Genomic DNA, 72,089 nt, shown 5'->3' with positions numbered 1-72,089 from the left:
TCATCAGAGGGATGGAACTTGGCAGTGCTGGTGGCCTCCCTCGCCGCCCCATGGGATGGGTCTGGGTAGGCACTCAGCACCCCTTCCTCCCGGTCTCTGGGGTTCACCCTGGGATGGAAGAGCAGCTGGTTCATGCTCCAGCTGCCCCTGCATCATCTGGCTCTGCCAGCCCTTGCGGCTCCCCAGGGTCTGCATGATTGTGTCGACACCCTCGGCGATGCTCGTCAGTGACTGGGACACATCCCCTAGTGACCGGGCTATGCCCTTCAGTGCCTCAGCCATGCTAACTTACAAATAGGACAAGCTCCGCAGCGCCTCAGCCATTCCCACCTGTGAGCGGTACATGTCCCGCAGAACCCCATCAAGGTTCCTGGTACTGGGTGATAGCTCCCAGTGCAGCGGACATACTGACGAGACCCTCAAGTGGTCAGTGGGAGGGATGGGTCAGTCAGTAAGGCAATCACTACTCATGTTTGCCAGGTCCTCCGATGGGGCCCGGTGGTTCCTCACCTCTACGACACCTGCTAGCCCCCGCATGGGTGACCACCCTGTCCTTGGCCACACCAATCACCTCCAAGGCCCACTCATCAAAGTAGGTAAGGATTCCCAGGTCCGGCACCCCTCCGACAATCTGGGCCCTCTTCCGCCGATTATGGGAGAGCTTTTCCTGAGAGGACACAGAGAGGGCATCGTTAGCCACATGTGTGGTTCACAGTTGTGGGGGTTGGGGAGGGGGGGTGGTGAAGAGAGGGTTTGGAGGAAGGGAGGGGGATGGAGGGAGAGTTGCAGGTCAGCTGTGGGGATGCTCCCTTGGGGGTTTGGGGGGTGTCTACTCACATTGAATATATTGCCAGCCTTGCCGGGCCGAGCACCGGGAAACACTCGGCAATGCCCGCTCGCCACAGCACTTGGAAATCTACTGGATTGTTTGCAGCAAAGCCCAAGGATTTTGTTCTTATGAATTCCAGGCCAAAAAGACTGCTGAAAGAACATTTCCAATTTGCCTTGTGAAATATTCCCACTTCACAGCACAAACTATTTTTTATTTGTACCAGTGTGACTTATCGAAGTGACTCTAAGATAGTTTAAAAAGAGCAGAGGTTAATTATTACAGCTATATATAAAGTTGGGTTGCCTGTTTCACAATTGGCAGCCACAATTTATTTTTGTTTGTGCATTCCACAAATCTACAGCAAGAAAAACATTCCGGCCGGGATTCTCTGATCCCGCGCCGGGTTGGAGAATTGCCGGGGGGGGGCGGGGGGGGGGGAGGGGCACGCGAATCCCACCACCCCACTCCGACGCTGGGCCGCCGATTCTCTGGCAACCAGAGATTCTCCGCGCTCGATGGGCCAAGTGCCCGCCGAGTTCCGCCAAGTCCCTCTGACTGCGGGGGTTGTCCTGGTGGGGAGGTTGGGGGAGCTGACTCCAGGGGTGGCCTCCACAGTGGCCAGCCCACGATTGGGGTAACCAATCAGCGGGCTGGCTCATTCCAGGGGGGGGGGGCTATGTTCCTCCACACCAGGCCCCTGTAGGGCTCCGCCATGTTGCCCGCGGGCCGGCATGGAGACGGCTGTGGCGTGCAAGCATGGAACCGTGCCGGCCGTGGCGCATATGCACAGACCTGCACCAGCCGTGGCACACCGGCTGTCGGCACCAGAGCAGCGGACAGCACTCTGGCACCGTTCTAAGCCCCTAGGAAGGCTTGAATGCCTGGGCCAGGAGGCCCATTGACGCCGGAGTTGCTCGCACCGGCTTTGACGCCGGCATCAACACTCGCCCGGGATTTCGGAGAATCTCGGCCATTCAATCTTTTTGTTAAAATGAATGTGTAACCCAACAAATGGCACACACATAGAAGAAAAAGTATGACAGGAAATATGAGATTTCCTGTTGTTGGTTATTTTCACAATTCAGGGATATTTGTAGTGAGGAGGCCCATAGAGAGTGTTTCTTGAAATGCAGGACCTCACTGCAGTACTTATCACGGCCTGAAGTACACAATACTTCAGGGCAGCACGGTAGCATGGTGGTTAGCATAAATGCTTCACAGCTCCAGGGTCCCAGGTTCGATTCCCGGTTGGGTCACTGTCTGTGCGGAGTCTGCACGTCCTCCCCGTGTGTGCGTGGGTTTTCTCCGGGTGCTCCGGTTTCCTCCCACAGTCCAAAGATGTGCGGGTTAGGTGGATTGGCCATGCTAAATTGCCCTTAGTGTCTGAAAAAATAAGGTTAATGGGGGTTGTTGGGTTACTGGTATAGGGTGGATATGTGGGCTTGAGTAGGGTGATCATTGCTCGGCACAACATGAAGGGCCTGTTCTGTGCTGTACTGTTCTAAATTCTAAATTCTAAATTCACTCAAGATACATAGCCTACCATCCCTCCTGAATAAATATTGAGCTGAGGGTGTGACTGTAGATGGTGACTGTGTGAAAATGCCACAACTGTATTGCGTATCTCAGTTTGAATTTATTCTGCAGCCTCAGTCTCATATCAGCAACTGCAGTGTCGAATACAGACAGTTAAGAGCGTGCTTATATGTGATTATTCACCTCAGGACGTGGTTCTGTGCATGCCTGTTTAGGCATATGCAAAAGATTCTCTCCCAACAGTTCAATCTATCAATCTTAACAATTATGGATAGCAGTTGTATTGTCTAAAAATTTGAATTAATTACAGGTTCAGTTAAAAATTATCCTTGGAGACATAGTACAGTTCCAACCTGACATAATAATAATAATTTTTATTAGTATCACAAGTAGGCTTACATGAAATGAAATGAAATGAAAATCGCTTATTGTCACAAGTAGGCTTCAATGAAGTTACTGTGAAAAGCCCCTAGTCGCCACATTCCGGCGCCTGTTCGGGGAGGTTGGTACGGGAATTGAACCGTGCTGCTGGCCTGCCTTGGTCTGCTTTAAAAGCCAACGATTTATCCCAGTGTGCTGAACCAGCCCCCATGAAGATACTGTGAAAATCCCCTAGTCGCCACACTCTGGCACCTGTTCGGGTACACAGAGGGAGAATTCAGAATGTCCAATTCACCTAACAAGCACATTGGTCGGGGCTTGTGGGAGGAAACTGGAGCACCCGGAGGAAACCCACGCAGACATGGGGAGAACGTGCAGACTCTGCACAGACAGTGGCCCAAGCCGGGAATGGAACCCGGGTCCCTGGCGCTGTGAAGAAACAGTGATAACCACTGTGCTACCATGCCGCCAAAGCCAAATGCAGAATTAAATCAAAAGGGTGTCGTCCTATCTCATTCTGGAACCTCTCACATCATTCAGGACAGGCCCTTGTCCAGATTTGTAATACCAGTTTAACAACAGTTCAAAGTATGAACCTGGTTGTAAATCATTAGCACTGCTTTCCTGATTATAACCCATTAATGCTATGTACCCAGCTCTGAACCATTCCTTTTCTTAGGCAGTGCCTCTGGACACAGGCTCTCAATCAATTTTGAGGTGACTGATAAATTGAATTCATGATATGCAGACTCTGCTATATGTGGGGCAGGCGGTGTTCGGACGGTTGGGTTTATGGGTTGTTTTCAGGTCTTCGCTGTCTCTCTGAAACCTCAACTTTATCTCTGCGTTTTCCCAATGAAGTCTCTCAATTTGTTTGGTTCCTTCCTGAATGACGTTTTTCCATTTTGCTGGGTCACAGGATAGGACTCCCATGAGTAAGTGGTGATGTTTAATCTCTTAAATATTTGCTTTGGGGGCATCCCTAAAGAATTTGCCTATCTGTCTGGGAGTTTCCTAACACGACCAATTTCCAAGCAGTGAAATTGCGGTGGGAGTCTCGTGTCAGGCATATGAACAACGTTTAAACCATCTGTTTCATGTAGAAACTTTGGAACTCAGCAATTCGGCCCTTTGAGCCTGCTCCACAATTCAATCAGATCATGGTTGATCTCTTCCTGGTCTCAAATCCAACTCCCCACCTGTTCTTCAGATCTCTTTAACCCATTTTTTAAAATCAGAAATATGACTGTGGTTATAAACCACCACTACAGTACACTTTGTTATAGTTGGTACTGGTTGAAAATAAATTCCCTCTAACTAAATATTGAGAAAATCAAAGTCTTGATCCAAGACATAAACATCCTTCCCTAATCGCTGATTTCATCTGTCTCCCTGGCAACTGTCTGAGGCTGTCCGAGTCTGAACAGACAATTCACAAACTTATTATCGTAACTGAGATGTGTTTCCAACCACATATCTGCTCCATCAGGAAGACCACGTACTTCCACTTTTGTAACATCGCCTATGTCTGCCCTGCATCACTTCAAATATTTCAAATCCAGACTTGACTATTAGAATGACTTCCTGCTTGGCCTGCCACCTTGCAACTTATTTATGCTTGAGTCCAATTAAAACTCAGCAAGTCAATTCCTCTATATTCTATTTATCCAGCAACCATGTGCTCACTGACCGACATTAGTTCCTGCTTTAGCAATGCCTCAGTTTTTTAAATGATCATCCTTGGTGTCAGATCCCTCCAAGGTCTCACACCATGTCACCTCTGTTAGCTCCTCCAACACTAGAATTACCCAAGATCTCTGTACACCTCTATTTCGAGCCGCATTTTAATTGCTCCACTCTTTGTGGGTGTGCCTTCAGCTATCAAGGCTGCAATTCTCTTCTGAAACCTCTCTGCCCTCAATCTCTCCTCTTCCTCTCTCTCTCTCTCTCTCTCTCTCACTCCCCTCCTTCAACATGTTTCTTAAAATGAACCCTTTGGGCACTTCCAGTGACGGGAATGTGCTGAGCAGTCGCACATCAGGTAGCTCTCATCCAGAACATAGTAAAATAGACACTTTTGGTCACATTTAGCTCAGAAATTCAGACTTATTCAACTCCTAAAGAAAAAAGGCAGAGAAGAAGAGCAATATGCCAGCAAGCAGTAGCTCAAGAAGCCACAGGGAAGCCAGAAACATGGTGGGAAAGGGTAGGGTCAGTGAGTGAGACAGTCAGTGGACCCACGAGGCGAGGGCCCCCCACCTACCCCCAGGAGAGAGAGACTGATGACCCGAACAACCCCCCCCCCCCCCCCCCACCCCCCCCCCCCCCCCCCACCCCCCCACAACCTGGAGAGAGATGGAAGCACTTAACCAAGGAGCTGACCGCGATGGAGGAAGTGATCAAAGTGGAGATCCAGTTGGTGGTCAGGATGGAGGTGGCAGAGGTACTGGTCATCATGCACACGGTGCTCAATGGGATGGGGAAGAAGCTGGAGGCTCAGGGAAGAACAATCAAGAGGTCAAAAAATCGACTGTCCAGAGTGACAGGATTGTCGCCCTGGAAGCAGAGATAAAAAGGTTGGTGGTGACCCAAGAGTGCCTAAAGGGGAAGGTCGAGGACCAAGAGAACAGGTCAAGGTGGCAGAATATTTGAATAGTGGGAATGTCAGAGGGGATCGAGGGACCCAACTGACTATGTGGTCCAGATGCTGGACAACTTGGTTGGAAGGGACAGCTTCCTCAAACCACCGGAGATCGACAGGGCCCACAGGTCACTCCAACTGGGAACAGCCGAGGGCGATAATTGCCACGTTGCACAGGTACCAGGATCGGGAGAGGATCTTGAGTTGGGCCGGGAAGAACAAAACAAGCAGTTGGGAAGGACACAGAATAGGGTGTATCAGGACATTGGGGCAGACCTGACAAAGTGCAGGGCTGGATTCTAATGCAGAACAAGGCAGCAGCGTGGGTTCAATTCCCATACCAGCCTCCCTGAACAGGCGCCGGAATGTGGCGACTAGGGGCTTTTCACAGTAACTTCATTGAAGTCTACTTGTGGCAATAAGCGATTATTATTATTATTAACCATGTGAAGTCGGCACATGTACCAGAGCAATGTAAAATTTGGGATGTTATTCTCAGTCAGGCTCTGGGTGACATTTCAGAATAAGGAACGCTATTTCACCACTCCGGCAAAGGCGGAAACGATCATGCGGGTGAACGGCCTGGACAAAGGTAAACAAAGCAGCAGTGAGGAAGGCACAGGGAGAGAAGGAAAAGGTTACGAACATGGACAATTTTTGCGCAGGATTGCACTGCCTCTCTATGGTTATGAGCACTGGCTCATAGGGAGGAAGGGGCGAGTACAGCAGAGCACTGGAGAGGGTGAGGAGGAGACAGAGAGGACAGCAATGGATCGGGCATAGGAGGGGGAAAGATCAGCCCTGGGAATGGGGCCACCACACTAGTGGGGAAAGCGAGTGCCAGGAAGTATGAAAGAGAGGGAGGCCGTAGCGCATCTCCCAGCAGGAAGGGAGCGCCTCGCGTGGAGGAAGTGGGGGAGGCAGAGAGGGATGTGGTGGGGGAAGGTGGGGGGGTAAATAGGAAGGGGGGCACAGGAGGTGCAGAAAAGGGCAGAGAGGGGGGTAGAGGGGGGTATCGGGACCTTGGGGAATGTAATAAGGAAAGGAAGGGTTTTAGATTGGCTTCAGAAGGTCAGCTTCAGGTTGAAGGAACAAGGTGGCACTATAGGCAGCCACTTTGGAGGGTTCATCAATTAAGGGAAACCACGGAGTGCAAGAGCTCACCCATATGGTGTACACACGGTTGACGGCCATGTTAGGTGGTCCCTGGACAAAGGGAAACTCCTGAGCGCAATGGGCCTGGCCTCATAGTGAGGACAGTAGCCATGGCCATTTTAGATGGCCCCATAACAAAGGGAAACCCCGGGGTGCAGGGGCGCGTCCACCAGGTAAGTTTGGTTGATCCGCAGGAAGGGAGGGGGGGAAAGAAACTCCCAACCAGGATAATAGTCACCTGGAATGTTAGGGGACTCAACGGCCCAGAGTATTCATCCACCTGAAAAGTTTGAAAGCCGACATAGTTTTCCTCAAAGAGACCCACTAACGGAGAAGGACTAACTGCGAGTAAGGAAGAGATGGGTGGGATAGACCTACCATTTCTGCTGCGAGACAAGAGCTAGGGGACAGCCATCCTGATAAGCAAGACAGTTATGGACCAAGGGTGACGGTACATTATGGTCAATGTTGTCCCTGACTGGGCACCGGTAGTCCTGGTAAACGCGCCCAATTGGTTAGGGTTGCTGGAACAAGATGGCACCACAGCAGCCATTTTGTTAAAAAGACCATGGTGGATATCCCCGGCATAGATACACATGGACTGATCATAGGGGAAAATGACAGGCACGGCTAGGGAACTGGGAACATTCATGGAGCTGATGGGGGCAGGCAGTGCACCCATGGCTGTTCCTGCACCCAGATGAGAAGGAATTCTCATTCTTCTCACTCGTACACAAGGTCTACACCCGCATCGACTTGTTTGTAGTTGGAAAAATCAGTGGCTCCAGAAATAAGCAGGGTGGAATATTCCATGATCATAATCTCTGATCAGGCTCCACACTACATGGATGTGAGGTTGGAGACGGGCCGTGCCCAACGCTCTTGCTGGAGGTTGGACACGACCCTCTTGGCCAACAAGGTCTTCTGCCAGAAAACGTCACAGGCCAAAGGCGAGTATATTATTAACAACCGGAACAGGGAAGTCTCACCTTTCACGTTCTGGGAGGCACTGAAGGCGGTGATTAGGGGAGAAATTATAGCCTACAAAGCATGTAGGGATAGAGAGGTGAGGGCAGCTGGGCAGCAACTGAACGACTTGGAGGTCAACAGGAGATACTCTGAGGTCCCGACCATAGAGCTTCTGGCAGAGAGGAAACGATTCCTCGACAGACTGGACGTGTGAGTCGTGGGGGACAACAAATGGGGGGGGAGCTGGAAGCACCGATAGAACTGGGAGAGGCCATGGAGGGCATCTACTGCGTGCAGGTGGGGAAGGCACCGGGATCCGGTGGATATTTGCGACAGCACGTTCCCACACCTCCGGGACATGTTTGCAGGCTCTCTAGTGAGGAGCACAATCACTAACACAGGCCACCATGTCGCTGCTACCCCAAAATAAAAACCCCAAGAAATGCAGATCATACAGGCCCATTTCGCTGCTCAATGTGGACGCAAAGATACTCACAAACATCCTGGGCAAGAGACTGGAGAACAGCATACAGAGGTGGTCGCAGAGGAGCAGACAAGCTTTGTTAAGGGTGGACAGCTAACTGCGAACATCAGATGGTTGCTGAAAGTGATCCTGACCCCATCTGGGGAGAGAACACCAGATCGTCTTCCAGGATGCAGAAAAGGTCTTCAACAGAGTTGAGCGGAAGTACCTCATTGAGGTACTGGAGCAGTTTGGGCTAGGGACGGGGTTCACCTCATGGGGGAATTTCCTGTACAATGCCCCAAGGCAAGCGTTCGGACCAACACCACCCACTCTGAATCCTTCCAGTTGCACAGAGGCACCAGGCAGGGTTGCCCGCTGTCCCTGGCAATTGAACCCCTGGCGATTGCTCTGTGAAACATGAAAGGCTGGAAGAGAACCCGGAGGAGACAGAGAGCACAGAGTCTCACCCAATGTGGATGATCTGCTCCTCTGCATCTTGGACTCACAAAACAGCATGAACAAAATCATAAAGCTTCTGGAAGAGTTCGGAGCCTTCTCGGGCTACAAATGCAACCTGGGCAAAAGCAACATTTTCCCGGTGAACCTGAGAGGGGGAGGGACAGAGCTGGAGGGTCTCCCATTTAAAATAGTCCAAAACAAATTCCACTACCTGGGGATCCAGATAGCCCATGACTGGACACGGATCCACAAATGGAATCTGACCAGTCTGGCAGAGGAAGTTAATAAAGACCTACAGAGATGGGATGCACTCCTGATTTCTCTGGCTGGAAGGGTGCAGACGATCATGATGCCCAGGTTCATATTCCTGTTTAGATCCATGCCGGTCTTCATCCCCGAAGCCTCTTCCAGACAAAATGATTATGCCGTTTGTGTGTGGAGAGGTGGAAATCCAAGAATTCCTCAAGCAACACTACGAAGGAGAAGAGCATGGGAGGCCTGGCCCTCCAGAACTTGCAATACTACCACTGGACAGTCAGGACCGAGCGAGTGAGGGGATGGGTAAAGGAATGAAACAGAATGGGTGAGGATGGAGGAGTCTTCATGCACAAGAACAACCTTCCGAGCCCTTGCCACAACAGCACTCTCATCCCCACCGGCAAACGACACATCCAGCACAGTGGTAGTAGCAACACTAAGAACCTGGAACCAGATGAGACAGCACCTCAGTCTAACTGAGATGGTCCTCCATGGCCCCCATCCGCGGCAAACACAAGTTCCCATCGGCCATGCTAGACGCCACGTTTAAGAGTGGAAAACAGGACGGGGGACACTAGTGTTTAGGGACTTCTACACGAAGGACAAACTAGTGACCCTAGAAGAGCTGATTGAGAGACTGGAACTATCGAATGGACAGGAAACCCGACATTTTCAAATCAAAATCTTTCTCTGAAAGAAGTCAATGAGGTATCCTATGGCCCCGAGAGACACAATATTGGAGCAGTTACTGGGCATGGACAGTCAGGGAAATCGGAACTGCGGGACATATACGGATGACTTTTAGAAAGGACACACACCCCACTAGATGGAACAAGGTAGAAATGGGAGGAAGAATTGGGGGTGGAAGTAGTGTGGAAACTCTGGAGCGAAGCACTGAACAGGGCCAACTCCACCTCCTCCAGTGCAAGGCTCATGCAGCTTAAAGTGATGCACAGAGCACACCTGGCAAGAACTAGAATAAGCAGGTTTTTACCGGAGGTGGAGGACAATTGTGGACGGTGCCAGGGAGGCCCAGCCAACCATGTCCTTCTTCGTGCCAATGTCCAAGGTTGTGGGGGTGAGTGTGGAGCCGTGCCCGAGGGTGGCAGTCTTCAGGGTATCAGACCAGCCAAAACTTCATGTGTGGAAGAGGGCCTTTGCTTTCCTAATCCGCCATCGGAGAATCCTGCTCAGCTGCCAATCAGCAGCATCACTCACAGCTTCTGGGGTGGAGTGGGGAGGGGAGGAGGGGGGGGCGGGGGTGCCGAAAAGGAACAATATGTAAATTGTCACTGTTTCATCCATTTCTTGTGAGGTGTAAAGATACAAACTTTAATTTAAAAAATTTTAAAAGAAAAAATATAACCCTATGACCAAGATTTTTGTCACTTGCCCTAATATTTCCTTTTGTGGCTTGGTGTCAAAGATTGGTTTCCTAATATTCCAGTGGAGTATTTTGGAATGTTTTACTATGTTAAGAAAACCTATATGAATGCAAGATGTTTTGCATCGTTTATTGCAAAAAGCCTGGAGTATAAAAGTAGAGAAATGTTGTTGCAATTGTATAGGGTGTTGGTGAGATCACATCTGGAGTATTGTGTCCAATTTTGGTCTCCTTATTTGAGGAAGGATGTGGTGGCATCGGAGGCAGTTCAGAGGACGTTCAGCAGATTGATTCCTGGGATGAAAGGGTTGGCGTATGAAGAGAGATTGAATAGTGGGGCTTATACTCGCTCGAGTTTAGAAGGATGAGAGGGGATCTGATCGAGATATATAAAATACTAAGAGGGATTGATAAAGTAAACGTAGGCCAAATGTTCCCCCTTGTGGGGCAATCTAAAATGAGAGGTCACAAATATAGGTTGAGAAGCAGTAGATTTAAAACCGTGATGAGGAAGAACTACTTCCCGCAGAGGGTGGTGAATTTGTGGAACTCGCTGTCCCATAGTGCAGTGGAGCCTGAATCAGTAAATGGTTTCGGGAAAGAGATAGATATATTTCTGTTTTTTAAAAAACATATTAAAGGAATATGGGGAACAGGCAGGGAGTTGGATTTGAGACCAGGAAGAGATCAGCCATCTGATTGAATGGCGGAGCAGGCATGAGGGGCTGAATTGCCTACTTCTGCTCCTAATTCCTATGTTCCTATGTAGCTGTAAACCATTAGCTAGAAAAATTAGTGCTGTTTACCGAGCTATAACTCATTAGTAATGTCTGCTTTGTTATAAACTATTGATACTGTGTGACAAACAATTTTAAAACACTGCTTAAACCTCAACTGGAGAATTGTGTCAAATTCTGGGCACTATTCTTTAGGAAGGCATTGGAGAGAGTCCAGAAATTATTAATGACAATGTGGATGAGAGACTTCAGTTCTGTGAATGGATTGGCAAAGCTCAGGATTTTATCTTTCAAAGAGAAGACTGAGAATAGATTTGTTAGACATGTTCAAAATCATGAGGTGTCTGGACAGTGGAGATAGGCAGAAATTGTTCCCATTGGTGGAAAGATCAAAGACCTGAGGAAAATGATTTTCACAGCATATTTAGGATGGGGAATGCACTGTGTGGGTGTGTCATGGAGACAGATTCAATCATGATTTTCAAATGGTAATTGGATAATTATCTGATGAGAAAGACATTGGCAGAGCTATCAGGAAAGGGCAGGGGAGTGGAACCTTTTGAGTAGCACTTACAGAGAGCCAGCATAGAAACAATAGGCAAGTGGCTTCCTTCTGAACTGTAATGCTTCCATAATTCTATGGTTTTTGCACTTTGGTGTAGCCCTCTGTATTCAAGGTCACCAACATTCCTTTGAGAATGAACATTTAATCATTTCATTTTCATTTCATTTCTCACCTTTTAAAAATGTTCTGCTTTTCTATTCTTCCTACCAAAATTAATGGCCACGTGTGTTTTTATGATATACTCTGTATGCCATCTTCTTGGCCACTTGCTTGACCTGGCTATATACTTTTGCAACCTCTATGTGTCTGCTGCACAACTTACTGCCTCACCTAGCTTTGCATCATCAGCAAACTGGGATCCGTTACATTCAGTCCCTTCATTTAAGTCCGTAATATAATTTTTTTAATATTTGAGGCAACAACACTGATCATTGTGGTACTCTGCTTGACACAGACTGCCTCTCCAAAGGCCCATTCATTCCAACTCTGTTTCTGTCCTTTAGCCAATCCTCTATTCATGTATTGTCCACAACTCTGTTAGCCCTTGTCTTGTGTGATAACCTTGCATGTAGTACCTTGCTGAAAGCTTTTTTTTAAATCCAAATGGTTCTTTTTATTTATCCTCAAAAAAAGCCCTGATAGATTTAACCAACATGATTTCCCTTTCATAAAAGAATGTTAACACTGGCCAGTGATATTGTAATTTTCAAAGTGTCCCCATTACCACTTTTTTCATAATAGTTACCAACATTTCCCAACGATGGAAGTCAAGCTAAGGTCTATTTCATAGCATTAATGTTGACACTTTGCATCACTTTGCTAATGATTGGGAATAGGTTTGTGGGATGATTATTGGCTTGTTTGATTCGTCCTACATCATATTTAACTATGTGCCATTTGACCTGTGTACGCATGAGGTACCGTTCATGCTCTGACCCTTGCTACATACCATCAGTGCAGGTATCCCATTTCATCGTATTTTGCAAGGCACATGTGACTTCCTTATTCTTCCTACCAAATTACATTTAACTATATTCACATTAATAAGCCAATTGCATGATCATCCTGAATGGTATTTAACATGTGTTTGCATTCTTCAATATTAACCAGATCATGTCAGTTTTGGTGCTGTCCACAAATTTTTAAATTTTATTTCTGAATCCAAATCATTGATGCAAATTATGAGCCACAATATTCCCTGCAGTGATCCTAATGGAATAATACTTCCCATGCCTTGGCAGTTTGTGTAATTACCCTTAACTCCTATTCTCCAGTATTTGTTCTGTTGGCACCTTGCTCATCTTTCTGCTACTTAGCCCCTGACTCCACATGTTCTGACGTTAGTCATGAGCTCTTCTGCATATCACGAGTGTTGTCAATTCAATTATATACTGAGGCTTTAGAAACATTTTGAAGATCATTTCATTTTAGCCTCAGTAGTGTGTTCTTTTAAACACCATGGGCAACTGAAATAGGATAAAATGAAATGTCAATTCCAATTTGATCCCATTGCACAGCAGTCATGTCAATCTTATTTTGCATTGAATCGAGTCGTAGCAATTCCACACAAATCAGTAATTGACATGTGCAATGAATTTCATTGGGAAAGTTTATGTTAGCTTTAAATTATAATTAGGTGTCAATAGTGGCTCAATGGTACCATTCTCACCTTCATGTTAAATATACAGGGCGGGATTCTCCGCTTGTCGATGATAAAATTGCGAAAAGCGATTGGGCGGAGAATCCCTTTTAACGACCAAATCAGGAATGGCGCCTGTTTTCTGATTCACCACCCCCTCCACAATGGCATCATCGAGGAGTATGGCGCATGCCATTGGGATGGCCTCAGGATGTGCCCTCCCCGATGCTCCACCCCCGATAGGCCGACCGTGTGAGACAAGTGTAGTTTCAGTGATTGGGAATCCAGTGTGGCAGCTGTGGTCTAGTGCTGCCACAGTCGGGCAGGAGCTCGGGGGCTTCAGTGCGGGCTGAGGGACTGGTGGGGGGTGGCAAGGTGGTGTCCAGGGGGGTACTATATTGGGAAGGCCAGGCATTTTATGTGGCACAGCTGCTGGCCCCTCACCAGTCAGTGGATCGGTGCTGGGGCCTCACCTATTTTTCCCATGTAAAATACCATGGATCCTCCAGACATAGCCCCAAAATCTGAGAGTCCAGCCATGATCTCTGTTCCAGAGGCTTGCGTGCACAATCTAGGGATTGTTACAGTTAAAGGTGCCATATTTCTGTTGAAAAAATAGATCGAAGTTTGCCTGTCCTCATAGAAGGATACAATAATGGTATAATTTATGTTATAGTTATATAAATAACTTTTTTTATTCATTCATTGGATGTGGGCATCACTGATTGGGCCTGCATTCACTTCCCATCCCTAATTTCTCTTGAGCTAAATGGTTAGCTAAGCCATATCAGAGTCAACCACATTGCTATGGATCAGGAGTCAGAGGTAGGCAATACCAGGTAAAAATGGCAGATTAATTCCCTGAAAGAAATGGGTTTAACAGCAGCTGTTTCATGATTAGGCTTTATGTTCCAGATTTTAACTGATTTCTTGTTTCATCATCTGCCATGGCAGGATTCTAATCCAGGTCCCCAGAATATTACCCTGAATTACTAAATCATTGACAATGTCACTATCTCACTGCTTCCCCACTTTTAGATATCATTTGCAAAATTACATTCAGTCCTGTGCACTGAAACTCATGAAAAATATATTGGCATTAGATGGGGTGTTGCACAGATTCACGAGAATAATTCAGGGAACATGAAGTGTTAATATATTCAGTCAGGTTTCATTGACTAGTCTGTATTCCGTTTAATATTGAAAATTACTTGGTGATATAGTTGAGATATTTAAGATCATTAAATTAACTGATGGTGAGATAAAGAGACACATTTCCTTCAATGGGGAGAGAGGAAGTCCAGAAGAGAGTATAACCTTAAAAATTCATTGAGTCATTCAGAGGTGATGTGAGGAACATTGCTTCATTGTGATGAAAATCTGCAAAATTCTCTGTCAAAACGTTGTTGACACTGGAGGTTAATTTAAAAATTCAAAAGTGGCAATGATATATTTTTGTTATGTGAGGTATAAAAGATTCCAACATCCAAGCATGCCAAGGGAGTTAAAATGCTGTTAAGCATTGGTCTAATTGAATGGAGGGATGGGCTGAAAGCACCGAATGGTATGTTCCCGTTCCTATTGGAAGAAGAGCGGGAGAGGGGATTGTATTGTGCTGGAATCCTGGCCAATATTATCTTTCGACCGAATGCATTTTTGAGGTTGACTGTTGTTCCTACAGTACGGATGTTTCTAATTACACCTGGTTGGTTCGTCGAAAAATAAGTAAAGTTTGAAATTGCGACAGTTCCTGCCAGCTCTCTACATTGAGCGCTTCTCGTTTTGTTTCTCCCTGAAGCTGATCTATTGGATTGAATGTTAATGACGTAATGCGGGAGAGAAACAATGTGATTCCTAATCGTTCAGCACCCCCAGTCTGCGGACAGCTCCTTCCTTTCAGCACCATTCACTCTCGCCCTGCTCGTGGACAGCTCCTTCCTTTTAGCGCCATTCACTCTCGCCTGCTTGTGGACAGCTCCTTCCTTTCAGCACCATTCACTCCCGCCTGCTTGTGGACAGCTCCTTCCTTTCAGCACCATTCACTCCCGCCTGCTTGTGGACAGCTCCTTCCTCCAAACGTGCAAACTGACCGACCATGGATTTTCAGCGAGACTCGGCATTTGCATTGCCTGATTACGGCGTATTTCTGTATCTGAAGTTAAAGATAATAAGGCGAGGGATGTAGACAAACTGGCTCTTTATCTCGGGGAGTTGTTCGTCTGTTCATATCATTGATTGCGAATTAATTGTTGACCGGGACTCCAGACATCTAAGCCACCTGCATACGGTATGTACAGGGTAAGTGCGGGATATGCACAACACTGAGCTCTTCAATTCTAGAGGCATTGGACCCTTCAGACTCTCTTAGTCTTTTTGTTTTTGTGGCGAGTTGAAAAAAAAGATCAATTGCTTCGAAATGTGTTTTAACAATAGCACATGAGCTGGTTATAACCTGGAGTAACATAATAGAATGCGATTTCTATTTCGTTAGAGGGAAGGTGGAAATCAATTTGTTTTCAATCAATAGAATCGCAGACGAGGAAAATGGAAGCTGCCCCGGAATACTCGCTGTTTCTCGTACGGATCTTGGAAGAATTGGATACCAACCACAGCACAGTTTCCTATCAGGACCTGTGCAAATTGCTTTGTGCTCGCTTTGATTTAACTCATTTGGCAAAGCTGAGGAGCCTGTTATTTTACACCGCCTGCCTGGACCCGAATTTCCCAGCCACTCTTTTCAAAGAGAAATTGCGGTGTAATGTGGACAGTCCTCAGTCCAAAAAGATCATGATTGCCGCCGATATCGTCACCATGTTTAACCTGATCCAAATGAACGGTGGGGTCGCGAAGGAAAAGCTACATCATCGGCAGCAACACAAGGTCAGGAAAAACGAATCTTTTGAATGCTGCCAATCAGATAGCGAAATCTGTCGGCTTCGCTCTCCTACATCCAGCCAGGACTCGGTGCACAGGGAGGGTTGTAGTGAACATTCGGAACCTGGAGGCTCGGATGTCTGTCCCGCGTCTGACTGCAAAGATTGCCACCGTCTCATTTGCACTTCAGACCCCAATTTTTTCCTCAGGCTCAGGAATGAGGGGACGGAGGAGAATAAAGGCAGGGCTGCCTCACTCGAACGACTCCAAAAGTCCCCAACTTTTAACGGTATCGACCCTCAGGCGTGCGTCATGCAGACCACATATTTCCCCATGGACCCGGACCAGGATTCGAACTCTGATCAAGACTCCCCGGGCGGGAAAAATGACAGGACTGGGACATTTGATTCCAGCGACGAGGCATTCAGCATCACTCCCTGTGTAGCGGGCAGGCCTATGTTCAATGGTGAACTTCAGGACATGCTCCCTTGTGTTGCCAAGCTGGTGCCCATGGACAAAGAGTCAGAGGATGAGGAGAATGGGTCCCACGTTAGAAAACATGGCTCACGTTTTTCCACCTTCTTCAGTAACAGTTTCGAGATGCCCTATAACAATCCTTACTGTGATTCGATGCCTTCGACAAGTCAAGAAAAAAGATATGTCAAGCATGAAAGTTTGGATGATCTTCAAGGGACCACCTACTTTGGTCCAAGTACTATTTCACAAGAGCCCCGGAAAGTCTCCTCCAAACCAAACAAACCTGCCCCTTGGCTTCTTAAGAGCTGGAGTCTGAACAACGACACAGTCCAGGACTGTGAACAGTATTTTTCAGGAGAGAAACACAGCGCTCCCAGATATCAGAGCAATGTCAAAGAGGAGTTACTGGCCGAGGCTCGCCAGAGGCAGGCAGCGGCGGCGGCCGAAGCCATCAGCACCATGGACAGGGCACAGTCCTACTTCAAACATGCAGGAGGGGCTGGCGAGGAGTCACTGGGCCCGGTGGTCAACCAGTTCAGCTGCAAACTGGAGGCGGTTGCTCACTGTAACCAAAGAAAGGCGAAAGATAAAAGTGTCAGCTGTCCATCACAGCCACAGACCGTCGACAAGACAAGTGTAGGGACCCAGACTGAACAGGCTGTCCGGGGCAAGTGTAAGGAGGCAGTTCAGGGTTATCATCCCAAGTATGGGGAGAAAGTGCCCATGAAACAACTGGACGAGGACTCGGAGGCCCTCAGTGATGATATCAGTGATATCTTCAGATTCCTGGATGACATGAGTGTGAATGGGTCCACTGGTCTCCTGCAGTCCTGTTACAACAGCAGCGGTTCCCTGTCCCGCATGCCCAAGTCAGGCTGCGAGAGCCCGGAACGGACCCCTGTCAAAGCCAGCGTCCCCCATAAAGATATGGCCAAGGGGCATCTCCCGAACCAGCCTGGGGATGAAGAACTCAAGATGAGCGTCTGCAAGCTGGTGCTGAGAATCGGTGAGATTGAGAGGAAGTTGGAGAGCCTGTCCGGGGTCCGGGATGAGATTTCACAGGTTCTGGCCAAACTCAATAAATTGGATCAGAAGATCCAAGAGCCGGCGGCGGAGAAACTCTCTCCCATCAGCAATAACGAGAGTCTCCGCGTCAAAGCCCTGAGAAAAAGTTTGTTCGTCAGGAGATCATCCAAATCCGAGGAGAACAGCGCCACCGAGTCCAAGATCGCCAGCATCTCCAACTCTCCCCGGGACTGGAGAATCGTGGGCACCAGCAGCGAGCCTGGCATCACTCTGGAAGAGGGCAAGCAGCAAGTGCTAACAGACAGCAAGGATTGGCAGCGCAAAACCAGAGAGGTATTTGCATTACTTTCTGACAGTTACCATCTATTTCTCACCCTTGTTTCTTGGAGATTCGCTTCACATGAAACAAGTTTCGTGTGAATAATACATCGGCAACTGATAGCAAATCAACTGCAATTACAGGGTTGGGAGGAGGGGGTCATTAGCGCAAGTGTTAAGAGAATTGGAATTGCTTTAGTGTATGTCGAGCAATGATTTAAACGGATCTGGTGATTACAGTATCACCTGGCGGGCAACACTGTGCCAGTGATGAATCTGCTCACGGTTTGATTATCCTAGTTACTAATAAGCAACATAAAAGTCAAATTGGTCGAAAATCAATGACTATTCGTTGCAGGGTGTTGTAAAGTAAGAGAGATGCTCAGATGTTGTTCAAGGCGAGTGGAAGTTTGGATGTTTTGAAGTTACAGTCTTTGTTATCAATAACGCGTCGGGAAAGGTGTGAAAGGAAGTGAAGGTAATACTTACAGGAAACGCTTTCCAAAAGCAAAACATTGATCGAATATTATAATATCAGATACAGATATTAGAATTATATGAATGCCGCTGAATCCAGAATGGGGATCAATAGGATGCAGGCCCAAGTGGCACATTTCGCATCACTCTTTGGCCCCTCTTTTGATGATACCCCTCTTATAATATAGCTATCACACTGAGCAATACCATGGGTGTCCTGTACCACACACACAAGACTTTACAACATGCTGTCATGGATAGTTGTTGGCGCCAGTCTCAAGCAAAGATTTGCTTTCAGGTGCTAACTATATGTTGTGCCAGTCTGAAATTAGGATTCCACCTGACTCAAGAGGGTAGCAGAGTCTCAGTTAACTTGTTTCCTATGTGTAGCTGATTCTTAATTCTTGATTTACACCACACATGTTTTGTAACTGAGACCAAACATGCAGCATGCACTTGAGAGAATTAATCTTCCCGTTTCAATAAATTTATTCGGCAGGCATTGATCTAGACCAGTGACAAATAAATCTAATCAAATAGGAGATACATTGATTCTATTGCAGGTGAAATATTTGATGTTAGATCTGATGTTAATGACACAAGCATCTCTTTCCTAGTATTAGCAGCTTAGAGATATCGGGAAGCTGATCAAACAACAAAAGCTCAGTTTTAAGGTTGAACTTATTGTCTTTAACCAACTGTAGTTTATGGTATTACCAATGTGAAGCTGAATCAGCCGAAAACAGCCCTTTCCAGGTGTTACCACACTCAACACCAAATACAATCATATCAATTCCTGCAGAAGGCTCCTTGAAGAGCTGTAAAATGTGCATCGTAACTGAAGCAGAATGATATTGAAGAGCAGATACAGACTGAGGAAGAAGAAACCAATGATGGAGGTACATAATTTTATATTTTACATGAGGCAACAGCTGGGCAGCAAGGGTTACAGTCTTGAACCATTCTCTACTAGTTGCTGTTACACATAAACCAGTGAGTTAGCCCAAAATATAATCTTCCCTAAATGTCCCATAAATATAAAGCTCTAGTCACTATATTCCAATTTTCCCATCATTCCCAATCATGAATAGTAGCCAATGTGAGATTAGAATGGTACATAGTGATTGGTATATCCTTTCACAGACACAGAGATATTTTCAGAAAGATGTCTCTCTAAACTGAAGATTGGACTCACTGGACACCTGGCATAGAACCTGAACAGAGATCTGTACATTGTACTGAACAAACATGGGTCACTGGTAGATATTAGAGGAAACTAGAGTGCAATGCTATGGCCACTAGTTTGGTCCAAAAGGAAAATCTTGCAGTACAGTGGGGAGAGAACAGAGAAGTGGGAAAAGTGGATTTTCTTTCCATGAGTCAGAAAAAGGCATGATAGGACAAATGGCCTCTTGCTGTGCTGTATGATTTTATAATTCTATGAAATGCAAACTTATTAATTAATTTCTAAAGACAAATTCAGAGCTGAAAGTTATACCGGTGATAAAGTTACATCATGAGGGTGAGCAGCACGGTAGCAATGTGGATAGCACAATTGCTTCACAGCTCCAGGGTCCCAGTTTCGATTCCAGCTTGGGTCACTGTCTGTGTTTCCTCCCACAGTCCAAAGATGTGCAGGTTGGGTGAATTGGCCATGATAAATTGTCCTTAGTATTGGGTGGGGTTACTGCGTTATGGGGATAGGGTGGAGGTGTTGACCTTGGGTAGGATGCTTGTTCCAAGAGCCGGTGCAGACTCGATGGGCCGAATGGCCTCCTTCTGCACTGTAAATTCTATTCTATGAGAAGCTCTTTGTGAATTTCAGATGTACTGGTATTACACTTTTATTTCTGGGTATTCATTCCGTTGTCTGTAATATATTCATTATCATTCAGCTACATGGAATAATGGCAGACCACAAGCAGTCAGTTATTAATATTGCCATATGCCAACAGGAATCGTGACTGATATGGTAGAGTTTCAGCACTGTGCAATGTGAGGGTACACAGACCAAGGGATAGGATGACTAAGTTGATCGATATCAGTTTATACCTTGTGTCTTGATAAAAGACATCTTGTATTAACAGTTATCCAACAGGAATCTCTAAGTTATAAAGTGTAAATTCACCCCATCAATTCAAACTCACTTGCATGGATGCAAGAATACAGGAGGACTTACGTTTTTAAATATTCCCAAAACAATCCCAGCCCTAGTGACCATTAAACAATAAGCACAGCTCTATTCCTCCCTTAAATATATCATTGAAAAAAATATGCACATTTTAATACCACAGACATATAATTTTATTCATTACACCACCAAATATTAAATATATTATCTATATTATACAGTTAGGAGTAATATTCCCACTCACCACTGAACTGTAAAATAAAGCATTATAAATACCAGCAATTTTTTTAAATAATAGGCAAATTGTTCAAAATTTTAATAATTAACAATGTGAAATGATTTGATTCAAGTCATTTATGAATTCAGGCACTTTACGTCACTAGTATCCCAGTAATATTTTCCTCCAATATAGATCATGCTTGTAAACTCATGTTTATTGCTGATCCAGGCTTGTCCTGAGACATTGATGGGTCTTTGTGCTGATGGTAATCTCACATTGGTGTTGACAGTGATTGGTCAGGGTGTTGATCCAGCAGCAATAAAGAAACAGTGATACATGTCCAAGTCAGGATGGTGTGTGACTCAGAGGACAACCTGGAGATGATGGTGCTCCCAGGACATTGCAACTCAGCATAGAATTTACAGCGCGGAAGGAGGCCATTTGGCCCATTGACACTGCAGCAGCCCTTGGAAAGAGTACCCGACCGAAGCCCATGCCTCCACCCTATCACTGCAACCGAACCTAACCTTTTGAACACAAGGGGGAAATTTAGCATGGCCAATCCACCAAACCTGCACATCTTTGGACTGTAGGAGGAAACCACAGAAAACCCACACAGACAGGGAGGAAGTGCATACTCCACACAGTCACCCGAGGCCAGAATTGAACCCGGGTTCCTGGAACTGTGGGGCAGCAATGCTAACCACTGTGCCACCAAGCCGCCCACTCTTGGTGGTAAAGATCAAATGGGAAGTGGAGAGGATATTGGATTAATCCAGATGAGAAGCTGCAAGGCATTTTGTAGGTCATGCATACCAGTCATAATGTGGCAATGATACAAAGCAGTGCCGGGGCACCAATCAAGTAAACTGAATAGCGCTGAGATTCCTGAATGTAGTTGTTGCTGCAGCCATCCAGGGGTTGTATTCCAAACTCCAGACAAGTTTAATAAACAATAAGGAAATTTTGAAGAGTCACAATAAGCAGTTTCTGTTTTATTTTTGTAAGGAAGAGTGTTGATATGAAAGATCCAGAGGTTCAGCATCTGGTCAATGGTGCTCCTTAGATTATGGTGTTGGGTATTTGGTGGTGGAAGGGGATGTTAGCATTGGCGGTGTTCGACTGTAGATTTACCAAATGACAGTGGAGCTTAAAGGTTCAATTGATGAGAACGAGTGGCAGAAACTTGACTTGTATTCCTTAAGTTTAGAAGGATGAGGTGTGACCTATTTGAAGTGATGAATAAACTTGATAGGATAGACACAGAGAAATAAATTCCTCAGTTGGGGAAATCCAAAATGAGGTGGTGTAATCAGAGAACTAAACCATGCGGCACTTTTTCATGCACTGGTTGGTGGAAGTCTGGAATATTTTCTTCATAGAACCAGGATGCTGGAGGGTGGGATGATATTGAATTTTCAAGCCTTTGTTAGCTCAATTATTGTTGGGTAAGGATATTGGGCACATAGAGCAAAGATGAGGAAACGCGGTTGAAGTATAGATCAGTGTGATCTAATTTAGTTGAAGAACAGCTTCAAGAGGTGGAAATGATCTACTCCTCTTCCCAGGTTTCTATGTTGAATGTCAGGAACAGGTAGTTGGGCTGTGTAAAAATGACAATGGCCACAATCCCATGTGTGGATGTTATGCAGATACTGATGTAGCGGAAATGGTCTGATAGATTTTTGGAACGATTGTGATTTTTAAAAAATCATCTTAGCCTTGAGATGTGGGCAACACTGTTAGGGATGCACAGAGTGTCCGGAACACTCAATCACTTCTTAATGTCACACAGACTGAATTTAATTGGATAAACACTAGTATTTATTAAGATAGTGATTCTGGGAGGAAATGGAACAGCAATTTCTATTCTGCAGTTTTGGTTCAGGACACCAATCATTTATTATAATTAATAAAATTATAGGGGTGGTAGGGTGGCGCGGTAGTTAGCACTGCTGCCTCACGGTGTCGAGGACCTGGGTTCAATCCTGGCCCCAAGTCATTGTCCATGAGGAGTTTGCACATGCTCCCCATGTCAGTGTGAGTCTCACCCCACAACCCAAAGATGTGCAGCGTAGGTGGAATAGCCACGTTAAATTGCCCCTTTATTGGAAACATTTTTTTAAAAATAAGAAAATGTGTTGTTGGTGAAGCAGGCAGCAGAAATTTTGCCAGCCTCATTTAAATTCTTATCATTTTCTGGAACTAAAGTTTACATAATATTTGCATTATTCATGGTGTATACAGGAACTGTGCATACATGGGCAGCAAAAACATCAATTCCTGAGATTGCTCCCCTCCCATTATTGCAGTAGTTCCCTGCACTGCTTCCCCAGTAGCATTGCATGTTCTTGCACCGAATGTGTGCTGGCTTTGATTACGAATGCAATCCAATCTTGCATGCTGGGGCAGACAGCAGTATTCCAGTTTCCACACATAGCACAGGCAGTCCACTTTAGTCCATTTTACACAAGCATTTACAAAGTAGATTATATTTTCACATTACAGAACTGAGGTTTTTACGCCTTCTCTTTATAGGCTATGTAAGGATTATTTCAGTATTCTACGTCACTGGGTTTAACAGACAGTGGTGAAGAGGTACAAACGAGAGATACCAGGAATATCGGATAACATCTGAAACAGACTGGGTTAACACCACCAATTTTGACTGATCCCACCTACCTGACAATGTTGGAGAAGTTCTGTGTCTTCAGAGAGTCATAGGAGTCCACACTACAGATAAGGCACTTCAGCCCACCGTGTCTGTGCAAGTTAAAAACAACCACCTGACTATTCTAAACCCATTTACCAGCACTTGACCTATAACCTTGTATGCCTTGGCATCGTAAGTACACATCTAAGTGCTTCTTAAATGTTATGAGGGTCTCCTCCTCCATCACCCTTTCAAGCAGTGAGTCATGAATGTAACCCAATCCATCATGCAAACCAGCCTCCCATCCATTGACTCCATCTACAATTCCTGCTGCCTCGAAAAGGCAGCCAGCATAATTAAGGACCATGCGCACCCCGGACATACTCTCTTCCACCTTCACGCGTCAGGAAAAAGATGCAAAAGTTTTAGGTCACGTGCCAACCGACTCAGGAACAGCGGCCATCAGACTTTTGAATGGACCTACCTCGTATTAAGTTGATCTTCTCTCTACACCAGGGGTGGGCAAACTTTTCCGTGCAAGGGCCACATTCAGAAATTCACAATTCACAAAGGGCCGCATAGTATATTAAGTAAAATAATTACTTCACCCGGTTATGATTCTGGGCGCCTCATATAGAACATAGAACAGTACAGCACAGAACAGGCCCTTCGGCCCTCGTGTTGTGCCGAGCAATGATCACCCTACTCAAGTCAACGTATCCACCCTATACCAGTAAGTAACCCAACAGCCCCCCCATTAACCTTAAAAAAAAATTAAAAAAAAAAAAAAAAAAATTAAAAAAAAATTTTTTTTTTTTTTTTTTTTTAATGACTTGGTGGGCCGCAGAAATACCTTTGGCGGGCCGCATGCGGCCCGCGGGCCGTAGTTTGCCCACCCCTGCTCTACACCCTAGCTATGACTGTAACATCACATTCTGCAGTCTCTCCTTCCTACCCTATGTACGGTGTGCATGGCCTGTTTGGCATGCAAGAAACAATACTTTTCACTATACTAATACATGTGCCAATTATAAATCAAATCAAAACCAAGGAGAAAGTTTTCTTCCTGTCTACTCTATCAATGCACCACATATATACCCTCAGAATTTTATACATCTTCCCCCTCAGACTCCTCTGCTCCAAGGAAAACAATCCAAGTCTTTCCAATCTGGGTGAGATTTTTTTTCCTCTGAACCTTCTGGCCCTTACCTTAAATCTATGCCCCATGGTCATTGATTCTTCCACAAAAGGGAACAGTTTCTTCCTATCTATGTGCACTTCATAATTTTATACATCTCAATCAGGTTCACCCTCAGCCTCCTCTGCTCCAATGATAATAACTCTGTCTATCCAATCTCTCTTCATAACTAAAACTCTCCAGTCCAGGCAACATCCTGGTAAATCTCTGCTGCACCCTTTCCAGTGCTATCACAGCCCTCCTATAAACTTCTGTTCAATAAAGAGTCAATTTCAGAGCTGTGTCATTTGCTTTAGGGCAATTTATACCAAGGCTAATCGTATAAGTTGCTTTAGAAACTTACCTCAACGTGTTGCTGTTTTCCTTTAGCAGGACCTCCACAACTCCAATTTGTAACAATAACTGTATTTATTTCCCAGGTTCGCATTTTTTCTGTCCTCCTTTTTGACAAAGCTTTATCATGAGCTTGTGATCCTTCACCATGTTCTTTTGGTCTGTAAATTACAACAAAGGGATAAAGACAGGTTTCGAAGTGCAGACTTTTAAGGAGGAAATTCAGTTCATATGGATGACAGAGCTGAAGTCAGGGCTGTCAATGGTAAGATTGGGGCTGGAAGTGCCCACATTAACAGGACTGTGAAATATGGAATTTAATTTTAGGGCAATTTTATAGTTGAAGCAGGTTGCAGAAGTAGGGAAGAGTGAGGTGATAAGCAGATTTATGCATGGGGATGAGAAATTTCAATTGGATGTCTTCGGGGACCAGGAACCATTGTCAACTAAGGGGTAGAGAGCTAATGTTTCAGTATGTTTGGGAGAGGATATGAGTAGCAGAGTTTCATTCACTAAAGTTTATGTAGAATGGAGGAAGGGAGGTTGTCAAGGGGAGCATTAAATAATCAGGCCTAAATGCGACAAAGCATGATGATCAAGGGTGGATTCATGGGGTCGCCAGAGGTGATGTCGGGAGGGCAGGAAGAGATGGAGGCACCGTCTATATTTGGATAGGTAACAGTGGAGCCAATTAAGCAAGAACTACAAGGAACTGGGGACGATTTAGCTCAGTTGACTGGACAACTGGTTTGTGATTCAGAGTGAGGTCAACAGTGTGAGTTCAATTTCCGTATTAGCTGAGGTTATTCAGAAGGTCAGCCTTCTCAACCTTGTCCCTTGCCTGAGGTGTGGTGATCCTCAGGTTAAATCACCACCAGTCAGCTCTCACCCTCGATGGGGAAATCAGCCTATGCTCAACTGGGACTATGGTGATTTGCTTACTTCACCAGGAACTACACATACACCTTACCTCAGCTCTGTTAGATTCTACATTAACCAATAAGATTTATTTATCCTAATGTAACAGTCCAAATTGATAGACAATGACAGCAGTAAATGGTTGATTTACTTAAAACTAGACTCTGCTCCTGACAGCAGTGAAAGTTGGCTGTCCAGTTAACAACAAGCTGTGAGAAGCTACAGAACTGACCTTTGGTTCAGGTTCCTACACCTTGGTTGCCATGACTTTCTTGGTTCAGTATTTCTTACTCCCTGATCTCTCCGGACCCTCAGCTTAAATAATGCATTCTTCTTTGAGAAGTCCATACTTTGCAAAAAATTCAGTGCAAGAATGAAATAATGCATGAACAATTTAACTAATTCCAAGTCAAATGATTCATAAGCACTTGTGTTCCTGGCTGAATTAACCAATCAATGCTTCACAAATAATTACATAGAACCCAAAGTAGAAAAGCAGGCCATTCGGTTGAGTTGGTGTATAAACCCAGTGTTTATATTCCACAGGGGCCCTGACCCACTCTAGAGTCATAGAACCCCTACAGTGCAGAAGGAGGCCATTCGGCCCATCAAGTCTGCACCGACCCTCCGAAAGAGCACCCTACTTAGGTCCACTCCCCTGCCATATCCCCATAACCCTACCTAGCCTTTGGACACTAAGGGGAAATTCAGTGTGGCCAATCCACCAACCCTGCACATCTTTGGACTGTGGGAGGAAACCGGAGCACCCGGAGGAAACCCACGCTGGCACGAGAAGAAAGTGCAAACTCCACACAGTCACCCAAGTTGGAATTGAACCTGGGCCCCTGGCACTGTGAGGCAGCAAAGCTAACTGCCATGCCACTGTGCCCCCCATATACCACTTTCCAGCTTGCACTATATCCTAGTATTCGCTTTACACCCATAAATACATCAGACATATTCTGCAAATCCGATTATCAAAGCCAGTTGGCTATTTTACATATTTCCCATCTTCAGTTTTAAACTCCTGCAAAGCGCAAAGTGTGAATTTAGATTTATATTAAACCTTGTGTTCCGCCTCTATCTATAAACAGTGACGTTGTTTGGGATTTTTCTGCAGATGCTCCTGATTAAAGCTCATGGTGTTGTTAACAAGAGCAGTGTTTTTTTTATCCAATCCTCCTCAGTGTTTGTGTGATGACTAATAGAGTTAATCTGCTCCTCCTGTCACAATGTAGTCAAAGAGTGAGAAAAAAACACTTGGCCAAAAGCTAAATTTGTTAAATGAAAATAAGGCCTGAACTTTGCTTCTTCTTTCGGGCAGCATCGTGGTAGCTGGATTCTACATCCATTACTTTTAGGTAGAGTTTTTGACTATCTAAAGGTGTTGTGTGAAACTTGATGAGAGTTTGAATTCTGTCCTGAAATTATAGTTTCTCTTTGGGGATTCCATTTTTACTGAGCTGTGAGAAAGAGGATCTTGAAGACATGAAGAAAGAAAGGATGGAAAACGAGAGTGTGCGTCATCACTACGCACAAACACACACACACAGACGCACATCTCTCTCTCTATCCCTCTCTCATTCTCTCTCTCTCCCTCTCTCCCTTTCTCGCTCTCTCTTCCTCTCTCATACATACACATACACCTCCCTCTCCCACACACATCTCCCTCTCACACACACACACACACACACACACAAGTGCAATTTAACCCCAACATTGCTAAGTGTCATTTTGGGCCAGTTTGGTGGATGTTTCCCACTGACTTTGTGGCTGAGATCCAGATAGGTATTCACCCACATTTAGGGTGCAATTTAATGGAAAAGTTTCTGAGTATGGAAGCAAGCGGGAATTGCCACGAGATTCCCAACGCTCGACCTGGCAAAGCCGTCACTGGTATCAAACATTAATTTCTCCACTTCATGAGGCCCCATGGGCTTCACACCGCAAATGATGGTCCTGCCACGCCCTCCAGTACCTTGCCAACAAGGGGAGCAGCAATTAAACCGATCCCGCAGAGCAAAGCCCAAACAGATCACAGCCATACCACCGAGGAGACCAGCCCCACGATTCGGGGATGCCGACCTGGCTAGATTGTTGGACGTGGGCGAGCGCAGATGGGATGCCCAGTTCCCCTAGGGGCTCAGAGGGTCAGCCACAGGTCAGCCAGCATTGCCTGGGTGGAAGTGGCAGCGGCATTCAGCACACAAGGAGCATCACCAGGAGGAACGGCACCAGTGCTGTAAGAAGATCAACAACCTTCACCGGGCCACATGGGTGGGTTGGTACCGGCCTCTTGGCACTAGTCACCCCATCTCACAAATCCCCCCATCCACCTACCGTTTCCCCTCACCCCAACTCCTACCCCCCCATCTTCCCCCTCCATCCGCAATGAACAAAGTGTGCAGCTCATGATGTCCTTTCTGTGTCCTTGTAGAACAAGTTGACCCACAACAAATGGGAGAGGGCCCAGGCGGGCAGAACCCTGGAGGTCAGAGGGTGGCCGAGGACAGATCGGTCACTGATGTAGAGGTTGCCATATGGCGCAGAGGTGAGGACCACCAGCGGCCACCCAGATGACCTGTCACACTTGAATTGTTGATGGCAAGCAGAATTATCCTTCACTCCTGCTGACCACATGTCCATGATCCAGCAGAATCTCCATATAATGGCATGGCACATCTGGGTGGTCCCCCCCCCCCCCCCCCACCCCCAGCACAGAGACACACACTTCGGTGGGCAGAAGTGGTGTTCAGGCATCTGAGGCACATGATGAGCACCACACAGTCGCTGATGCACATCAGGTGGAGGCAGAAATGCCCAGGCGAGACAGCAGTCAGAGGTCTGCTGGTTCCCAGGAGCCAACTGGATTCCAGTTACATGCTGAGCCCATGGACCAGGTTTACCCGGAGTTGATGCAGTCGATAGGGTACAACCGTGATATTCAGAGGGGGATGTCAATGACCTTCCAGCAGTCCATTGCCGATTGCAGGAGTCCCCGAGGTTACGTATGCAAGAGATGGCACTGGCAATGCGTTACACCAAGGCTAACACTGTGAGGGTGGCGACCACAGTGCACAATGTCAGCGGCTTGTGTGGTGGCGTCTAAGGCGTGGCTCAGTCAGTGACAGCCATCACTGAGCGCCTCGACAGCATGACCAACTCAATGGGGGACGTACCCCAGTCCCAGGTGGTCCTTTCTCATGCGCTGCATATCCCAATCACTGGCTACTCCAGAGCATGTTCCAGTCACTGAGGAACATTGCCGAAGGTGTCAACACCATGCTGCAGATATTAGGTAGCTGCCAGAGCTGGCAGAGCCAGATGTCACAGGGGCAGCCAAGGCTTAAGCCAGCTGACCCGCCATCCCAAGGTGACCCCCAGGGCCCTATGGGCAGCGACCTAGAGGAGGGGGCACTGGGTGCCATCCAGAGCCAATGGAGTGGCAACGGCGGCCACCAGCTTCCCCAAGATCACCTTCCTGACAATGGCGCATCACGGAATCAGCCCCCGGAACAGTGCGGTTTGGCGAGGCACATACCACCGGCAAGTCGGCTGAGGCCCTCCGGCCCCAAGGCTCCCAGAGGATGCCGACCAGGAGTGTCAAAGGCCACCGGACATGATAAGCAGTAGGCAGCCTCCATCTCGGATGTGCATCTTGGGGCCACACCTAGACCCAGCAGTAGCGCACAGAAGGCTAAGCATGTCATGGATAACTGAGAGATCACAGGGGGAAGGGGAGTGGGGTGGGTGAAGTGGCGGAGGGAGGGTTTGAGGGGCTGGGGAATTGGGAGTGGCCCCCATCAGAGCTAGGGGAAGTTGGAGAGACATAGGTACAGCATTAAAACATTGCACCCAATAAATATGCGCCTCTGGCACTTTCTTCCACAATGCGGGCCGACTACCAATGCCCTGCCCCAGCCGCCTGGGCATGGGGTTCCTGGAGTCCACACCATCCCTCCAGGCACATCACATGCAGGTGATGGGTGTGAGCGAGCACTCAGCAGACAGGCAAAATCGGACAATGGCATAGATTGAGAGAACCGGGGCTCAGCTCTCAGTGGGTTATCATCACACAACCCCTGGCCATCGACAGTGATCTGTTGACAGCGCTGAGTCGGTCCCATCACCCTGGGTCTCACAAACCCTGGGAGGGTGGAACAGGGTGGTAGGGAAGGGGAGAGGGGTGGAGGAGGGCTGAAGGGGAAGTGGGGGGGAGGGTGTGGGATAACGGATGAAGCCACGTGCTCTCTGAAGCGGGCGAGGATGAGGGCCTCCCTGGCCCTCCAGGCTTGCTGGACCCTCGCAGCATCTGTCTGTCCTCCAGCCTCCGGGTGGTCCTGTTGGTCTTCCCCAGGCCCGTTTGCCAGCCCCTCCTGGTCCGACGCCTCCTCGTCCTTCTCCTCGGAGATGGCCACATGTTCCTCCCCCTCCACTTCCAGTATATCGCCCCACTGCTGAGCCAGATTGTGGAGGGCACAGCAGACCACCACGAAGATGGTAACCCTCTGGGGCATGTACTGCAGTGCACCACTAGAGGCATCGGAACCACAGATGCCACCACGTCCCATTGTTGAGGCATAGCCTCCTGTGGCACATGTTGTCCGTCATCTATTCCAAGGACCAGCGATGGCTGTACACCTTGGGCCATTGCCTGCCTCTCCCTTGTGGTCCCTCCCTAGTCTGGTGGGTGGCCGGGTCCTCAGGGTGTGGAGCCGGGCCCTGGAAATGGGCAACCGCCTTGAGCTTCTGTCGACACCGCTGCTGCCGCCTTCTCTGGCACCTGGCCGCCTGGCCTGCCAGCAGCACTGCAATGTCAGCATCCACTGGGTCCAAGATATCATCCATTCATTCCTTGTAACGTCTGTAAGGAACTTGAGAGGGTAAAAGACTGAAAGCCAGCAATATCTTTCACCCCGGGACCCTCCATTCCCCATTGCTCCCCCCAATCTTTATGAAGCCCCTCCATACCTCCCCCACCCTTTATATCCCGCTCATCCTCCCTTTCATGGGCATGGCCCCCTCAGGCCATGACCCTTGGCAGAGCCACCCTGGCATCTTGGCAGTGCCACCCATGCACCTTGGCAATGCCAGCATGACCATGCCAAGGTGCCTGGGTGCCACCCTGCCCTGTGCCCGACCACCCAGGGGACTCCAATGGCCTGGGAAATTCATCAGGTGCCATTATGTCTGGTCCACATTTGTATGGACCAGTTCTAAATCGCGCCCAGTCAAGGCCTCGCTGGGGAGACCGGTAGTTCCCAGGTACTGGGAAAATGCGAATGGCTCATTTAAATATGCTGATCTGGACCTCGGCCAGCGCAGGCAAGATCTAGATTTCAATTAATCGGTTGGATCTCGCGCGGTGTCGCGGGTGGCACAAATCTTGCAAAAGACCTCTCGTGAGATTCAACCGCCTCGCCGTGCCACATCTCCCTCTCTCATACACAAACATATACACACACACACACAGAAACATTTTTTAAATATAAATTTAGAGTACCCAATTATTTTGTTCCAATTAAGGGGCAAGTTAGCGTGGCCGATCCACCTAACCTGTACATCTTTGGGTTGTGGGGGTAAGACCCACACAGATACGGGGAGAATATTCAAAGCCCACACGGACAGTGATGCGGGGCTGGGATTGAACCCAGGTCCTCAGCGGCGTAGGCAATATTGCTAACCACTGCGCCATGTTGCCACCCAACACACGCACCCAGATCCCCACATCTCGTACACACATGCCCATATTTCCCTTTCTCACACAAACACACACACATACACACGTCTCCCTCTATCAAACGCACACACACGCACACCATCTGACCCACAGATGTCTGCACCACAAGCCTTATAGTACGTGGAGATCTTATTGGGGCTTTTCCGCAATGTCATGTTGTATCTCCTTGATCTCGTCAGGGAGATTGTACCAGCTCCTGGATCCTAACTCATAGCCTCTTTCCACCTGAGGCATTGCCTTACCTACAGCTGTGAAAGTGACAACATCACTTCACCTTTCCTCATCCGGATGCTTCCGGACAACCTCTGGTGACATTCATCACATTGAATATTCAGCAGTGGTTCACTGCATTAGACATAACACAGTAATTCTATTGGGGACAGGTCTGAGCTCACTCCAGTTCCACATGGGCCCAGCAAAGCACAGAGAGAGAGAGAAAGGGAGAGAGAAAGATCTAACATCAGCTTCTTTTGAGTGGATGAATTCCTACAGAAATGGGTGCCATGGTGCCTCCCATATGGCTATAAAGATCTGTCTGAACTTCCCCATTTCCTGAATGTCCAGTTAATGAGTAATGGTGCCTCATTCTGTACATCAGTGCACCTTACGCAGGTTGCAGCCACAATTCATTTATTCACTGACAGCTCTGGATACTTGCATTTCTCAGTCCGAGTGACAAGGTGGCATTAGGAGACTTGGGGTACCTGCTTCAACCTCAGCAGATAACACGTTCTTGGCAGCTGAGGACAGAGGTGCCCTGAATGCTGCCAGGACCATTGGGAAACAGACCGCTGGAATTCACAAGTTTTCTTTTTTTGGCGCCTGAATAGATTAAGAGGATTCCCTCTGATCCAGACATAAAGTGGCATCCTGCAGCCTCCAGAGTTGGACCAAAATATGGGATGGGGCTTGAGACAGGAAAGAAGGAGAATGTGCTGGAGGCCAATCTACTTCTCAGGATGAGCAGACCCAGGAGAGAGGAGGAGGACTTCACCACACTGCACCCAGAAGCATGGTCATTTTAAAGAGATCAGTAACACCTTCTTCCAATAAAGTCACTCTCTTCTATCACATAATAAAGCACGTGGTGATGCCTAATAACTAGTCCGCTAATTTGTAAGACCTTGAATGGTATGTTTGGGAGAGTGCAGTTACAAATATTGATCAGCAGATAAAAGAGATAACAGAACTTCCTGGAAAAATACACCAAGTGATATCGCAATTGCCTTGATCTCCTAAACAGGCAGAATCACCAGGGTGTGTCATGCCAATCCTCTCATATTGTATCAATAGGGGTTGCTGACTCCTCCACCACCTGTTCCATTAGGGAAAGAATTGACTCCACTATCTGTGCACAAGGTCCACTCCTGTATCAGAGTTCTTTCAAAGACTGTTGCTGAGAATCATGTTATCTCAGGAAATGCAATATGAGATCATGGAATATTCGGAGGAGCGATGAGGGAGCTGGTCAGAGTCACTCACCTTGTGTTTATTAATGGCCTCATTCATTTCTTCTTTTACTCCATATGGTCCTTAATCAAGTGAAGGTGAGTCATGCTCCCAGTGAGTCAGTCTCTCCATAGAACTCGTACCTCTACTTATCTCAGTTCACCTAGTAAGGTCATGAAAGCATTTCTGGCACTCAATCTCTATATATTTGTCGGTGGTAGAATTGGCATTCTCCACCAGTGCTGCCTCCTGCCAAACTGTTAACATATCTTTTTTATAAAGCATAAGTATAAATCTTTCAGTCCACACAACTTCTATAGTCTTGGGATCCTGGTCACATCAGTCCTCCCCTCCAGGTGACGCTCTTACTACCGAATATCAGCACAGTTCAATCCCCCTCTGCTTCTCACTTTCTAAGTGACCAGTATTGCAGCAGCAGATTCTCACTGAAATTCCACCCTGCATGTCCATCAAAGCCTCCGCCTCCTCCATCACATTGGAAAATGCAATTATGTCCTGGTTCTCAGGAGTGGAGTTTTCCCAATGAGGCTTTACCTCTGAAACAAGCTCACTCAGTAATAAGATGCTTTCTGATAGGCAGCAACTGGATCATAGGAGGAACCAGGCAGAAGTACTTTATCACCATTCTAAGTGTCTTATCACCTGTTTGCCTCAGTCAGGACATGTTATGGTGGGCCCTGGTGTGTGGCATAGTACAGGGCATATGCAAGTCCTACACTTATCCCAACTCCATGACACATGGGTTATGGACAGAAGGGACTTAATTTAAACACTTTGAATTTCTTTTGGATTTGTTTCCCCCTTTATAAGTGGTGACACAATTTCTATTAATATCCCCATGGCAAACCCAAAATAGGGTGAACTCCAAGGGTTAGTTTATTTGCAAACTCTCAAATGGCGGGAGCAGCATGGCAACGTTGCTTCTTGTAAATTCATACAATGAAAGAGGGATAAAGAAAATAAATATTTACAGGGAAATGACCACAAAGTCCTTGGAAGTAAGTTTGAGCCCACATTATCCATGCGCGGGACTGGCAAAGCTGGCATAAAATCCGGAGAGAATCGGGAAACGCGATTCTCTCTGGAGAGACCGTGGGCAGGATTCTCTGATCCTGAGGCTAAGTGTTGATGCTGTTGTAAACGCCGTCACATTTTACAAAAGCATCAATAGGCCCCCAGGATCATCGATCCTGCGCCCTGCAGGTTGCCAGCACAGCACTGGAGAGACGCACGCAGCTCCAGCTGCCGATACGGGTGCTGCGGGTCTGCGCATGCGCGCTGCAACTGGCATGAACACGCACATGCACGCTAGTTTCCTTCTCAGCACCGGCCCAGACACAACATGGCGTCGAGCTAAAGGGGCCCGGCGCGGAGTAAAAGAGGCCCCCACCAGGAGAGGCCGGCCCACTGATCGGTAGGCCCCGATCATGGGCCAGGCCATGGTGGAGGCCCCCTCCACCCTAAGGTGAGACCCCCCTCTCCCCCACCAGGCTGTCCCCCCACAGGATGGACACCGAGATCCCACCGGGTAGGACCACATATGAATGGCGTCGGCGGGACTCGGCCTATCTCGGCGGCCACTTGGCCCATCCCACGCAGAGAATTGCCGGGGTGCCCCAACCGGCGCCTCGCCGATCGGGTGGCCTGGCCCGTGATCGATGCCCACCAATCCGCGGGCGGGCCTGTGCCGTGGGAGCACTCTATTCCTCCGCGTAGGCCATTGTAACAGTCCGCAATGCCCAACGCGGAGATGAGCCCCCTGTGCATGCGCTGGGATGACGCCAACACATGGTGGCGTTCCCGCGCATGCGCCAACTCGTGCCGGCCGGCGGAGGCCCTTCGGCACCGGTTGGTGTGGCACCAAGCCCTTCCACGCCAGCCGGTGCAGCATAAACCACACCGGCCTAGCCCCTGAAGGTGCGGAGGATTACACACCTTCGGGGCGGCCCATTGCCGGAGTGGTTCACGCCACTCCTTCACGCCGGAGTTGCCCGCGCCGTCGGTTTTTGCAGAATCCCGCCCAAAATGTTGGAACTGTATAAAACACTGGAGAGACCACAACTGGAGTATTGTGAGCAATTCTGATCACTACATTACAGAACAGGCGTTATTGCTCTGGAGCGAGTGCAGAGGAGGTTGACAAGAATGTTGCCAGGGATAGAAAAGTGCAGCTACGAGGAGAGATTGGATAGGTTGGGGAACCAAGAAGGCTGAGGGGTGACTTAATCGAGGTGTACAAAATTATGGGGGAAGTAATAGAGTGGACAGGTTAAAATTGTTTCCCTTGGTGGAAAATTCTAGAAGCAAGGGACATAGATTCAAGATAAGTGGCAGAAAATGTAGACGGGACATGAGGAAGAACTTTTTTATGCAGAGTTCCTATTTTTACAATAACTCACATAAAATCCGGTCACTCAAAGCACTTTGCATCCAATTAATTACAACAGAATCACCTTATGTAGCTTCTTGTGTAGGCAAATATCATTATCACACAACAAATGAGGGCCAAGTTTAACTATTGGCAGAGAATGGGTGGAATGAGCCCATTTATATGAAGCCAAAGGATAGTGGATAAACCACCAGCACACGATGGAGTGTATCCCAAGGTGCTAAGAGCACCAAGGGAAGAGGCTCTAACTATAAGTTTTCAATCCCTCTGATGTGGTGCCACTGGAGAACTACTGCCGCTGTTTAAAAAAGGGTAAAGGGATAGCCTGAACAATTACAGGCCAGTCAGCCTAATCTCGGTGGTGAGCACATTATTAGAAAGATTCTGAATGTATAAATCATCATTTAGAAAGGCTGGGATTAATCAAGGATAGTCAGCATGGATTTGTGAAGGTAATGCCTGACTAACTTGATTGGATTTTTCTGCGGGTAACAAGGAGGGTCGATGAGGTCAGTACATTTGATGTAGACTACATGGATTTTAGTCAGGCTTTTGACAAAGTCCCACATGACAGACTGGTCAGAAAATTAAAAGCTCGCTGGAATCCAAGGGCAATTATTAAATGGTCTGTAAAAAAAAATCCTTGAAATCTTATTTTGTTGTGAGGGTTCCTCGGAGAAGGCGATTAACCTTTTCAGAAACCCTTTGCATGATGATCAGCAGAATATAACGTTCATCTGTCTGATTTTAAGTGATAATATATTCAGAATGTGTTGTCAAAGAGACGAATTTGCAGATGAAGCAATGCGAATTGATGAACTGGTGCAGAACTGTGCCGAGCAACTTTCAAAGTAATGTCACACAAGAGACGTTTCACTGGAATTCACTTTTAAAAAGTCAATTAAAAGGGACTATAGCTTCAGATCAAGCAAAAATATATTCAGCTTAAGGTACACAGCTCTACGTGAGACCAGTTTTCATTCATATACTCTATAAGCACATGGGAGAGAACAAACTAGAATGGCTAGGATAACAGGGTAAGAGGAGGAAGGGAGGAGACACATGTGGATTATAAACACCAACATATACAAGATGGGCAGAATGGTCCATTTCTCCCCAGCAAATATGATGCAATGGTATGAAATTTGTCAGACTTACATGCCCAAGAACCACAAATAAATTTAGTCCTGGTTCCAGCATATTAGCTCCATTAGAACTTGCCTTGTCATTTTGGTTCTGTCACCAAACCTAGCTTCAGCTGATTCATCATTGGATATCAAGCATGCTTATCCAGTTTTTGTGGTCTTGTGTGATCCACATGGATGCAGCATTTGTGTTGCTCTGCGAGCAGAGGTAATGAATAGCACTGCACTACTCTGTATGAAAATGTGCAAATAGAACATGAATTTTCCCTGAAAATCTGGGGCTCTTCTTGTTAGAGTAAAAGAGATCAAGGGGGTGATTTGATAGATTTTGTTTTAAACTATGAGGGGATGGAATAGCGAAGATAAGAATACATTGGTTCCGATGATTGAAGGGTCCAGAATGAGACTACATATATGTAAGATTAACGTAAGCGAAAAATATTTGCACAGTGGGCTGTGAGGCTAGGATGAGTAAAGCTCATAGTTGAAGCAAAGACCGTGTCAACATTTAAGAATAAATTAGATAGGAAAAGAGACAAATGGAAAGGGGAGCAGGATGGACACAGAGTAAGGATTCTGTTTGTGCACAGGATAACAACCAACATGGTTTGAATGAATGACTTGTTTCCATATGATAATCTCTGTAATTCTGTGTCTTATTCACTTTAGTGTGTCGATTGAAACACTACATTGGTTGAACAAGTTTATCATTAATGAAGACACATGCTGTCACTCACATAACTGTACAAATATGCTCAAGGCTCCATTTAAACAATGACTGAGGATTAGTTGTGAAGCTTTCTATCAGAACCAAAACAACTAAGCAACTTCACATGAGTTATTAACACTGTTGTGTTGCAATTAAAGCTAAAATTTATTATCGTCATTTAAGCTTCATCCTTAATTATTGCTTTTACTTGGCATGCACTGTCCTGGTGGAATCAGATATAATAGCAACTTCTAAAGATAATTGGATATATACTTGAGAAAGAGATACTTGAAGGGCTCTTGGGGAAAAAGAAAGGCAGAAAGAATGTTTGGATAGTTCTTTCAAACAGTCAGCACGGGTATGATGGGCTGAGCAGCCTCCTCTGGTGCTGTGTCAGTCGATGATTCTATTTGAACACATTCATGGAGTGTATAGATATAGGCCAGGATTCTACATTGTGAGTCTGCCCGCTACTGCTGCCAGTGAGAACGGTGTGGATAAACAGAGAATTCTGCCCATAATATATACCTATATATAACTACACCCTTGTATTGACAGTGTGCTTTCTTCTGAATCACACATACCAACCAAGCGAATGGACAGAAGGTCCATGGAAAAGACAGAAACTCAATAACAAGTGACAACACAAGAAGTACCCCAGGGTGCGGTTTGTAATTTTGAATAGAATTAGAATTCCGACAGTGCAGAAGGAGACCATTCAACCTATCAAGTCTGTACTGACTGTCCGAAAGAGCACCCTACATAGGCCCACTCCCCCGCCCTATCCAGGTAATGCCACCTAACGTGCACAGCTTTGGACACAAAGGGGCAATTTTAGCATGGCCAATCCACCTAACCTGCATATCTTTGGACTGGGAGGAAACCGGAGCACCCGGAGGGAACCCACGCAGACATGGGGAGAATGTGCAAGCTGCACACCCGAAGCTGGAATTGAACCTGGGTCCCTGGTGCTGTGAGGCAGCAGTGCTAACCATTGTTCCACCGTGCCACACTGAACATTTCTTCATAATATCAGAAGGAAACACAGACATAAAGGTAAAGGAGATTCAAGCATTGAAGCATTGACCAGGTAGTGTCTCGGATCACCCGCTGCATGATGTTGCTACATTTTCTCAGCATTTTGGAGTTTAAGGGGCGTTACACTTCCTTTCTGACAAGGAAAGAACACTTTGTTGAAAACCAATTTATTCGCCATTTAGAAATCAATCATTTTCTTTCAATCTTCTTTTGCTCAGGAGCAGAGGATTCAATACCAGATTTTGGTTTAAATTCTCCTAAACCTGACTATTCCAATCAAGAACCTCAGCAACATCTTTAGATTTATAGCCACTCCCGTACACTGGGCAAAGATGTCATCCCCCTTCCCATCATTGATGTTGCACCTGAATCTACCTGAGCATGTAAACTATTACTTTAAAGAGCTTGTACCAGACAACTGAACACCATTAACCTCTGACCTTTTAGGTAGGAATTGTATCAGATTTTAACTATCCAGTATATAGTTACACCTGTAGGTGAAAATCATTCGCATTCTCTTCCTTTCCAATCATTCCAAGAGAGGCAAGAGAGAGGGAAGTGTCCCAGAGAGTGTGGTGGAATCTGCTTGGTTGACGTGGGTGCCATGATTGAATAGCTGGCAGGTTGTGCAAGTTGTGAGATTGCAGTATGAGACTTGCAGCAATGTTAAACATGTGAGAATGAGGCAATGTGAGGAACAGGTCATGGTTAATAAAAGTTGTTGGTAGTTGACTGAAACGGTAGATTGGTGAAAGGAGCAGTCTTTGAGCTACTAGTGGAAAATGACATTTGAAGATGCATTCACTGATCTTGACTGCTCGTGTGAGGTCATTGGATCTCTTGCAGCACTGCAACCAGCCATTACGGTTACAGTACTGACATTGATGGTGATAGCTACATTTTCTCTGTGAAGGGCCTCCTAGTCCTCTGTGGCTAGATGACCTCTCTGCTTCTGCCTACATCTTGTACCAATGCCTTCAGCATTGTGTCAGAGAAAATTAGAGCCAGCTCTCAGCTCTGTAACATGAATCAGAGAATCTACAGTACAGAAGGAGGCCATTCGGCCCATCGAGTCTGCACCAGCTCTTAGAAAGAGCACCCTATCCAGGCCCACATCTCCACCCTATCCCCATAACCCAGTAACCCCACTGAACACTAAGGGCAATTTTGGACACTAAGGGCAATTCATCATGGCCAATCCACCTAACTTGCACATCTTTGGACTGTGGGAGGAAACCGGAGCACCCGGACGAAACCCCCACAGACACGGGAGAACGTGCAGACTCCGCACAGACAGTGACCCAAGCCGGGAATCGAACCTGGGACCTTGGAGCTGTGAAGCAATTGTGCTAAGCACTATGCTACCGTGCTGCCCCTATGAAACAGGAACAGAAGTAGGCCTTTCGGCCCCTTGCACCTGTTCTGCCATCCAATAAGATTCTAGATTATCTGTTTGTGTTTCGAGCTCCACATTCCCAACTACCCCCAATAACCTTTGATTCCCTTGCCTAATAGGAATCTATTTACCTCGACTTTTAAAATATTCAGTGTCCCCAGGTCCACCGACTTCTGAGACAGACAGTTCCAAAGTTGGACAGCCAACTGAGAGAAAAAAATTCTTCTCATCTCTGCCCGATAATGGAAATCCCTAATTTTAAAACAGTGCTCCCAAGTTCTGGGCTCACGCACAAGAGGAAGCATCCTTTCCACATCCACCTTGTCAATACCATTCAGGGTCTCACTTCTGGTGGAAACAAGCCCAGTTTGTTCATCCTTTCCTCATAAAAAAACCCACTCATTCCAGGAATTAATCCAGTAAACCTCCTCTGAACCACCTCCAACACATTTACACCCTCCCTTAAATAAGGAGGTCAAAACTTTATGCAGCACTCAAGATATGTGTTTCACCAGTGCCCTGTATAACTGAACCTTAACATCCTTACTTTTATGTTTAATTCCTCTCAAAATGAAGGATATCATTCCATTAGCATTCTTAATTACATGCTGCATCCGTATACTAACTTTTTGTGACTCATACACTAGAACACCCAGATCCCTCTGCACCTTAGAATTTTGCAATTGTTCACCATTTCAGTTATATTCTGCTTTGCTATTCGTCCTGCAAAAATGAAAAACTGTACATTTTCCCACATTAGATGCCATCTGCCATATTTTTCCCCACTCACACCACCTATCTATATCTGTCTGCAAATTCCTCTTGTCTTTTTCATAACTTTCCTACCTGTATTTGTGTCATCTGCAAATTTAGCCAGCATGCCTTCACTCCCCTCATCTAAGTCACTGATGTAAATTATAAAAAGTTGTGCTCCCAGCACCAACCCCTGTGGGACTCCGCTTGTCACATCCTGCCAATCAGACTGAGACTCATTTATGCATACTCTCTACTTTCGGCCTACCAGCCAATCTTCTATCCATGCCAATATGTTACCCCTAACACTGTGAGCCATTAATTTCCACAATAATCGTTGATGTGGCTCCTTATTGAATGCCTTCTAGAAATCCAAGTATTTGGATTATAAGTGGGCGGGATGCTTTGTTTCTGAGACAAAGTGTTGATGCCAACGCAGAATTCGTGGACTTTCATGACAGAAAAATTAGTGCTGAACCTGGATTGATTCCGTTACTATCAAGGGATTAGCAGTGGTGCTGCGTGGAACCAGGGCAGCATGGTAGCACAGTGGTTATCACAGTTGCTTCACAGTGCCAGGGTCCCAGGTTCGATTCCGGGCTTGGGCCACTGACTGTATGGTGTCTGCACGTTCTCTGCGTGTCTGGGACTCCTTCAAAGAACTCAAATAAATTGGTTAAACACAATTTCCCTTTCACAAAACCATGCTGACTCTTTTTGGTTACTTTGAGTTTCTCAAAGTGCCCAGCTGTAATCTCTTAATGATCCATTGTAACACCTTCTTCACGACAGATGCCAAGCTAACTGACAGATAGTTTCCTGTTTTCCGCCTTACCCCCCCCCCCCCCCCTTCTTGAATAGAGAGGTTATATTTGCTACTTTACAGCCAGACGGAACCTTTTCAGAATCTAATGAATTTTGCAAAGTTAACACCAACGCACATACTACCTCATTAGCCACTTTTAAGATCCTTGGATGAAGTCCATAAGGACTTGGTGGGTTGTCAGCTGCAGCTCCATTAGTTTGCTCCATGCCCAATGATTGCAATTTCACAAAGTTCCCCTCCACCTCCAGATTTACAGCTATTATTGGAATTATTTTTATCGTCTGTGGTGAAGACAGATGCAACATATCAGTTCATTTCATATGCCATTTCCATATCAGCTACTATTAACTCCCCATACTCACTCTCTATAGGATCACCGCTCACTTTACTTTGTTGCACAATTATTCAGTGTTCTTTGTGATGGGACTCTTCCCCAGCCATTTCTACCACCTGCTAAAGGCAGAAAGCAGGCCCCTTTACTTTGTTTTATAAATGGAGACTACCCAATTCTTTTCTTTTTCCAATTAAGGGGCAATTTAGTGTGGCCAATTCACTTCCCCAACACATCTTTCTGGGTTATGGGGGTGAGACCCACTCAAACACGGGAAGAATGTACAAACTCCACACAGACAGTGACACGGGGCCGGGATCGAACCCAGGACCTCAGCGCTGTGAGACAGCAGTGCTAACCACTGCACCTCTGTGCTGCCCCTTTGCAGCCCCCTTTAAAGAGAGGTTTCAAGTGATGCTCGCCTCACAAGGACCTGGGCCCTTTGCTGAGGGCTGCAAACTCTCAGTGGCATATTTAGTGCTGATTGCATGCTTCAATTATGGTAATGAACAATGTTTTCATGGTGCCTGCATTGGCAGGAATGTGTGTGAGTATGTTGCACATTACAGTACCTCTCCCATTTTCGGGGGCTATCTAAGGGTGGAAACTGCAGTGATTATGGCCACAATTTTTCATTCCTCTTTAGAATTGAGAGCAATGCCAGAGGTCTGGACATTGTAAATGTTGCACCCTTGTTCAAACAGTGACAGACTACAGAGCAGTCAGCCTAATTCCTGTGATGGGGAAATGTAACGTCCATATTCAGGAACTAAGATATTTGTCACTGGTTCTGACAATTAATAATTGTCATGGATTAATAAATGACAACCATCATCAATTTTGTAAAGGCGAACTGTGTCTGAAAAACTTGATTGAGATCTTTGATGCCGTCATGCCTTGTAGAGGCATGTCCGATCCATAACTTTAAAACACAGACTGTAATCAGTTTGGAGTCTTCACAAGCTGTCTTTCTTAAAAATGGACTATAACAGGCGGTTAAGATGGCTTCTAAAGGTCAGGGGACTTTTGCAACTTCTCAAGTCCTCAGAAAAATCTTAACTAATAACCATGGGTGGGCATTTCCCACTTAAATGAAAATACCAAGACAAAACCCATCTGTGAGATTTACAGTGGCTATTGTTCGTGGGTCCAGCCAAAACTGAAAAGCTATACACCCAAGACTCCCTAGCTTCTAGCTTGATACTCAACACAAGAGAGCAACAGAAGCCAGTTTACCTTAGGTAGGTGTGACCAGACCTCCACCAATTTCCCATTGCATAGCAATGACTGCTAGCTTTGAACCATTCCAAATGGACAATAAAGATATTTGATAAGTTGGTCACCTGATCAAAACTGTCTTCAGAAAACCAATCTATATCCCAGGAACCAGGAAGAACCTGTTCAAACAGCAGCATCAGACAAAGCAGTAACAACTCCATCTTTTCAAACCTGTGGATAGCCACATTTCAGGTCTCCCAGCCATCCCTTTTCAAAGCTCACCAGTACGGAAACCTGGCCTCTGAACCAGAAAACCACAAGTAACCATCTTCCTACATGGTAGCACAGTGGGTAGCACTGTTGCTTAACAGCTCCAGGGTCCCAGGTTTGATTCCCGGTTTGGGTCACTGTCTGGGTGGAGTCTGCATGTTTTCCCCCCTGGCTGCGTGGGTTTCCTCCAGGCGCTCAAGTTTCCTCTCGCAAGTCCCAAAAGACGTGGGGCGGGATTCTCCGAACCCCCGCCGGGTGGGAGAATTGCCGGGGGTCGGCATGAATCCCGCCCTCGCCATCCTCTCAATTCTCCCGCCCCCCAAAAACTGGCCCGGCGTGAGTCGCGCCACCCACGTCAGAGAATGGTGGGGTCCAGCATGACTCAATGGGCCCCGGGGCTGTCCAGATTCTCTGGTTCGCGATGGGCCAAAGTCCAGCCCGATCTATGCCAGTCCCGCCAATGTAAATTAGAGTTGGTCCCTTACCGGTGGGACCTGGCGGTGCGGGCGGGCTCTGGGGTTCTTGTGGGGTCGCGGGGGGATCTGGCCCCGGGAGGTGCCCCCACCGTAGCCTGTCCCGTGGTCGGGGCCCATCGATCCACGGGCGGACCTGTCCTGTGCACATGCGTGGGAATGATGCCAGCATGCACTGGTGCTCCCGCGCATGCGCCAGCCGGCGGAGGCCCTTCGGCTCCGGTTAGCGTGACGCCAGGCCCCTATCCTGCCGGCCGGGAGGGGCGCCAACCACTCCGGGGCGGGCCTAGCCCCTGAAGGTACAGAGGATTCTGCACCTTTGGGGCGGCCCGACGCTGGAGTGGTTCACGCCACTCCGTCCTGCCGGGACCCCCCACCCCACCGGGTATGGGAGAATCCCGCCCGTGATGTTAGGTGAATTGGACATTCTGAATTCTCCCTCTGTGTTCCCGAACAGGTGCCGGAATTTGGTGACTCGGGGATTTTCACAGTAACTTCATTACAGCGTTAATGTAAGCCTACTTGTTACAATAAAGATTTTTTTAAAAAAATACATTCCTTCATAGCAATCCTGCAACAATGCTGATATATGACCTCAGTTATTGAAAAAACTTTGAGACTCCTTTCAGAGTGAAATCAATGGGCCAATAACAACTTCTTTTTCAAAGACCAGCCAAACACGGGGTTATGAACTGTTCATCTGTTTATAATGGGTATAAATGCACAATCCTTTTCAATTGTAATTTTCAAAAGCACGCATGCGTGTGTGTGCTGAGTGATTGATGTAGTGCTTGACTTTTGGGATGAATGTGTGAATAAGTAATCCTCTTTATTTAAATTCACAAAAGCTTGTTGCTGGTGATTCTAAATTGACCACACACAAGGGCTAAAAAAACAGACTTCTTTTCCAAAAGGACACGATTTATAGACTGTAAGGGAAAGGAAATAAAAGTTTTGGTTTCTTTCTCACCTCTTTAACAGTATTGGGGGCCACATCTGGGATCTGAACCGATTGGTTTGAAAGAAGATGAATCTGACATTGAAAGACTAAATTGGAAGCAGAGAGGGAAAAATCGTATCACTGAAATTGTTTCCTAAAGGAAAGGGGATACAGTAGCAGGCTTTGCATATGTTAGGAATAGAAAATAGAATGGCATGTGAAATCATTCATAGAGCAGGACAAATTAACTTGAAACAGGTTAGCCTTTTAAGGCCTTAGCCTTTGAATAGCTTAAACAACAGCTGACTTGTGAGAAAATGAGCACAAAGGCACACAGTGCTAAAAATTCTGACTGAACATTTAAGCCTCAGCCCAGAAATAGAACAGGCAGAAGATAGAGAACCAAAAAGAGGCCAGGAAACTTTAGTAAAAAATTGATGAAAAGAATAGAGGCAAGAGTTAGTGTTTCCAGCAAAACATAATGAGAGGAAAATGAATTCCAAGAGAGAGATTTCCAGGAAAAAGAGTGAGAAAGAGAATTCCAAAGGGAAAACCTTGACAAGGAATTACAAACTGAAAAGGACAGGTAAAATACAACAGATTGAATGGGCTCGCAATAAACGAGCCGATTCAAATGAACCGAGTTCCAAGACCAGCTTTGATTTCTGAAAGCATTCCCAATTATTCACCACATTTGAAGAAGATGACACTGAAACATTCTTCTTATCCATTTGAAAAGCTGGGAAATCAGTTAAAGCATCCTTTGCGACAACGTATTGGGGTTTCTATATCCAGGCGCCGCATCAATTAAACAACATGTATCCGCTACATATCAGCTCAATATTTCAGTTGTTGGTCCTTCCTTCTATGGGTCTGCATCCTCATGTCCATTCCAGGGCAAATAATCCCACGTAGCGCACAGCGAGTGTGTTGTGCATTCTGAAAAGAGATCAGGGTAGCATCTGTTATAATTTCACAATATCTGATCCCTTCTTCCCTTTATCCCATCAGATGCTAGCTCATGCTCTTACTGGGCCCTCTTAGAATCTTATCCAAGAACCTGAGGGGGGCCAGGTTTCCATGTTTAATTTTGCGCCTCCTGGGAACCAGAGTTTTGTGGCTAATACCACAAGGCTGGGTCTGTGTATCTACTCCGCATTGGAGCAGTCTAGACTTCCGTGTTTAATCGGTGCTTTTTGGGATGATAGCTTTCGCCACAGTGCAGAGTCACACAAACGGAAGTCAGATGGATGAGAAAATTTGATTAAGACGAGAAGAGACGATTAAGAGGTACCAAAGGTAGCGGAGTCTAGATTTAAGGTGAGAGTGGAGAGGTACAAAAGGGTCCAGAGGGGCAATTTTTAGACCTTTCCCCTCTCAAAGGCCATCTCTATGGTAATGTGAAGCACATAGGACTTGTATCCAAGTAAAGACATTAATTAGCTGCCAATGAGACCCTAATTATCTTTTATCTTGGAAGTAAATGAACAGTTTAAGGTACAACTTTACAACCCAGCGTTCTCAACACCTTTCTGGGAATTTGGAGACTCATGGTATATCCACTGTCCACATACAGTCTGCTACCATTGCCTCCAAATGTAAACACCTTACCTTCTTCCCAATAAAACAATCTCGGCTCCACCATTCAAACCATGCAGACCTCCTGGCAGCCAGACTTCAGAACAGGTTCCACAACCTCATTTTACCTTAAATTATGGACAAGTCCCAAGGCATAAACATTATAAACCTCATAACTGTAGCAAAGTTGAATATTTTTCCTCCACCCTTTCAAGCAATATTTTGCAGTTTATAATTCAGTACATAAAATAAAAATTCTCTTAATCTGTCTCTGGTTCTTCTGCCCATGATGTTAAATTGATTTCCTCTGTTTAATGAGCATCCTGCGCTAGTGAACGCAGTTTCCATTGCCTCTTTTAAAACCTCCACTTAAACTTCTCTCTGCTAAGGAGTGCAATCGGAGATCTCTCGTTTCTCTGCATAACTGACATCCCTCGATTCCTGGTATTCTTCCCTCCAACCTCCCCAAGGCTTTGGAACCAGGGGCTGGTTTAGCACAGTGGGCTCAACAGCTGATTTGTAATGCAGAACAAGACCAGCAGCGTGGGTTCAATTCCTGTACCAGCCTCCCCGAACAGGTGCTGGAATGTGGTGACTAGGGGCTTTTCTCAGTAACTTCATTGAAGCCTACTTGTGACCATAAGCGATTATTATTATTTTGTAAAGTGTGATGCCCAGAATTGTGGACAATATTCCGACTGAGGAATTAGTGTTTTGCTAAATATTTACCCTAACTTCCTTCATTTTTGTGCTCTATGCCTCTATTTTTAAAGCCAAGGATCTTTTTTTTTAAGCAGCCTTATTGCCTTGTTGGGTGAACTTTGGAGATTTGTATACACAAATCCCTGGATAACACAGCTCCTGCACCCTCACCCAACATCTCTCTTCGGTCTTGCATTTAACTTCTATTGCCTCTCCTCATTGTCTCTTTCAACATGCATAATTTCTCTGTATTAAATTTAATTACACTTTTAATTGAAAGCTTCCAATTGAGGTAAATTCTGGATGTGACAGTTGGCCAGTAAAGTCCCCAAAGGCCCTGCTTTCTGAGCTAATGGGCGGGATTCTCTGATCCTCAGCTGCATGTTTCTTGGCATCGCGCCATTCGCTGGCGGCTGGATTCTCTCTCTTACCGCTGCCTGTGAATAGGATTTTTCATTGAAGCCACCCCACGCTGGTGGGAAACCCACCCGTGGGGGTTCACTGCCAGCAGGAAAAGGGAATACCAACGGCTGGATATGTCTCTTGCTGAATGTAAGCTTAGCCCGGGAGGCACTCTTACCTCTGACTTAGAAGGCTGTGGGTCCAAGCCAGTTTCCTGGAGTAGGGCATCTAGACCATTCAATGCAGCACTAAGCACCTTCAACAGTGCTGCACTCTCTATCAATATCCTCCCACCCTGGCCAGTTAGTTAATAAGTGTTCCAATATGATCAATGAGGAAAACACTGTTCTGTCCAATCTTCCAAATTAAGCCAGGCGTTCCTCCTGCTGCTGAGTGTGGGACTTTGCTGTGACAAGGATTAGAGGGGAGGTGATGAAACCGTTTTTCGCCCAGAGAGTGGTAGGGTTCTGCAACTCACTGCCTGAAAGGGTGGTAGAGGCAGAAACCCTCACCCCATTTAAAGGATATCTGGATATGCAGCTAAAACCCCATAACCTCCAGGGCTATGGACCAAGTGCTGGAAATGGAATTAGAGCCATAGAATTACTATAGTGCAGAAGGAGACCATTCAGTCCATCGAGTCTGCACCGACCCTCTGATATAGAGCACCCTACCTAGGCCCACTCCCCGCTCAATTCTCCAATCGGCCCCAAATTAGGGGCTGGTTTAGCACACTGGGATAAATAGTTGTCTTTTAAAGCAGACCAAGGCTGGCCAGCAGCACGGTTCAATTCTCGTACCAGCCTCCCCGAACAGGCGGCGGAATGTGGCGACTAGGGGCTTTTCACAGTAACTTCATTTGAAGTCTACTTGTGACAATCAGCGATTTCATTTCATTTTCATTTCATTTCATTTCATTTCAATCCAATAACCCCACCTATCCTACACACCTTTGGACACGAAGGGACAATTTAGCATTGCCAATCCACCTAACTGCACATCTTTGGACTGGGTGGCTTGTTGTTTGCTATTTTTCTGCCATTTCCTGAATTTTCCGAATGGGAGGAGTGTACAAAATTGTGGGGAGGGGGCAGAAGTGTGTCAGTGCGTGAATTGTGTGTTCGGAGAGCCAGTACGGACACGATGGGTCGAATGGACACCTGTGCTAGAACGATTCTATGAAAGTAAAAGAGAGCTGCCTGCTAGGAACACAGGCTATTATCATAAAATCTGATTTCAGGTGAGCATTCCACTGAATACTGAAATCTGGCATGCGCTAAAATCTTTTTTCTGTCCTCCTGCATGATTTGAGGCTCAGTAGCGGCTGTACATGAATGTGCAATGAGCATAAAGCCTCACAATCAGGCCAACAGTGCAATAGATCAGATTTTTTAAAATATTGTGAATCTGGAGTTCACAAAGGTTGTTTTCTGAATTATTCCTCAAGATCTAATACTGGACTCAATTACAAATATTAAACATAAAATAGAAACATGGGAATCGGAGGATTCTAGTGCTAGATTCTAGATTCCCCTTGTTCTAGATTCCCTGCACCCAGTGGAAATGATGCTTTCTGCACCTATTCCATCAAATCCTTTGAACACATTAAACACCCCAATCAAATCACTTCTCAATTTTCTGAACGCAAGTAAGAAAGACTCACGTTTATATAATGCTTTTCATGCCAATCAAACAACTCAGTGTTTTATAGCCAATGAAGTACTTGTTGAAAGTGTAGCCATTGTTGCAATGCAGGAAGGTTGATGGAATTGTGTTGTTCCTCGTGTCTTAATAAAGCTCGTAGTCTCAAAGTTGGAGAAGATGCTTTATTGTGAATTTGTTCTCTCTTCAGAGCTTAACTTACGGCTACCTTAAATGCTGCCTGCCTGTGTCTGTGTCCTGCTTTCAGTTCTGCCTTCCGTGAAGTGTGTCGTCACTTCCTGTCCCTGTGTATATATAGCTCTCCCATGCTCCCTCTAGTGCTTGCTCAGTTGTATTGTATCTACTCAGATCTACAATCACCACATCCCCCTTTTTTCTTTACATATTTTCTGTGCATCGTTAAAGAAAATTGTACAAAACAGTTACTTATGATATGTGTATCTATACAAGTGATGATGCTATTGCATATTTTACAAAGCCAATTTATATTTATGAGTCCACTCTTAATAAAAACATTTATGAGTCCAAACTTGATGAATTTGTTCACTGAGTTTTTTCTTTTGTTGTTGTTGACGTGGTGAATGTTGTCATTGTGCTTGTTATTTTAAGTAACCAATGCGTCATCCCAAGGTGTTTACATGGTCGAACCACTGATGTTGACTGACATGGACTTTTTTCTGTGCTTGTGGTATCGATTTATTATGTCATCTGCCTTGAAAGCTGGTGTGCTTGCTTGTTCTGGAGCAGATGTGAGTTTGTGCGATTCGTTGTCATCCCATGGCATGTTTGTAGTCTTGTCATTGTTTTGCAGTGTGCTGTGGCATTGTCCTTCATGTGCAAAGTTGTACCATTTTGTACAAGTCGTTGTTTCATTGCTGTTGTTTCTGTCGTTCCTGTCTTTGTTGTTTTCGTTGCCGTTCGTGTTGCTGTTTTTGTCGTTTATGTCTTTGTTGTTGTCGCTTTCTTTGTTATGCTTCTTGTTGGTTTTGTTGTTCTTCTTGTAGTTTTTGTCATTGTGCTTGTAGTTTTTGTTGGTGCTGTTGTTGTTCTTGTTTCTGCCGTGCTTCTTGCGATTTTTGTTCTTGTCGCGCTTCATGGTGCTTTTGTTCTTGCTGTTGTTGTTCTCGTTTCTGCTGTGCTTCTTTTGGCTTTTGTTTTTCTTGTTATGCTCAATGAGTGTCCCGTGTGGATAATTTGAGTCATTGTCACAGTGATTGGTGCGAGTGTCCTTTGTGGAATCTGTTGCATTGAACGTTTCATCTCGAGAATGGTGAGACTGATCTGATGTTGCATTGATGCTGGTGACATCAGTCATTTGTTGTGGATTTGATTCCTCGTCTTTGCTTCCTTTGTGCTCCTCTTCTGGAGTCAAATTTGTCACGATTTCATTTGACGCGGTCTCTCTGGACTCTTGGCGCTCCTCTCCCGGAGTCAAAATCTTCATGATTACAATTGACGTGGTCTCTCTGGACTCTTGGCACTCCTCTTCTGGAGTCAAAATCTTCATGGTTTCTGTTGATGTGGTCCCACTGGACTCCTGGTGCTCCTCTTCTGGAGTCAAAATCTGCATGGTTTCTGTTGGCGTGGTCCCTCTGGACTCTTGGGTGGCCCTACTCTGTGCTTCTGTACAGACAAGCTGAGAACTGTCAGTCTCGCTGTGATCCTGTACCTCCTGTATGTCGAGTGTGATCACCTTGTCACTGTTTTCGGATGCAGTGGGTAGATGTACATTGTCTTTTTCTTGATTATGTGAGCTTGGTAGACTTTCATAGTCTGCTTGCGGTTGCTTAAATACGGTGGATTGACCGTCATGGTCTTGTTCATGCATGGTGTTCGCCAGGGAGTGTTTGCTGGCTTCCCTTTTGGAGTCTTTCATCACTCTCACTGTGGAGCCTGTCATCGCTCTCTCTGTGGAGTCTTTCTGTGCTCTCTGTGCCCATCTTCGTCTTGGGTATTGCTGTCATCCAATGTATCGACGATCTGCCATGGCACCATGGTGTTGGATTCATCTACCACGAGTAGATTTGTGTTGAGCTTTGCGACCGTGTCGCTGATGCTGTGATCAGCATTTCCGAATAACTCAGCCATGTCTGAGTAATATTCTTCGAAAACCAAATCATCTTGGTTGGATTCATCTACCATGAGTAGATTCGTGTTGAGCTTTGCGACCGTGTCGCTGATGCTGTGATCAGCATATCCGAATACCTCAGCCATGTCTGAGTAGTAATCTTCGAAAAACAAATCATCTTTTTTTTCTTTTTGATTTCTTTTTGTTCTCTTCACTTTGGGTGGTGCAGACAGCTTTTTCGAGGGTGTTGTGCGAGTTGTTTTCAACTGCTGGTTTAAGTTCAGGCGTTTTTCTGTGTTCTGAGGCAAGAAAATTTGTTTTTACCGCTTTAAGTATTTTTTTTAAATTTTTCGGGTATTTCCCTTTTAAGTAGGCGTGGTCCGGATGCTCAGACGTCATGACGCTCGTGATGTCATGCGTAGGAATCAATTGCGCATGCGCAAATCGGCCTTCCTTTACTGTGCGGTTTTGTGTCCAATGCGCATGCGCGGCTTGCGCATGCGCATAACGATCCGCGACCAAAACGTTTTGAGACTGCGCGGCTTGCGCATGCGCATAATGATCAGCAACGCAAACTTTTTTAAACTGTGCATGCGCAGCTGGCGCATGCGCAGAACGTAAAATGGGTGATTGTAACTGCGCATGCGCGGCTTCCATTTCCTGCGCATGCGCAGACGCAGTTTGTAGTTCTTTGTGCCCCAGAGACTGTAAAATGTGCTCCAACGCCATTTTATCGCGGATTTCAGCGATAATTTGTGAAAAATTCAAGTTATTTCTTTTTGATCTGTACGTTTCACTCGCGATTTCTTGACTGAACCCTTTCTTTTTGTAGAGTTTTGCATCACTCAGTCTCTGTGCAGTTTGGCCTCTGAGCATACCGTGCTGTTCAGATTCCTTACAGTGCTCTTCAAATTTGTTTAGTATTGTTTGTAAGTTGTTGCTGTCTTCATCTTTTGAGTATTTAAATCCATTATATACTTTCCTAGCTTCATGTCCTGTGATGAGCATTGCTATTTTAATTTCGTCTGAGGCTGCTGCTACATCATTAGCTATGATATATAAATCGAACATTTGTTTAAACATTTTCCAGCCATTTCTTACATTGCCGGTCGTGTCCAGCTGAGGTGGGGTTCCATGCCACATCCTCGAATAAGCGATGTCTTCCCAAGTCCAATGTCCAGAAGGAGATTTCCATGCCATTTTGTTCTTTCTGTATCTGCAGCTGAGTTGTCCTGTAATAAGCGTCTGAAGCCAATCCTGGTACCATGTGTTGTTCCTCGTGTCTTAATAAAGCTCGTAGTCTCAAAGTTGGAGAAGATGCTTTATTGTGAATTTGTTCTCTCTTCAGAGCTTAACTTACGGCTACCTCAAATGCTGCCTGCTTGTGTCTGTGTCCTGCTTTCAGTTCTGCCTTCCGTGAAGTGTGTCGTCACTTCCTGTCCCTGTGTCTATATAGCTCTCCCGTGCTCCCTCTAGTGCTTGCTCAGTTGTATTGCATCTACTTAGATCTACAATCACCACATTATAATGCTTTTCATGACCATCAAACATCTCAGGGTTTTATAGCCAATGAATTACTTGTTGAAAGTGTAGCCATTGTTGCAATGCAGGAAGGTCGATGGAACAAAACCATTTTATTAACTACAAAGAATTGACACCAACTGAAGCTTTGATGGAAATGATCTCAAACATTTCAGGATCATTTCAGTTACTGACCCCACTAGTGTCACAGGTCCTCCCCCAGGCAATCTTATTGTATGTGGTCAATTCACACATCACTCCGAGGAGCCCCATCTAACTTGGGACAGCAACAGGGACAGATTTACAATCAAACACACCATGCCCTGGCACAGGGCACCCAATCAATTGGGGCCCCCAAACTGCAGGACAATCCCAGAATGCCACCCAACTGACTGATCTTTGATAAATGCGGTAAAGCTGCTCATCCAATCACAGGGATGAGTCCTCCCTGCATTTGCTGCTGCAGAGAGAAACTAGATTGTGATTGGATGAGCAGCAAAGAGTGTGATGAAAGGTCGATTTACAAGAAGAAAAATTCAAGTGGCCGGGATAAGCGAGACCCAGGCGTGGGCAAGGCAGCAGGCCCCAGCAGGTGAGGGAGAGTCGGTAAGAGCGAGACAGTGAGCTTGGGGGTGGGATGGGGGTGGGGGACGGGATGTGGCGGGGGCCACCTCAGTGTGGGAGTGGAAGCAGCTCCAAAGGAGATGTCTTCAGTTGGATGGGAGTGGCTGCCATAGCATCAGGCACAGCAGTAGAACCCAACATGAAACACCTACTTTTCCATCAAAGTTCAGCTTCTATGGAAGACCATGCATGTGTAATCCCTGATTCTCACACCCAAGTCCCACGGGGCTCAGTCCTAGATCCCCTGATTTTTGAATCTATGTTAACGATTTGGACAGAAATGTCAGGGGAATCATCAAGAAATTTGCAGGCACCACAAAAAATGGCCATGTGATTGATAGCAAGGATTACTATTGTGATGGCCGGGAATCGTACCTGGGTCAACTGCTTGGAAGGCAGCTGTGCTCACCATTATAACCACCATCGCTCACCGATTGATAGCAAGAATAATTGCTGTAGACTGCAGAATGATTTCACTGGACTAGTCAGGTGGGCAGAATGGAATTCAACCTAGAGAAGTGATGCATTTGGGGAGGTTAAACAAGGCATGGGAGAATACTGCGAGGTGTAGAGGAAGTGAGGGACAGCGGAGTAAATGTCCATGGATCCCTGTAGGTAGCAGGAACGGGTGATAAGGTGTTAAACAAGGCAAATGGTGCCTTTTCATTTATTAGCCGAGGCAAAGAAAATACTAGTAGGGATGTTGTGCTGGAACTGTATAAAACATTCATCAAGCTTGTACTGTGTACAGTTCTGCTCACCTCATTACAGAAAGAATATAATTGCATTAGAGAAACCATAGAGGAGAATGTTGCCAGGACTGGAACATTCCAGCTCTGAGGAAAGATTAGATGGGCTGGGGAAGTTCTCCTCGAAACAGAGGGGGCTGAGGGGAGAATTGATTGAGGCGTACAGAACTGTGAGGGGTCCGGATAGGGTGGATGGGAAGAGCATGTTTACTTTAGCAGAGAGGTCAGTGACTAGGGAGCGTGGATTTAAAATGATTGGTAGATTAGAAGAGAGGTGAGGGGGAGAGGAGAGGAAATAAGAAAAACATTTTTTACCCGGAGGGTTGTAGGGGTCTGGAACCCGCTGTCTGAATGGACAGTGGAAGCAGAAATCCTGAACTCATTTAAAAGCTGTCTGGATTTGCACCTCAAGTACCAAACCCTGCAGACCAAATACTAGAAAATGGGATTAGGCAGGGGGCTCTTCAGCACAGACATGATGGGCCGAGTGGCCTCTTTCTGTGCCATAAACTTTCCATGATTCTTACAGTCATTGAATACTTGGAGAAAAAGTAAAGTGGAGGGGTGGCTATTAAAAGACCAAGGCTAGCTCCTTCGACCCTGACTATTGTCACCCTTGGAAAAGATGAATACATCATCCCATTCAGCACTGGATCTTACTGTGCAGATGACAAGCATTTCAAACGCTTGCATTAGATACCTGAATAGATCAGCTGACAGATCCTGCTGTGACCATTAAGAAGCAGCGGTGACCATTCAGCCCCTTGGCACTGTTCTGACATTCAGTTAAATTATGTCTGATTCGTATCTTAACTCTGCAAAACCTGCCTTGGTTCCATAGCCCTTAATGCTCGTACCTAATAGAAATCTATCAATTTCCATTCTGAAGTTTTCAATTAATCTGCAGCTCAACAGATATTAGGGAGAAGAGTTCCGGGTTTCTTTTGCCCTTTGTGTGAAGAAGTCCTTCCCGGAATCATTGTCAAATAATCCACAGCAGGGCAGGATCCTGAGGGTACCGACAATTTTGTGTGCCTGTGTGCGCCAAGCATTGGGGTAAGCACTGATTCACAATGGCACAGATATGGTGCAAGGCTCCTCTACACCCAGCCACAGATCTGCAGAATGTTTGTAAGGTCGTTTAATGACACGATAAAGCATTGGCATTCAGATAACATCCATCCTTTAATTGCAGGCACTGTGTTCAGCAGTTCAGGATTATTATGAGCTGGCATTTAAACCACTGGGTTTCCAACTCATAATTGGAATCTTCCCAGCCCCGCAGAAATGATTTTCGAGCTGGCAGGATCGAGCGAGTGGGTTAAGGGGGGAAGGGGATGGGGAACGGGTTTTGAGAGACCAGGCGGGAAGCTTAAAGAGGGAATATGAACCCTATGGGTGGGGGACAGGTACCTTCAAAGGATACAGGGGAACTCCAAAGTTGGAACCCCTCTTCATGCCTGACACCAGCCATGCTGCAAAAGTTGCCGGGCTATCCACCTAGATTGGGTTGTGGTGGGTAATATAATGAGGGTAGCAGGATAAGGCACTTAAGTAGTCGCTAATTGGCAGGTGGGCCACCTGACACCTACACCTGACTTGCCCCCTGTAAAAATGGTGTCAAGGTGGGGCAAGGCCACACACTGCATTTCCCAGAAATCGCCCCCAGCAACTGTCAAACTCGCCAGTGGGGATTGTAAAATGCTGCCCAATGAGTGTGCTTTATGTGTTTGTGTGGGTGTGAGTGCGTGTAAGTGTGTGCGTGTCAGTGAGAGTGGGAGTGTGAGAGAGTGTGAAAGTCTGCATGTGAGTGAGTGTAAGACCTTGGGCTGGATTTCTCCGCAATGTCCGCCGCAAGAACGCCACAGGCGAGCCGCGTACAATGGAGAACTCCACTGACCTCGTGCGGAATTCTCTGGTTGCCGGTCTGACGCGGCCGGGTGAGAGTGAGTAACTCACCTCGCTGACTTCCCAAAGCCTATCCATCATCTACAAGGCACAAGTCAGGAGTATGATGGAATACTCTCCACTTGCCTGGATGAGTGCAGCTCTAGCAACATTCAGAAGCATCACACCATCCAGGAAAAAGCAGCTCACGTGACAGGCACCCCATCCACAAACATTCACTCCCTCCACCGTGTGTACCATGTACGATAGTCCTCAATACCGGGGACCCACAAGGCTGCGTACTTAGCCCCCTACTAGACTCCTTGTAAACACACGACTGTGTGGCAAAATTTGGTTCCAACTCCATCTACACGTTTGCTGACAACATGACCATAGTGGGTCGGATCACGAATAACGACGCGTCAGAATACAGGCGGGAGGTAGAGAACCTAGTGGAGTAGTGCAACGGCAACAATCTCTCCCTCAATGCCAGCAAAACTGAAGAGCTGGTCATTGACTTCAGGAAGCAAAGTACTATAAACACCCCTGTCTGTATCAATGGAGTTGAGGTGGAGATGGTTAAGAGCTTCAAATTCCTAGGAGTTCACATCACCAAAAATCTATCCTGGTCCACCCACATCGACGCTACCACCAAGAATGCATAACAGCACCAATACTTCCTCAGGAAACTAAGGAAATTAGGCATGCATCACAACCTGGTATGGCAACTGCTCGGCCCAAGACCGCAAGAAACTTGAGAGAGTCGTGAGCACAGCCCAGCCCATCACATGAACCTGCCTCCCATCCATTGAGTCTATCTACACCTCCTGCTGCCTGGGGAAAGCGGCCAGAATAACCAACAACCCCTTCCACCCGGCGTACTCACTCTTCCAACTTCTTATATCAGGCAGGAGATACAGAAGTCTGAGAACATGCACAAACAGATTAAAAAACAGTTTCTTCCCCACTGTTACCAGACTCCCAAATGACCCACCTATGGGCTAATCTGATTAATACTACACTCTTGTATGCTTCACCCGATGCCGGTAGCTATGTATTTACATTGTGGACCTTGCGTTGCCCTTTTATGTATTTTCTTTTATTTTCTCTTCTTTTCATGTGCTAAATGATCTGTTTGAGCTGCTCGCAGAAAAATACTTTTCACTGTACCTCTGTACACGTGACAGTAAACAAATCCAATCCAATCCAATTCCACAACACCCCCTCACTCTATCACTCACTGGCAGCCTGGAATTTGACGATGACACCACAAGAGTCCACGGAGAGAACAAAAGGTGTGAAAGGCCAAACAGCAGAGTAGCTAACATCAGAGGGTAAACTGACAGATGCAGATGTAGGGGGAGGGGAAGGGGGAAGCAAAGGGGAGAAAAGTTCAGGAAAGGGGGATAAGGTAGGGGGGTTAAATATATAGAAAGAAAGACAAGAAAGAAAGAAATGGTAAAAGACAGTTAAAATAGCACTCTTTCCCTTGGTTTCTGTGGCTATTAGGACCCTGTTCCCTTTGTTTCTGTGGTTATGACGCATCTTTCATTCTCTCACTCCACAGTATAAATATTTTCTACTTTCTCTGTCTTTTAGCTTTGACACAGGGTCATCGGGACTCGAAATGTTCGCTCTTTTCTCTCCCTACAGATGCTGCCACACCTGCTGAGATTTTCCAGCATTTTCTCTTTGGTTTCAGATTCCAGCATCCGCAGCAGTTTGATTTTTTTCTCCAGTGAAATCTGTTTTGCTTATTGGGATAATAGCCATGTTGCTCAAAGCACTGTGTTGATTTTATTTGGATCACTGTATTGATTAAATGATCCTACTGAATGGCCAATTAGGCTTTCAGTGAGATGCCCATTTCATTTTCTGCTCATCGGGCTTTAACCCTTTTACTTCCTTTCCAGGCAGATCGACGATACATCATTTCACAATCACATGGGTCATCAAAGCCAGGGAAAGATTCTCTACTCATTGAACAAGTCTTCAGCCCTCATCTCTACCCCAATTCCATGAAATCCCACATGAAGAGCAATCCACTGTACACCGACCTCCGACTGACTGACGTTTTGGAGCAAAAGAGACCCCAGCCATCATGGACCATAGAGGAATACAATAGGAATACAAATGAGAAGGTAAAGTTAGCAGCTTTGGATATTCAGGTGAGGCCTGGTTTCAGTATCTTCAACTCTTCTGCAGCACATGTTGCTGTTGTTTAACCTTTTATATTCAGAGAATCCCTACAGTGCAGAAGGAGGCTATTCAACCTATCACGTCTGTACCGACCCTCCAAAAGAATACCCTGCATTCGAGGCTATGGGCCAAGGGCTGGCAAATGGTATTAGGATTCGCACATCAGGTGCCTTTCATACGACAGTGCAGACTCGATGGGCCAAAGGGCCTTTTCTGCAGTGTATTTTTCTGTGATTCTGTGATAGGCCCACTCCCCCACCCTTTCCATTAACCCCGCCCAATCCTCGCAACTAAGGGGCAATTTAGCATGGCCAATCCACCTAACCTACACATCTTTGGACTGTGGGAAGGGTAAAACTATGGGAAGTTTAATGGTTAATGAGAAGCTAAGAGCAGGTTGGCAGGTGGGGAGATGGGTTCCATTACATGGAGAATTATAAAAAAAAGTTAGAGGAAGAAGAACTCAGGAGATGTTATTAATGGAGGTGTTAGGATTCAAAAATAAGGTATAAAAACTAGCATAAGGGCACTTTACCTGAATGCCTCTAGCATTCGAAACAAGGTGAATGAGTTGACGGCACAAAGCATCGCGAATGAATATGATTTAGTGGCCATTGCAGAGATTGCAGGATGGCCACGACTAGGAGTTAAAGATACAGGGGTATCAAACTGTTCAAAGGACAGATAGGAAGGTAAGGGAGGTGGTGTAGCTCTGATATTTAAGGATGACATCAGGACAGCAATGAGAGATGATATAGGTTCTATGGGGAAAAAGGTTGAATCCATTTGGGTGGAAATGAGAAAAAGTAAGGAGAAAAGGTCACTGATAGGCCGATAGGCCACCAAATAATAACATCACGGCCGGGCGGGCAATAACAATGAAATAACTGATGCATGGATAAATGGTACGGCAATTATCATGAGGGATTTTAATTTACATGTCCATAGGTCAAACCAGATCGATCAAGGCAACCTTGAGGAGGAGTTCATAGAATGTATCTGCGATAGTTTCCTCGAACAGTATGTAGTGGAACCTATGAGAGAGCAAGTTATTCTAGATCTGGTCCTGTATAATGAGAAAGGAATAATTAATGATCTCGTATTTAGGGATCCTCTCGGAGGGAGCAATCACAGTCTGGTTGAATTTAAAATACAGATGGAGGGTGAGAATGTGAAATCCAATACCAGTGACTTTAGCTTAAACAAAGGAGACTATAATGGGATGAGGGAGGAGTTGGCTAAGGTAGACTGGGAGCAAAGACTTTATGGTGGGACAATTGAGGAACAGTGGAGGACTTTCAAAGCGATTTTTTACAGTGCTCCGCAAAAGTATATACCAGTGAAAAGGAAGGACTGTAAGAAAAGGGATAATCAGCTATTCTAAGGAAATAAAGAAGGGTATTAAATTGAAGAAAATGCATACAAAGTGGCAAAGATTAGTGGGAAACTAGAGGATTAGGAAATCTTTAGATCTCAACAGAAGGCCATGAAAAAAGTTATAAGGAAAATTAATATAGATTATGAGAGTAAACTAGCTCAGAATATAAAAATAAATAGCAAAAGTTTCTACAAATATATAAAAAGAAAAACAGTGGCTCAGGTAAACATTAGTCCTTTAGAGGGTGAGACGGGTTTTGATATTGGGAACTGAAGAAAAGGCTGAGGCATTGAACAGGTATTTTGTGTCGCTCGGCACAGTGGAAGACACAAATAACATGCCAATAATTGATGGCAAGGAGGCTAAGGCAAGTGAGCACCTAGAAACGATCATTAACACTAAGGAAGTAGTGTTGGGCAAGCTAATGGGGCTAAAGGTAGATAAGTCTCCTGGCCTGATGGAATGCATCCCAGGGTACTAAAAGAGATGGCAGTGGAAATAGCAAATGCGCTCTTGGTAATTTCCCAAAATTCGCTGGACTCTGGGGCAGTTCCAGAAGATTGGAAAATAGCAAATGTGACACCACTGTTTAAAAAAAGGAGGTAGACAAAAGGTGGGTAACTATAGGCTGGTTAGCTTAACTTCTCTAGTGGGGAAATTGCTTGAATCTATCACCAAGGAAGAAATAGCGAGACATCTGGATAGAAATTGTCCCATTGTGGAGATGGAGCATGGGGCATGGGTTCATAAAAGGCAGGTCATGTTTAACTGATTTATTGCAATTCTTTGAGGACATTATGAGTGAAGTGGGCAAACTGTGGATGTGGTGTATCGAGAGACCCAGAAGGCATTTGGAAAGGTGCTACACAAAAGGCTGTTGCTTGATAAGGGTACACGATGTTATGGATAATGTATTAGCATGGATAGAGTATTGGTTAACTGTCATAAAGCATAGATTGGGGATAAATGGGTAATTTTCTGGTTGGTGATCAGTGGCTAGTGGTGTGCCTCAGGGATCAGTCAATTGAATTGTTGGGGCCACAATTTTTCACAATTTATATAGATAATTTGGAGTTGGGGACCAAGTGTAATGTGTCAAAGTTTGCTGATGACACTAAGATGAGTGGTAGAGCAAAGTGGGCAGAGGACATTGAAAGTCTGCAGAGGGATATAACTAATTTAAGTGAGTGGACGAGGGTCTGGCAGAAGAAGTACAATATTGGTAAAGGTGAGGTTATCCATTTTGGTAGGAATAACAGCAAAATGGACTATTATTTAAATGGTAAAAATGGTGCATTGGGACCGGGTGTCCTTGTGCATGAATCGTTGGTTTGCAGGTGCAGCAGGTAATTAAGAGGGCAGATGGAATTTTGTCCTTCATTGCTGGAGGGATGGAGTTTAATAACAGGGAGGTTACATTGCAACTGGCTAGGGTGATGGTGAGGCCACGCCTAGAGTACTGTGCACAGTTTTGGTCTCCTTACTTGAGAAAGGATGTACTGGCATTGAAGGGGTGCAGAGGAGATTCACTAGGTTGATTCCGGAATTGAGAGGATTGGCTTATGAGGAGAGACTGAGTAGACTGGGACTATACTCATTGGGATTTAGAAGAATGAGGGGAGAATCTTGTATTCTGAAGGGAATAGAGGAGATCGAAGCAGGGAAGGTGGTGGATTAAACTAGAACTAGGGGGCATAGCCTCAAAATAAGGAAGAGCAGATTTAGGACTGAGTTGAGGAGGAACTTCTTCACCCAACGGGTTGTGAATCTGTGGTATCTTGGCACTGCCAGCCTTGCACCTTGGCATTGCCACCAAGGCACCCTGGCAGTGCCACCACTATCAACAATCTAGGGGTTACCATTGAACAGAAACTCAGTTGAATGAGGCAACATGCTGTGGCTACAAGAGCAGGTCAGAGGCTGGGAATCCTGCAGTGATAACACATCTCCAAACTCCACAAGCCTGTCCAGCTTCTACAAGGCACAGGTCAGGAGGGTGATGGAATACTCTCCATTTGCCTGGATGAGTACAGCTCCAACAACACTCAAGGAGCCAGACACCATCTGGGATAAAGCAGCCCACCTGATTGGCATCCAATAAACATTCACTGCCTCCACCCTGTGTGCCATCTACAAGATGCACTGGAGCAACTCACCAATGCTCTTTAGGCACACTTTAAAAACCCACGACCACTATCATCTAGAAGGACAAGGGCAGCAGACACATAAGAACACCACTACCTGGAAGTTTCCTTCCAAGTCTCTCACCATCCTGACTTGGAAATATATCGCTGTTCCTTCACTGTCGCTGGGTCAAAATCCTGGAACTGTCTCCCTTACAGCACTGTGGGTGTCCCTGCACCACATGGACTGCAATGGTTCAAGAAGTGACTCACCATCACCTTCTCAGAGGCTATTAGGGATGGGCAATAAATGCTGGCCTAGCCAGCGACGTCCACATCGCTTGATTGAATAAAGAAATCTCCTGGCACACCCTTAAATTTGTATTCTCTATCTCTTTATCCCTTCCTACCACATTCTGGTTATTTTTACACAAATTGCTACCCTGCTATGTTAATCACTCAGGGAGAGATGGATTATGTCAAGTTCTCCGCCTCTTTCTCATCGAGGACATTCCAATATAAAGACGCAGACCATTGCTGGTGAAAGAGGAGTAAGATCAGGGGCACATTAAAATAATGATCTCAGACCCCCATGCTCAGGGGCCCAGCTCAGTACAAAGTCACAAAAGTCTGAAGGGTTGGAACAATTTACATTTTCAAGACTGAGATTGATTTCAATGTCTCAGAGCGTTAAAGAATATGGAATCAAGGTGGATCAATGAAGTTGAGGTACAGATCATCTATGATCGAACTGAATGATGGAATAGGCTCAAGGGGTTGAATGGCCCATCTGGATTCCTATGTTTCCTCGTAAAACTCACCATAACACAAAAATATACAAGTGTCGATTTAAGTTCAGTATTTTGTAACACGATTCATTCACTTTTGCTATATGTTTGTAATTGAACGGATAGAGAGGTCAGGTGAGGGGCAGGGAAAGAATTGCGCTGCAGATTTGGAGGATTCTTAGCACCCAGAGCCACAAGAGTTCTTAATCTGGTTCTGAGTACAATTTACAGCACGTGTGATTGACAGAATCCATCTATAATTTAACTATAAACAGCCTATCTCAGCGATTGGCCAGCTACCATAGAACCCCTGCAGTGCAGAAGAAGGCCATTCAGTCAATCGAGTCTGCACCAACCCATCCAAGGTGCACACTACCCTCAGCCTATCCCCATAACCATAACCCAACCTAACATTTTTGAGAAATAAGGGGCAGTTTGGCATGGCCAATCCACCTAACCCGCACATCTTTGGACTGTGGGAGGAAATCAGAGCACCCGGAGGAAACCAACGCAGACATGGGGAGAATGTGCAAGCTCCACACAGTCACCCAAGGCCAGAATCAAACCCGGGTCCCTGGTGCCGTGAGGCAGCAGTGCTAATCATTGTGCCACAGTGCAGCCCCTTTCTGGATGTCATTGTTTTCTTTTGCTTCTTTTTTCCCTTGACCAGGCAATGGAGCTGGTTCCTGATTGGGAATTGTTGCCAGAGCTACACAAGTAACCATTCTTCACCTGTAAGCATTGAGAGGGAATGTTGGCAAATCCCTTCTACTCCCACAGCCCTGACCACTGAGTGGTTTCTAACCTCCCAATGCTGATCTCCACTTTCCAGTCAAGGTTAACCCATTCTCCAGAGGCACTCAAAAAGTCATTTCCAAATCTTAAGCAATATTTGATAAAATAACCAGCCCCCTGGCACACCCTCAAATCCAACTATAATCATTCCCATTTCATTTTCTCCAGAGAGAGAAGGGCTCGGAAATTTTGTGGTGTCTACCCCAGTCAGACTCAGTCTCATTTTTGGCCCTCTGTTTTCCTCATTGTGAGCACTCTATCTTGTACATCCCCACTCAATATGTACAACTTGACATCAGCCCCTTGACAAGTCCACTGAGAACGTCTGCCATCCATTTGCCACACTGACATCTCTCTGAAGAACAACAAAATACAAATCTTTGACAAAACTTTTAGGTCAGAATCAAAGAATCTTGCAGTGCGGAAGGTGGATTTGTTCTGCTTTGAAAGAACTGTTGGTGTCACTTTCCAGCTATCCCACCATAACTCTGCAGATTAACCCTCTTTGTGTACGTGTCAGATTTTGAATGTTTCTCTGGAATCTGCTTCTATCCTTTCAACTATTGCATTCTGGATTCTAATGGCCCTCGTCTCTCCTTGTTCCCACCTTATATTCCTTTGCCTTTAATTTTAATCTCTGACCTCTGGTTGCTGACTCACATTCCAGAGGAAGAACTTAATTGCTATTGATCCAGAAGGATTTGTTTTTGTTAAGCAGGTGACGAATGACCATTAGACCATAAAATGCAGCATCAAAAGTAGGCCATTCGGCCCATTGAGTCTGTTTTGCCATTCAATGAGATGGTGACTGAAGAGATAATCCTCAACTCCCCTTTCCCGCCTTATCCCGTAACTCTTGATACCCTTACTGATTAAAAATCAGTCTATCTCAGCCTTGAACATACTTAACAACCCAGCCTCGACAGCCCTCTGCGATAAAGAATTCCACAGATTCACCACCCTCTGCGTAAGCACCGGCAGCACTTTCCCATCAGGAACCAATTCCTTTATCAAGGTCACGTAGCACAGTGGTTAGCACTGTTGCTTCACAGCGGCAGGGTGCCAGGTTCGATTCCCGGCTTGGACCATTGACTGTGCGGAGTCTGCACGTTCTCCCTGTGTCTGAGTGGTGCTCCGGTTTCTTCCCACAAGTCCCGAAAGATGTGCTTGTTAGGTGAATTGGACATTCTGAATTCTCCCTCTGTGTACCCGAACAGGCGGCGGAATATGGCGACTAGGGACTTTTCACAGTAACTTAATTGCAGTGTTAATGTAAGCCTACTTGTGACAATAAAGATTATTAAAAAAGATTATTTAAAAAAAATAATGGCAAAAGGAAATGAAACAATTGACAATAGGCTGTCGAGAAGGGACTGAGTAGCAGTCCTGAGGGTCTGCACTGCCTGTTATGTGTCTTCTGGTGCAGCTGATATGAAGATGATTTTCTGTTTCATTCCAGAACCAAGAATCGTTAAACCCAAATAACTTAGAATACTGGATGGAAGATATTTACACTCCGGGATATGACTCCTTACTGAAACGAAAAGAGGCTGAATTCAGGAGGGTAAAGATCTGTAAGATGGCTGCCTTAATTGTAGCAGCAGTCTGCACCGTGGTTTTGGTTATTGTCGTCCCAATTTGCACTATGAAATCTTAATCCTTTTATAATTCTTGTATCAAAGAGTCTGAATAAATATCCAAAGTCTCAGATCAATATGTGCATTTGGGGCTGAAATTTATCACTGTCTTAACCTTATATGTGTTGTTTAAGTGGGTTTACAGGATCAGACACCAGGCTGTCTCGTCTTCACTGATGCACGGCGAGTTTAAATATTTGCATAATCTTCCTCTGTGCACTGTTTCAAAGCAGTCTTTGGAAACAAGCATCCCATGACTCGATCAAACCATATACAATAAAGCTGTGCCCTAATGAAATGTTAGTGCTGTCTTATAATTAATCTCCAAGAGAACAGTTGAACAATAACTGCACAGGAGCAGCATTTGAACATCAGTTATGTTTTTATATAAAATTTAATTGGGAATGAGCTGAAGACACTTTTAATTGTTTTGGGAGCATTAGGCATTAGATCAGCCTCCTCTGCTGCCGTTTATTTATCTGTCTCACTTCCTCTGAACAAAAGGTTGCTGTGGGTACCCTCATCTGTCCTAGTCTTTTTGTGGGGTTTGTGTAACATTCCTTGTTCCAATCCTCCTCAGTCTCTTCCCCCAACATTTTTCCCCGCTCATTGATGACTGTGTCTTTAATAAGGGCGCGGGAATCCAAACTCAGTAAAAATAAGAACAAAGTTTTATTTGCTCCTACTATCCCCATGCTCCTACTCTCCTCATGCACCTACTCTCCCCATGCTCCTGCTCTCCCCATGCTCCTACTCTCCTACTTGGGGCAGCACAGTGGTTAGCACTGCTGTCTCGCAGCGCCAGGGACCCAAGTTCAATTACGACCTCGGGTGACTGTGTGGAGTTTGCACTTTCTCCCCGTGTCTGCGTGGGTTTCCTCCCACAGTCCAAAGATGTGCAAGTTAGGGTGATTGGCCATGATAAATTGCCTCTTAATGTTCAAAAAAGATGTGTAGCTTAGGTTAAGGGGTTCTTGGGCAGGGAAGTGAGCTTGGGTGGAATACTCTTTCAGTGGGTTGGTGCAGACCCAATGGGCAGAATGGCCTCCTTCTGCACTGTAAGGATTCTATGATTCTATGACCACATTGGGCTCCTGCATCCTAGCACAATTGGGGGGATTAGCTGGGTTAGGCCAAACATGGGTACAGCCACTGAGACTTACCTCACAGGGGAAAAGAAATAGTTTAAAATCTGGCATGAAAATAGTGATTAACGTTTAACTGTCCTGTCAGCAGTGAAAGTTGTTTTGCACAGTAGCACAGAACAGGCCGTAACGCTTCAGCTGTCCGTAATACGGCACTGATATTCAGATACACTGATATCAATGGCATGTATTCACTCAAGGAATGAATCAAGTTTTATTACCTTGCACTTCATTTCTTATTATTTTGGCGCCACAGATTACAGAAGTGTGAGTTGGTAGCGGAGCTTGAAAAATGAAACATGAAAATCGCTTATTATCACGAGTAGGCTTCAATGAAGTTACTGTGAAAAGCCCCTGGTCGCCACATTCCGGCGCCTGTTCGGGGAGGCTGGTACGGGAGGGTAACAGGAGAAGGAAGAGCTTCTGGTGCTCAGGTGTAATGCTTTTTAAACAACCAATTACATTTGAAAGAAACAGCACAAATGACAAAGAATGAATAGACTGAGTTAGAGTCAAATTAGCTAAGGAGAAAGAAATAAAGAGGGGGAATGAAGTTTGAAGAGAGAGAAAAGAGACAGTTAAGTAAGGTTTAAGATTTTAAAAAGCGACTAGCACTGTACAAGCACTCGGAATGATATACTATCCTGAAGATTGAGAGTTCATGTCAGGAACATTAATCACATAATTAACACAGCCCTTCCGTAGTGAATACTCCAGAATGGCGGCAGTAAGTTTAATTCACATTCACAGTGTAAATCCCCGCAATTTGGTGAGATAAAGAGTCAGGTTCCCAGTCAGGTTGGGTTTGCAAATCTGGCAGAGGAGTGTGACACAAATCACCCTGCAATTTGTGGTGAAATGGAACATCATCACTTCTGTGGCTCAGATTGGTTCTAATGGCAGGAGGTGGCAGAGAATCATAGAACACTTGCCGCACAAGAAAGAGGCATTTGGTCCATCATGTCTGCACTGGCAGAAAAACAGACCACCCAGCATAGTCCACTCCAGTGTTTAGTCTGTAGCTACGGCACTTTGGTCAGGCTACGGCACTTCGGGTACAAATCCAGACACCTTTTAAGTGAGTTGAGAACTTTGCCTCTACTACCCTTTCAGGCACTGAGTTCCAGATCCCAACAACCCTCTAGTGCAAAGTTATTTCGTCATCACCCCTCTAATCCTTCTACCAATCTGTTCAAATCTTTCAAAATCCTTTCCATAATGAGCTGAGCAGAACTGCACACAGTACTCAAGTTGTAACCTAACTAATATTTTATCTGGTTGAAGCATGATCTCCCTGGCCTTGTATTTTCTACTTTGGTTGATAAAGGAAAGGATTCCCTCTGCCTTCATAACCCACATTATCGACCTGTCCTGCTACCTTCAGAGGTCAATGGGCATTCATTTCAAGGTCTCTCACTTCCTCTACACCGTTCAGTGTTCTCCCATTTATTGTGTAATCCCTTTCCTTGTTTGACCTCCCAAAATGCATCACCTCACACTTCTCTGGATTGATTTGATTGGTTACTTTTCTGTCCATGTAAGCAGTCCATTAATATCTTCCTGTTGCCCACAGCTATTCTCCTCGCTATCAGCCATGCAGCCAGTTTTTTGTTGTCTGCAAAATGTTTGATCATTTACGTCCAAAATTGCCTATATTTTCCCAATAATTTCTGACCCATTAAGTCATCCATTTTGCGATACTATCCAAGTCAAATTGTCATCTCAAAATATCAGCTGAGGAAAATGAGGAACATTTTGAAGGGCGTCTAGAACAGAACAAACTCCATTTTTCCACTGTATAGATCAATGGCCTGAAGGCTCAATCGCCTCCATCTCACCAGGTGTTCACGTCCATGCTCCATCTTGGTAAAATTAGTGATTCCAGCTGGAGATTTAACCCATGATTCATTGAAGCTTTCTGCAAAGATCCTGGAAAGGTAACCCATTGCCTTTCTGGACAGGGCAAGCTCTGTGTAGTGTTGCTACAGATGGCAGAGAATCATAGAACACTTGCCACACAAGAAAGAGGCATTTTGTACGGTTACTTTACAAACTGCTCTGTATTGGATCAGAACATTATGGAGAGAGCAGTCAAACCTCTGAAATCTACTGTGAGTGTGGTGCCCAAGAACAGAGGAATATAGCAATGGACAACGGGCAGTATCCTTTGGCTGTTCAGGCCAGCGGGACATTCCGGTCCTGCCAATGGCGCATCCCCGCCACGGGTTTCCCGGTGGCGTGAGGTAGATTCAATGGGAAATCCCTCGACAGCGGCGGAACCAGAGGATTCCGTCACTGGCCAACGGCAGGTTGCTTCCAGCTGCTGAAAAACATGCCACGGGGAGGCCAGGGAATCTTGCCCAATATAAGAATTGTTAGACAAAAAAAAAGAACATTTAGTTCCCCTTCCATCATCCTGGCAGTGTCACGCTACAATGGTAATGGAGTTGTTGACTAATCCTGGCAAGTAACCTCTATTAACAATCCATAACTGACGCAGAGGACAGGGTTGACTCTTAACCACCCTCTGAAATGGTCGAGCAACTCATTCCGTTCAAGGGAAATTAGAGATGGGCAACGAATGCTGACCACATGAAATGAAATGAAATGAAAATCGCTTATTGTCACGAGTAGGCTTCAATGAAGTTACTGTGAAAAGCCCCTAGTCGCCACATTCCGGCGCCTGTCCAGGGAGGCTGGTACGGGAATTGAACCGTGCTGCTGGCCTGCTTGGTCTGCTTTAAAAGCCAGTGATTTAGCCTTGTGAGCTAAACCTGCCATGCCATGGAATAAGTTTTTAAAAATTGACAGGAGGAACCATTGATTCAAAATTTCCCTCCCGGACATTTATCCCTTACCAGATGACATGTCTCAAACATCCTCATGTGCCGTATCCCAGAATTTCTGAAAGAAATCTTAACCCAATGTACATTTGATTTAATTAGTAAGAAGAGGTGAAAGAGGTTCCCTGTCATCAGTAGGCCTTCACAAAATGGCTCCCATAATATGTGCAAACATTGGAGGACTGCATACATAGCGATTATTGAACAGAGGCTGCTAATATTCCTGCAAATGTGTTCATCATAATTACGTGTCCAGGTCTTGCAATCCCACCTGTGAAAACTGTGATCTATTATAAATGAGCTGAAAAATTTTGTATCTAATCACGGAATAAATACAACTGAATGTAAACATTGCTTTGAATGTTGGTGTGTATTACAATTATTAGCAAATTTGTATTATCAATTGCTGACTGCACCTCTGAAACCCGAGGGAATCTGTGCAAAACACCAGGGTAATATGTGACAGGTCCACAATAGCAACAAAATTGCCTGTCAAAGAATTCAAAGCAAATTGCATTTCACCAGTCATCATGCTCCATCTTTCATGAGAAAAAATAAATTGAAGGTACGCTGAAATATTAATGTTACATTCTGAATCAATCTGGTAAGCTGCCAGCAAAAAGTCAAACGCTCCAAGAAATTTTAGCAACATTTTTCTCCCAATAAATGTTTGCTAAACAGTGTTATTAATGTTTTGGAGCAATTTTCTACATATCTGAGGGATGAATTCCTGCTCGACGGTGGTTGGAGTTGGAGGCATCTCTGCAATGTGGCACCAGGGTTTCTTTAGGATGTGGAATTTCTAGGCTCCACTGTTTATTCGGACTGAATGATAGCTGAATTGATTTCAATTAACTGCCTCAACTAAAATACAAACAACTCAGTGAAATTATTCATCTATGAGGATATGAAGAGAATTCACTATCGGAAAGAATAAAATAGCAGACTCTGAAATATTAATCACCTGAACCTCTGTCTCAGATGTAAGGAGAGTGAAAGCAATATGCTGCGGTAAAAGTCCAGACAGCTGGATTGGAATAGAACACCATCTGAGGGCTGGCAATTTTGATTGGGTGCATTCATGAAGATTTCCTCAAACTGGCGCTGCCAGTCAAACAGTCCCCTCTCCCCAGCTCAACCAGTTTTAGTTAATTTACATAGAATTTACAGTGCAGAAGGAGGCCATTCGGCCCATCGAGTCTGCACCGGCTCCTGGAAAGATAACCCTACCCAAGGTTAACACCCCCACCCTATCCCCATAACCCAGTAACCCCACCCAACACTAAGGGCAATTCTGGACACTAAGGGCAATTTATCATGGCCAATCCACCTAACCTGCACATCTTTGGACTGTGGGAGGAAACCGGAGCACCCGGAGGAAACCCACGCACACACGGGGAGGATGTGCAGACTCCGCACAGACAGTGACCCAAGCCAGAATCGAACCTGGGACCCTGGAGCTGTGAAGCGATTGTGCTATCCACAATGCTACCGTGCTGCCCCTTAATAAATAAATGCTCAAAAAAATAAGAGACATTCATATAGAAGCTTTCACAACCACAGCATGTCTGAAAGCCCTTGACAGTCTATGAAGTATTTTTAAAGTATGGTCACTTGTAGGAAATATGGCAGCCAATTTGCGCACAGCAAGATCCTGCAGACAGAGATGCAGCCATGACTAGATAATCTGTTTTTATTGATGTTGATTGAGCTTTCAATATTGGTGAGGGCGCCAGGTAGAATTTTCCTCATTTGAATGTCCTGAGGTCTTCAACATCCACTTTCAGAGAGCTGGCAGGGTCTTGGTTTAATGCCTCATCCAAAAGATAATGAGCGAGATTTTCCATCCTCTTCCCGATGTGTTTTGCGGTGCAGCAGGCGGCGGGATTTTCCGATCCCACTGCTGTCTACGGGGTTTCCTGTTATTCACACCCTCCACCGCCGGGGAACCGGCGAAGAGGGGTGATGCCATCGGCGGAACCAGAAGATCCCGCCACCGGGAATGGCTGGAAAATCCTCCTTCTGCAGTATCGGGATTCTATGGCTATCTGGCTTTGATTCCATTTCAGTTCAGGTATAACTCATCCAATTTGTGCACAATCCTCCCACCCAGAAAATATATATCCCTGTGCCCCAGGAATCTGAATCACTCCTCCAGCAATGCCCTCCACTGCACTTTCTTACTTCTCATATAAGGTAAAGTCACCATAGTCCCAAATGACCAGAGTCTGCTTTCCCCCTTTGAGAGGGAGAACTGGCTAGTGGTGATTTAACCAGAGGATCACCACACCTCAGGTGAAGGGCAAGGTTGAGATTGCGGGGCCTTCTTGAATAATCTCAGCCGGAATAGGAATTGAACCCACACTGCTGGTCTTACTTTGCATCACAAACCAGGGGCTGGATTTTCCCCTACCCGGTGGGGTGGGGGGTCCTGGCGGGATAGAGTAGCGTGAACCACTCCGGCATCAGGCCGCCCCAACGGTGCGGAGGGGCCAAGCCCTCACCTTGAGGGGCTAGGCCTGCGCCGGAGTGGTTGGCGCACCGCCGGCTGGCGGGAAAGGCCTTCGGCACCACGCCAGCCGGGGTCAAAAGGACTCCGCCGGCCAGCGGAAGTCCGCGCATGCGCGACGGCATCAGCGACTGCTGACGGCATCCCTGCGCATGCGCGGGGGGGGGGGGTCATCTCCGCGTCGGCCATCGCGGAGGCTGATGCCCGACGCGGAAGGAAAAGAGTGCCCCCACGGCACAGGCCCGCCCGCGGGTCAGTGGGCCCCAATCGCGGGCCAGGCCACCGTGGGGGCACCTCCCGGGGCCAGATCACCCCTCCCCCCCCCCCCCCCCCCCCAGGACCCCGGAGCCCGCCCGCGCCACCTGTCCCGCCGGTAAGGGAGGTGGTTTGATTCACGCTGGTGGGACCGGCATAACAGCAGCGTGACTTCGGCCCATTGCGGGCCGGAGAATCGCTGGGGGGGGGGGGGGGGGGGTGGGGGCCGCTGACCGGCCCGGCGCGATTCCCACCCCCGCCGAATATCCGGTGCCGGAAGATTTGGCGGCCGGCGGGGGCGGGATTCACGCCGCCCCCCGGCGATTCTCCGACCCAGCGCACGATCGGAGAATTCAGCCCCAGGTGTCTAGGCAAGTGAGCTGAACCAGCTCCCATACACTCACGCGTACATGGCACTGTGAATTATTAAAAACACTACCACAGTAAAAGGACAGAGATGAGATAAAATTGAAACTCCTGTTTCCTTCCATTTACTGTCTGTAATCAATATGTTTTTCAATGGGAAGATAGATGTGCTTCTGAATCCCTAAGTGTATGCTCAATTTGAATAACAAGCAGAAAGATTTTCATTGGTTTCAGTAAAGAGGGTTATTTATTCACACGTTTGTCCTGAAAATCTAACACTCACTTAACCACTTTCTCCCACGCGCATTCACACACACGTGAAAAATACAATTAACAAGAACGGTGCACCGTTACAAATTATAAATAAAAGAATAGTTCATAATTCAAGAGCTTGTCTCATTTTGGAAGCAAGGCTTGATGAAGCAGCCTTTTCACTCCTGAAGTTAAGTGGATTCAATAGCCAATGCTAGATATCAGAATCGTTGCAGGATTTCCTCAAAGAGATACTTTTTC

At 46.0% G+C, this 72,089-nt stretch overlaps 1 protein-coding gene across 2 annotated transcripts; it reads left to right on the top strand.

Moving 5' to 3' along the window:
- Positions 1-14,672: 14,672 nt before the first annotated feature.
- Positions 14,673-65,221, top strand: minar1 (membrane integral NOTCH2 associated receptor 1). 2 transcript variants are annotated; one of them, XM_038813837.1, is made up of 3 exons: positions 14,673-17,732; positions 57,452-57,679; positions 64,281-65,221. In XM_038813837.1, the coding sequence occupies exons 1-3, from the start codon at positions 15,567-15,569 to the stop codon at positions 64,476-64,478; spliced, it is 2,592 nt and encodes an 863-aa protein (XP_038669765.1). In that variant the 5' UTR covers positions 14,673-15,566; the 3' UTR covers positions 64,479-65,221. The 2 variants fall into 2 exon arrangements, with proteins under 2 accessions (XP_038669765.1, XP_038669764.1); XM_038813836.1 differs by having other exon boundaries at positions 57,452-57,706.
- The last annotated feature ends 6,868 nt before the right edge of the window (positions 65,222-72,089 follow it).

Source organism: Scyliorhinus canicula, chromosome 12 (genome assembly GCF_902713615.1).
Source record: "Scyliorhinus canicula chromosome 12, sScyCan1.1, whole genome shotgun sequence".
NCBI classification, from domain to species: domain Eukaryota; kingdom Metazoa; phylum Chordata; class Chondrichthyes; order Carcharhiniformes; family Scyliorhinidae; genus Scyliorhinus; species Scyliorhinus canicula.
This window is presented reverse-complemented; position numbering and strand designations above follow the sequence as displayed.

What these genes read in the sequence shown, in the direction of transcription:
- minar1 (XM_038813836.1), top strand. Translation starts at nt 15,567, where the DNA reads ATGGAAGCTGCCCCGGAATACTCGCTGTTTCTCGTACGGATCTTGGAA. An exon ending in GGCAGCGCAAAACCAGAGAG is followed by an intron (nt 17,733 to 57,451) that starts GTATTTGCATTA and finishes CTTCCTTTCCAG; the next exon opens with GCAGATCGACGATACATCAT. An exon ending in TAGCAGCTTTGGATATTCAG is followed by an intron (nt 57,707 to 64,280) that starts GTGAGGCCTGGT and finishes GTTTCATTCCAG; the next exon opens with AACCAAGAATCGTTAAACCC.